Here is a 72,089-nt window from a genome sequence, read left to right as displayed (position 1 = left end):
TCTTTTTACCTTATTTCTGAACTTGCACTTATGTTCCATCAGTCTTCACATCTGTCCTTTTATCATTACTACATTGATTTTATTGTTCTAACTTTGTAGTAGGTTTTGAAATAAGAAGTGCACATCCTCCAACTTTAGTTTTTCTGCAGCATTGTTTTGATTAATCTGCATCTGTTCATTTCCATGTAAATTTTAAGTTTATCGATTTTTACCAAAAAAAAGTCTGCTGGGATTTTGATGGGGATTCTCGTAAATTTATAGATCAATTTTGGAAAATGTTGCCATCTTAATAATATCAAGTCTTCTAGTTTATGAACATGAAATATCTTTCTATTTGTGTAAGTCTTTTAAAAAAATTTCAGCAATGTTTTGTAGTTTCCAATGTACAAGTCTTACACATCTTTCATTCGACTTAGTCCTCAGTATTTGATTCTTTTTTATGTTATTGTAAATGGAATTATTTTCTTAATTTCATTTTCAGATTGTTCATTGCTCACATATACAAATATATTTACCTTTTGTATATCAATTATCTCTGTTGAACTTATTTATTAGTTTTAGTAGTTTTTGTGGGTTCTTTATGATTTTCAACATACAAGATCATGTTTACTACAAGTAAAGACAGTTTTATCTCTTCCTTTTTAGTGCACATTCTTTATATATCTTCTTGCCTGATTGCAATTATTAGAACCACCACTATCATGTTGGGTAAAGCAGCAAGAGCAGCTATATTTGTCTGGTTCTGTTTTTAAGGGAAAGCTTTTAGTCTCTCACCATGTGGTATGATTCTGATGGTAGTTATGGGTTTTTTCCATATTTTTATTGGTGCAGTATAATTATACATAATGGCAGAATTCATTACTACATACTAATATGTGCACACGAAATAACAATATAATTTGGTCAAAAACATTCCCCAATATTCCTCCCCTCCTTAGCTGTAGGTTTTTTCTTTGCATGTTTGTTTTATTGCAGAGATGGGGATTGAACTCAGGACCTCACACTTGCTAGAGAAGTGCTGTACCACTGAGCCATGTCCCCTGCCCAGCTATAGGCCACCACACCCAGCAAGAGTCTATTTACTCTTACACAACATATATTTCTAATAGGTGTGGATATCTGATTTTCCATTTTATGTTAGAATTCAATGACCAGGAAGTAATTCATATAAACCTGATAGGGAAAAAGCAAAAGCAAAACAAAACAAAAACAATGACAACAACAATAAACAAGTATAGAGAAGATGAAAGAATCCAGTAAAAGCAGTATGAGGTCTTTTACATTAGGGCAGATAATCCTAAATACCTCAATTGCCTGCATAGGCATAATGTGATGATAAGTGTTTATAATAATAAGCTCGAGACATCTAGAAAAGAGTAAATTATGATCGTGTGTAAACTGCTAGGTATTTGAAAGGCCAGAATGATTTCTAGAATGATTCATCTCCTACAGATTCCAGATAGCTGGGGATTTACTAGATTCCCAATGTATAGAGTGATAAATTGGCTGAGACTGGCTTGCATTATAGTTAGCATGTTTATTCCCCTTTCTTGATAATATATGATCAGGGTGGAGTGAAGTTGTGGGGGATGAATTAGTTTACTAGAGCTGTCATGGAAAATACCAGAGACTGGGAGGTTTAAAGGAGAGAAATTAATTTTCTTATGATTCTGGAGGCTGGAAGTTCAAGATCAAGGTGTTGGCATGTTTGGTTTCTTCTGAAGCCTCTCTCCTTGACTTGCAGATGGCTGCCTTCTTGCTGTGTCTTCATATGGTCCTTTTTTCTGTGCTCACATTACTTGCATCTCTTTGTATGTCCAAATTTCCTCCCTTTATATGAACACCAGTCAGATTGAATCACAGAGCCCCCTAATGTCCTTGATTTTAACTTAATCACCCCTTTAAAGGACCTATTTCAAATTGAGTTGTGTTTGGTGGTACTGGAACTTAGGACTTCCGCATTGGGGAAACAAAATTCAACCTATAACAGGGGCTGGTTGGAAGTAGGAGATACAAGAAGAATGTGGGAAAAGACTATCCCAACAAAATATGCAGCTGTGGTCTTGGAGCCTGTAAGACCTATTAATACTAGGTCTATAACTTACTATACTGAAACATCATAGCAACCAACTGCTTCTAATTTGAAAAACAGCCAGTCAGTCCTTCCCTACAGAAATATAAATATATGCATATCATGGGGTCAGAGGCATGGAGCTACAACTAACTAGCTGCAAAGAAAGGATTATTTGGGGGAGATCAGAAGACTTTCTGAGTAGTCCATTGCTTAAATCCATGATGGTAATGTGAAAAATGTCACTTTTTTGTCATGCAGCAGAACTGGGAGACTTTCATGAAGAAACAGTCAGGAAACATCTGGCACAAACCCGGTACTTACCAAACCAAGACTGTTTAGAGAGCAAGATCATGCACTTTCATCAGAAGCACATGTAAGTACTTTCACTGGCACCTGCTTCCCCAGTGGAGGACACTAAAGCTGGGAACAGATTCTTGAAAGCAAGTCAGTCCTTAAGCCTGAGAAGCTTCAGGCTCAAGAAAACACTGACCTCCTCATGGAACTCTCAGAGTGGAAGTGTCATGCTTGCTGCATTTATTAGGCTCATAAATTCTTTCCCGTTGCAGTGGCAGAAACCCAGCTGAATCTGACATTCTCCTACTGGACATAGCAAGGAAGCTGGACATGTATGGCATCAGGCCTCACCCTGCCAGTGATGGCGAAGGGATGCAGATTCACCTGGCTGTTGCACACATGGGAGTCCTGGTGTTACGGGTAACAACCCTTTCCTTCCAAACTCTTCAGCTTGCCAGGTTAATTCGACTCAAACTTGGGTGTCTGTTCCCTTGGTGATCCCTGGGTGATCACAATGCTCAGTTTTACCACCTGCTAGAAAGGGAAGTAATGCTTGGAAAGGCCTTCTTCCCTCAATGCACTTTGTTTCCAGGTGTAATCTGTAAAAGACTATCTACATTCTAAGGGGTTAACACATTAGATTAGGCCAGCATGGTGGGGAAGTAAAGTCAAGAGGTTCTTTGGAATTTCTAGAGGAAGTATGTTAGGGCATCCAAAAAATATAGGCTGTGACACTGTTCAGGCCCTCCAGAGACACATTGAGGGGTCCAAAATGTGCAATGGTTTTGTTTATTACTGTTTTTATTGGAGGTACCCAGTGCCAGCTGGTAGAGAATTTGTGCCCAACCTTGTCACCAACTGTTATTATTTATTAGCTCATTCTTTTTCCAGGACTTTGTTTTCCATGTTAGAAACCCAACTCAGCCAGGTTCAGTGGCACACACCTGTCATCCCAGCAACTCAGGACTCTGAGGCAGGAGGATCACGAGTTCAAACCCACCCTCAGCAACTTAGTAAGGCCCTAAGTAACTCAGCAAGACCCTGTCTCTAATAAAATATAAGGGTTGGGGATGTGGCTCAGTGCCCCTGGGTTCAATCCCTGGTACCAAAAAAAAAAAAAAAGAAAAAAGAAAGGAGCACAGCTCAGGGATTTCTGGTCTCCCATCATCATTAATCCTCATCTCAGGGAACTTTGCCATAAGATGTTTTTTCCCAGCAGCTTTTCAGTCCACTAGATATCTTCATATTTCTGGATATTTTGATGAATTTAGATCCAAGTTAAGGTTCAAAGAGACTTGCCTACTCTTCAAAATGATAAAAGAATGATAGGCAGATATCTAGGCAGGGTTGTGAATAAATCACTAGTGAGAGAGAAGGGAGATGACCTTAGCCCCACTGACCCCCAAGACCAAATTAGAATTCTGGAGTCACCAAGAAGGTCATGTAAGGACTCAGCTAAGAGAATCTTGGCCTTCTCATTTATCTGGTTGTATACTTTTCAGCATGAGAGTCAGTCACATTGATGAGCAAAAGACTCAATGGAGTGAAATTAAGCCAGTCCCAAAACACCAAAGGCTGAATGCTCTCTGTGATATGCAGGATGCTAACACACAATAAGGGGGGTGTGGGGGAATAGAAGTTCATTGGATTAGACAAGGGGGAATGAAGGGAAGGGAGGGGCATGGGAATGGGAAAGAGTATAGAATGAATCAGACATAACTTCCCTATGTTCATATATGAATACATGACCAGTGTAGCTCCACATCCTGTACAACCACAAGAATGGGAAGTTATACTCCATGTATGTATGATATGTCAAAATACATTCTACTGTCATGTATAACTGAAAAGAACAAATTGAAAAAGAGTCAATGAATCATGAGTATACCTGTTCACCCAGGAGGGCCTTGTTACCCTTTCCACTCTACCCTTTGATCCTTGTCATTTCCTACTGCATGGGAGAAGATGGGAAAGGAAGCAGGGTAAGGTTACCATGTTGCTTGTGATTTCTTTCAGTGTGAATACTTCTGTAGACAGTTGGGAACAATATAGCTGATGTTAACTAAAATATCTATTGTCTCTACCCTAAATTCAGTTAAAGAATAGATAATTAGGTATGAAGTACCTTCTCTGTGTTCTTATTTTTTAAACTATTTTTTAGTTGTAGATGGACACAGTATCTTTATTTTCTTTCTTTATTTTTATGTGGTGCTGAGAATCGAACCCAGTGCCTCACACGTGCTAGGCAAGTGCTCTGCCACTGAGCTACAATCCCAGGCCTCTGTGTTCTTTATCATGTTCTTTCTGTTTTTAAAAAAATGCTTTTTGAGATATAAATTGCATACTATAAAATTAAACTGTTTTAAAGTGTACATGTCAGTAGTTTTTAGTATATTTAGGGAGTCAGGAAGCCATTTCTTCATTCAACTTTTTTTCAGTATATTCATTGTGCGTTCATACTGTACCAAGTGATAGGGCTACAGAGGTAGATAAGAATGATCCAGAATTTGTAGCATTGGAATTCTAATGAGAAGACAGATAGTTAAATAAGTAATTACAAACAAGTACCAGGTGCTTTGTGCTGGAAGTGTGGGATGCTAAGGTAACAGGTGAGAGGGGCTTAACATTTAAGCCAAGACCAAGAGGAAGTTATGGAGGCCAAAGGGCCAAGGTTGGGAGTTAAGAAAAGTTGTTCCAAAGAAAGACCAAACAGACAAAGGGCCTGAGAACAGTAAAACATGGCATAGTCAAGAAACTAATATCGAATGTAGGAGAGATGTGGCCCCAGTAGTGCTCTCAGACTTTTGAATAATCACCAAACTAATAAATGTGGTTGCCTGTAGGGAATGGTTAGATGGGGACAGGAGTAGGGGAGCTGGTGGTGGGCATGAAACTTCTCAATACTGGATATCTTTTCTTTCTCTCTCTCTCTGTGTATATGTGTGGGGAGTACTGGAGATTGAACCCGGGGGCACTCTACCATTCCCAGACTTTTTAATTTTTTGACACAGGGTCTTGCTGAGGCTGGCCTCAAACTTGCCATCCTTCTGTCTTAGCCTCCTGAGTCTCTGGGATTTCAGACATGTGCCACCACACTTGGCTTCAATACTATATATCTTTTGTGTGTACTTTTGATTTTTGGACCATGTGAATGGATTACCTGTTGAACAAACAAATAAATGGACAAACAAGCTAAGCTGTTTAGGCAGGCCAGGAGAGCCAAGGGAGTATAGGGGAGTTAGAAAGGGATGTAGGCTGCACTAATTAGAATATTCTAGAGAAGCCATTTATAGTAGACAATAAATAGAAATTACCTAAGTCTCTATCGACTGATGAATGTAAAAAAGAAAATGTACACAAATATACAATATGGAATACTATTCAGTCACAAAAGAATGAAATCCTGTCATTTGCAACAACATGGATGGAACTGGAGGTTATTATGTTAAGTGAAATAAACCAGGCACAGAAAGGCAAGTACTAAAAATGTTGATGTTGTAGTTGAGAGTGATGGTTCCCAAAGACCAGAGAGAATAGGAAGGAGGGAAGGATGAGGAGAAGTTGATCAATATGCACTAAGTTACAGTTAGATAGGAGTAAGAAGCTCTGCTTTGCTATTGCACAGTAGGATGACTATGGACAACAACTATGTCTTATATATCTCAAAAAAGCTAGAAGAAAATGTTCTGAATGTATATATACATTATCTAATATTCCAACCAGGTTAAATATATCTACTTCATCAAACATTTTTATGATAAAAACAAGTTTAAAAAGTGAATCTTTTCTTTGGAAAAAAAAGAATATTCTAGAGAAGGTGCTATCAAAGCTGGCAAGAAGGCTTGACTATGTGGGAGATATTTTGAGTAAGGAGAATGAGAATACTACAAGAGGAAAGGTACAGATTTGAATGGAAGAGCGTTTTTTGTGGTGGTGGGGTATTAGTGGGAAAGATAACTGTATATTCAATATAAAAGTGAAAGAAAAACCCAGCCAAATTTTGATGATGCAGGCAGTGAGGAGTTTTGAAGGTATTTGGGTAAATGGGGTTGGAGGAGAAATGTCTTTCTTTTTCAGCAGCTGAATCTGGAACCATGGGAAAGAGGTGTTTCCAGAAGCAATTAAAGTAATCCTTTCCTACTGTGATCTCACTGTCTTAGCCAGAAACCATCCCCAGAGCAGTCTTGTGGCCCACCTGGAACACCTGGTCATAGCTTCTACTTAGCTCAACAGGATCATTTTATGCAAGAAATAGGTCAAAGATAGTTTCATTCGCTAGGGACTGTGGCACATGCCTATAATCCCAGAGACTCAGGGAGATAAGGCAGAGAGATCACAAGTTCGAGGCCAGTCTCGGCAACTTAGCAAGATCCTCTGTCAAAATAAAAACAAATTTGAATGAACTGGGGATGTAGCCCAGTGGTAGAGCACCCCTGGGTTCAATCCCCACTACCACACAGACACACACACACACACACACACACAGAAAAATGGTTCTATTCATGAAGTGCATTTTCAATCATATTTGCACTGTTTTACAAACCAACTCTTGCTCACACAATCTGAAATCAGCCACATGTTTTATTACAGGGAAATACAAAGATCAATACTTTCAACTGGGCTAAAATCCGCAAGTTGAGTTTTAAGAGAAAGCATTTTCTTATCAAACTTCACGCCAATATCTTGGTAAGTAGATTTCTAATACATTCTTTTACATTTCTTTTCCTTGAAATTTCTTGGTTGCTTGTGCAAATGATTTGAATATGAGTGGTGAAACGCTGACCAGCCCCGAGGGATGATATGCCCCCTCTTGCCTCTATATAACCAACCAGAGCTTTAGACACACTATTAGCAAAGGCAAAACACTAAAAAATCTGATTCATAGTTCAGAGTGAATAAAGTAATGGGAAAATGGGACAACTGTGTTCAAGGTAAATCTGTGTGGAAATAGTTTATGAGGGATCTGATGTGTCAAATGGGAATGAATGATCAGTTAGGACTCTGGACATAATCACTTGATGTTTTCTTCTCCATTTTACAGCATGTATCTTTTTAATTTATTTTTATTAGAGCATTGTAGTTATACATAGTAATTGAGTTCATGCTGAAAAATTCATACATTCATGGAATTCAATTTTAGTTCCTGTCCCCCTTTTCCTTCCCCTCCTGCCTTCCTCCTTCTAACGTAACTTTACCTATTTTCCTTGAGCAAAAATTATTGGGCACCTACAACATGCCAAAGCCAAGCAGGATATGGGAAGTGGGTATACACATAAGCAAAATAAGCAATTACTGGGCAAATTTGTGTCATACAGGATGAGATGAAGATGTGAGAAAGGGTATTGTTTTATTACCATAGAGGAAATGAAACATGTGTACCAAATAATCTTTGACCTACAGAAAATCCAGTTTGGGCTTCATTCTCTGGATCTTGGCATTATATTAAAGTGTTCCTTTGAGTAGTTCAGGAGACTGGATCCAGTGAGAAGTTCATGGTCAGCCCCAGGGACTGCATGTAGGAACCTGGAAAGAAATGAGACAAGGGGGAAGGTCAGTGCAGTGGGTTAGTGGGGCTGTGGAAAATGTGGCTGTAATCATGCCATATAGCCTTGGGCTAAAGGGGGTATATAGCAAGTCAGGGGATGGGAAAATCTTGAACTTTAGGTCTTAAGGCCAAGCTCCCCAAGGACAGATTGAAATAATGTTAAGAGAGCAACACAGAACATCATAGAACAAGATAGCATCTAGAGGAAGAAGTGTCTCTAGCTGGTACATTAAAAAGCCTCATGGACATGTAATCATCCTATACACCCTTCCATCTGTAAGGAAATCTCCTCCCCACTCCCCTTTCCTGTTGGTCATTTATAACTTCTTGTCACCTTGAAAGGATACCCTTTGATGTTCATTTTAACCTGATTTACGACTTCATAAAAATGTTCCTGGCAGAGCAGAAGGGGGGTTAAACAGTGTTTAAGGCCAGGAGAGTGTGTAAAGCAAGACTGGCTTTTAGAGAAGGCTCTATTTCAGAGCAGTGGCCCTGTCTGTTCCTCTGAAGGTTGCCAATCATTTGGTTTCAGTAAGTGTGAAGCCTATGGAGAGCTGAGTGGGAAATCAGAAGCCCCATAGGCCTGGGGACTGGTAGCTTGGAAGGCATTGGGATTCCAAAGTCTTTAATATTCTGGAAGGATGGATGTTTTGCTCCATGTAAATTGCTTTATATAGGTGTTGTGCAAGGACACCTTGGAGTTCACCATGGCTAGCCGAGATGCCTGCAAAGCTTTCTGGAAGACCTGTGTGGAGTACCATGCCTTCTTCAGGCTTTCTGAAGAGCCCAAATCAAAGCCCAAAACCCTACTTTGCAGCAAGGGTTCCAGTTTCCGCTATAGGTAATTAAATACTGTGTATGGGAAAAACGTACACACTATTTCTTTTCAATAACATGGGAGGCAATAGGAGGAGTTCAAATTCTAGAAGCAATAAAGAACCTATTTCAGCTGGGTGTGGTGTTGCACGCCTGTAATCCCAGCGAATTGGGAGGCTGAGGCAGGAGGATTGCAGGTTCAAAGCCAGCCTCAGCAACTGAGTGAGGCCCAGAGCAACTCAGCGAGACCCTGTCTCAAATAAAAAATAAAAAGGGCTGGGGATGTGGCTCAGTGGTTAAGTTCTCTTGAGTTCAATCCCTAGCATCCCCCACCCAAAAAGAATCTATTTCAATCACTTGAAAGATTGTACCCTTTACTGCTTGCTTTTGGTATAACGTATTATGTGAATATTTCCTAACTGGGAGGCAGGGGGATGGGGGCTTCCTCCCTAAGGAGTTGGATCAGAATCACAGCAAAGATGAGGGAGCATAAGCAGTTTGAGAAAATATATTCAATGAACCTATTGTTTCTCTTATATGCCACTTAAATGCAAGACATGGAAAGGAAAGATCAACAACATCCTTTTGGTGGTGTTAGGCAAAAGAGCGAGAAAGCACTGGAGGGGATAAGGGATTAAAAAGGTTGAGCAATATTACACTAGAGGCTCCTCACTACAGGTCACACCTTGGAGGAATGGAAGCAAGGTCGAATTAAGATCTTGTTTTTACTTGAAAACACCAGCCTAGGAATGCACTGCAAGAAGCTTTCAAAACTCCTAGCTAAGATAAAAAATTCTAATCGAATGCTTCCACATAAGGAATTTGTCAAACAGTGGAGGCCTGCCCCAGTAAGAATTGAGGTATTTTTAAGAACATATTTTTGATGGAATCTTTCCAAAATGTATTCTACAAATCCCTGCCTTCTTGAACAGATGATACTGTGCATATTTTGCCCGTTTCTTAATGACCTGAGTTATTATAAACATCACTTATTATCCTCTGCAGGCAGCTGTGGTGCAGCGATGGCCTCAGGGTGGGGGAGGCAAGTCAGGCCTTGCACTTCAGTGATAAATGGCCCAGACTTTCTGGGTTTTATTATTTTTGTGGTTTCTTTCTTGGCTCTTGTTTCTCCCACCAATCAGCTGCATTTCTTTGCTAGTGTATATCTGACTGGAGCTATCCTCTTCTGCTGTTTAGTTAGCTGCTTTTTTTCCTGCCATGCATTGGGGAAACAGATAAATAGTCTCATTAGAAGTAGTAAATAAAATCAGTCAGTTGACTTTTTAAGTTCGAAAAAAAGAGTCTGGTTTCCATGTAGTTCAGGTTGTTCTGTTCCTGGTTCTTAGATAAGTGGGCATTACCATTAATGTGATTGTCAAGGAGTCATGACCTATGACATTCATCTAGATGCTTTTGGTTTCAGCAATAGCTGGGGCTCTCGAGTTTTAGTAGCTTATTGGATTATTAATTAATTACTTGATCTCATCTTTTTATAGTGGGAGAACCCAAAGGCAGCTTTTGGAATATGGGAAAAAAGGGCGGTTGAAGAGCTTGCCATTTGAAAGGTACATGCTTTTGTCTCTCTCTCTCATGCTGATTTCAAGTTGAATGTAGAGATTTATATGTATCCTGCTATTCCCAAGCCAGCCATTTCAATGACTTCTCTGTTTGGGGATTTCAGAAAGCATTACCCGTCTCAGTACCATGAACGACAGTGCAGGTCCTCGCCAGATATCCTCTCTGATGTGTCAAAACAAGTAAGGTTTCTGAAAATTCCTACTTCTTTAGATAAATGTAATTCATCCGAATTTCAAATGCTCCCAAGAATTGATTATGCCAGAATCTCCCACTGTGTATAAGGGTTATTCTGTTCCAGTAGGTTAGCCTCCTGGGGAGGTCTGCCGGCTCAACCTTTCCTGCCAATAGAAGACCATTTAGTAAACTCCCACTGGTGTGTACCTTATAGACTAAAAGCCTCTGGCACATTTTCAAATTGTAACCAGTATTGTTAACATCTTGCAAAATGAAGATCCAAATCAATTTCTATGGCTTTGTATTTTTAAAACTAAAAGCTTTGCTATTTTACCTATGGAAATTTTAAGGCTTAGAAGAAGGAATGGGGTCTGTGTTAAGGTTTTAAAACAAATTTGCTGCTTAACTATGTAACTTAAGGAGAAAGTTGTTCCCCTAGAACTGAGATGATGGCTTCCATTTCAGATTTATAGTATCAACCTTGTTAATCACTTTTCTTTGGATCTTTCTACAAAAATTAATTATAGGTCTCATAAACTCTCATGCCCTCATTTCAAGTCACAGATAGTTTTTATCCAAAAGGCATCAGAGGCATAATGATGAAAGGTTCTGTCCAGTATATGAACCTTTCATGCCATTCATTGACGGGCTCCCAGCTATATTACAGAAAATAGGGAGACTGGAGCAAGGAAGTTAGGAGACGTGCCTAAGTTCACACAGCAAGGCAACCACATCCCCAGCCCTACTTTGTATTTAATTTAGAGACAGGGTCTCACTGAGTCACTTAGTGCCTCTGTTGCTGAGGCTGGCTTTGAACTTGTGATCCTCCTGCCTCAGTCTCCCGAGCCACTGATATAGGCGTGTGCCACCGAGCCCAGCTTATCATATTCTTTTTAATACACAACTTGGAAAATGGTACAAGTTCTTATCCTTTCCATATATATTTATCAGAATATGGATCGAACTAACTTTGTAGAAAACTACCTTTCAAAATTCTTGGCTAAGATAGAGATAGACCCACCCCAGCCAAATGGTTTTTTCCTTTTTTTTCACCATGTACTTTTTTTCAAGGTGGAAGACTTGAGACTAGCATATGGTGGTGGGTACTACCGAAATGTGAATGGAGTGCACGCATCTGAACCTGTGCTAGACAGCAGAAGGAGGAACTCTGCAGTGGAGGTGACCTTTGCAGCCGAACTGGAGCGATCCAAACCAGAGGCAGATCCCACATCGTTACATCAGTCGCAAAGCAGTTCCTCTTTCTCTTTTCTTTATTCAGATCCCGTCTTTAACACTGACCCTGATCCTCACTCTGATCCCAGAGACTTCTTTGAGCACAGGAGTCCTCTAAGCTCCTTCCGAACAAGCTCCAAGATTGCTGACCAACACATAAATACATCTTCTGGCCTCACAAGCAAAGTGAGTCCAGCAAGGCAGCTAACTTACACAGATGTGCCCTATATTCCTTGTACTAGTCAGCAGGTGGATATTATGCCTCCCCAAGTCTTTTTTTATGTGGACAAGCCACCCCAGGTGCCCAGATGCTCTCCAGTCATGGCAGAGGAAAGGGCAAGACCAGACAACTATATAGAGCCATCTGCAATAAAGCCAGCCAAAAGGAGTCCAAGGAATATCAGAATAAAGAACTTTCAGCAAGACCTTCAAGAACTCCAAGAAGCTATGGCCAGGACGAGTGGTAGGAGCAATATCAATTTAGATCCAGAAGAGGAAGACCCAAATTTAGAAGATGCTTTTAACTATAGCACTCAAGAGCAAACCCCCAAACGGTCCCAGAGCCAATCAGACATGAAAACTATCCGTTTTCCTTTTGGGTCAGAATTTAGACCTTTAGGACCTCATCCTGCTCTGAGTCGTAAAGCAGACCTGTTTACATGTATGTTTGCAGAGCAGGAGTTCCCAGCAGTTCTCATGGATCAGAGTGCAACAGAAAGGTACGTAGCTAGTGAATCCAGTGATTCTGAATCGGAGATTCTTAAACCAGACTACTACTCTTTGTACGGCAAAGGAATAAAGTCACCCATGGCCAGAATCCGTTTGTCTTCAGGTAGTCTCCAGCTGGATGAAGAAGATGAAGATGTTTCTTTCAACATACCAAGTGCTGAAGACAGGACTTTACTAAAACCTTATAATTACTTCTTAGCTTAAATATGAATTCTATGAACATTTCTGGGTCAGTTCTGTGTTAGAACCTTAAGTAGAAAATAAGGAACTTTCTTACAAACCATATTCTTAGTCACTTTCCTTGGTGTTAATGAAGATTATGAAAAGATCCAGCTGCTGTCTCATTCCCTGAGCTTCACTCTCTATTCCCTTGGAACAGACTGGAACATGTCCTCTCCTCCCCAGCACTATGACAGAGTGAGAGGAGTATTTATCATCTTCATTATACATTTCTTTATAGAGTGATGATAAACACAGGGTAGGTTCTTCAATAGTGAGGAATAGTGAGAACATGGATTTGCATTTGGAATTTGCTTCTAATGACATTGTGATTTAGTAGACTGTGGCTATGTTGGTTATTTTGTACATTTTTTAATAATACTGAACAAAGGCTTCAGTTCTCATTATTTGTGTGGGACCCAGTTAAAAGTCTTGTTATTTGCTAAGGACATCAAGTTTTACAATTTATATCTAGAGGAGCATGGCCCTCCTACAGCCTCAAAAACAAGAAGATAGCATAGATCCTCTCACTGGAACAGATGTTTTTAGAATATAGGACTTGGCAGAATTTAAAGCCCAGGAAATTAATGTATTAGGCCAAATTCTAAAGCCAGATGTAGGGCTGATGAGGATATTATGATGTCAGATGTGTAATTTCTCTATTCTTAATTATTTATCATATGTAGTGAAGGAAAAAAGTTAACAGATCACTTTATTGACTGAATTTCTTCTGCTGAAGTTTATTATTATTCTTGCCATATCTTGTTGCATGCATGTAGGAAAGAAATTGAGATGTTATTTTAATAAAGTGTGATGGAAATCTATTCAATTAAAAAACAAGGATGGTCTTCCTTTTGTTTTAATCGATTTCAGAAGTGATCGGTTCTACCCTATTACTAAGGGACATGACTGCTACAAACAGGGACAAGGAGGCAAGTGAAAATGTACGGTCAGGGTAGAGAAATGGAATTGAAGGATAACTGGAGAGAAAAAGGATAGTAATGACTGACACCAGACTGCATTAAGGAACCACAATTCTATTCTTGATCCATTCAGAATTTCTCTAATAGTCTTCCTGGAGTTATAGCATTCTACTTGAGAACTTTAATTTTGTTTACTGACCTTAATGTTAAGTCCAACATATTTACAAGACAGTGTTAAACACAAAATTCAAAGAAATGAAGCAATCATACAGATAAGCTATTTTAAAATATAACTTAATGGAGAAAAACAGATCAATTTCTTTATTCTCCTACTCCTTACATCAGGAAAATCCCTTTTAATAGATTTCATTCCATCCCCTTCCTTTCTGTTCCTGAAACCATATCCAATAACTCATAAGCCTTGAGTAATTATTTAATAATAAGAAGATATTGAAGAACTGGGAATTTTTCTCAGTGGTAGAGCTTTCAACTAGCATGCACAAAGGCCCTGGGTTTAATCCATAGTACTGCAAATATTTTTTTTTTAAATTGAAGATGATAACTTATATATTAATTTTGTGGATCCTTGAAGCTATGAAGTTTACCCACAATCTTATATCTAGGAAAAACTCACACTCCTTTATGCTATATGCTGCTTCTCTTCTTTATTACTGAAAATCTTTGCTAAATTTATGTTTTTCCCAAGAACTATAGGGCTTAAATCTGTATATGATATTCTAATAAAACATCAATTAAGGAGATCACATAATTTATTGTCTAACCCAGGACATTTTTGAAAAGGGACTTAATTAATAATTCTGTCAAGATAGGAGGCAAAAGTCAGAACAGATGGTCACTGTAGCTATAATCAATCATAAATAAAATGTGCAGAGTATCTTTTAATTTCAAAGAAAGACTCTGGTTATAATGTCCCAATAATAAATTAAAAGTCAAAGGAGAAATGTTGTGAAATAATTAAGATACCACATCACACCCCCCACAAGAAAACAAACTTATGGATCATGAAATTTAAATATTTATTTTTAAAATCCCCAAAACACTGGAGTATGCTTCACCTAGAAACAGTTTATAGGACTAATAACTACAATGAATAAGCAATACAATTTATATCTGTGATACAGCTGTAAAGTTTCAAATAATCAATTTATAAACCTGTTGCTTTTACTTTTACAAAAATATTCATTTAATCCATGATAAGTTGCAAAATTATTTTGAGAGTGCTACACATTATAAACTGTAATTGTGTTTCAGATACATAGCAGGTGAAAATTTAACTGAACCATTACTTCAAAATACAATGCATTAAAAGTAATTGTTACTGCATAGGCACCAATGAAAAGAAATTTCTTGGCATATTACACCACAACTTTCTCAAGCGTCTATATTTTTAAAAGAGCATGTAATGGCTGCTTTGATGAAAAACTGTATTCTTTCCTTGAAGAACATTTTATTTTAATATTTGGCAATTATTCAGATGTTTTAAATGACTTTTGTGCAAAATCCAAGTGTGCAGATCCAAACAAAATATTAACTATTGAAACTAATTAATATCAATAATTCTACAACTACTGATATATAGCCCCAGTTCAGCACTTAGCCAGGCATAATATATGTACTGGCTTTAAAAGAAAGAAGGTTATTATCCACTCAACAGTACCATAAATATAACTAAAAATTAACTGTACAGTCTAACTTACCTTTGAATGGACAGAAATCATCCTGTACTATGGTTATTTTTATATGAACTGGAAAATGCTTGATTAAATACCCTTTTAAAAATGAACACATGATGCTTATTTACTGATGACTATGATGAACAAAAATGAATAAATAGTTTATAGGACAATTTACTGCTATGACAAAATATACTGGTGTAAATTATATTCATACCTGTTGATCAGGTATTCAATCACACAACAATAAGTATTTTTTCAAGCTCTCTAAATCCAAGCATATGTGATTTGAGTTAAAGATTTAGAAAATGAAGCCAGAATAATTCCTCCATTGTTACCAAAAACCCATCCTTGGCTAAATGATTTTGCTTTAAATTTCTAACCATATTGCCTCTTCCCTCTAAAAGAGAAGATAAATACTGCACACCAAGAGGTACTTCCGTTGCTACATGTTGCCTGTCAATGCCTCAAACACAGGGCTCTCAAATGTAATAATCATTGAGCTGCCTGGAATTCATACCAACTTGGTATAAGAATCAATACTTTTCCAGGTTCAATTTCAAAGAGCTTATTAAAATTTTCTGTTTTAAGAAAGCGTGTCTTACTTCCACTTTTCCACAGATAGGCCTTTTTAGAATATGCTTGTGTAAATAAAAACTTTTGAAGCTTGATGATTTATGAAAGTTGAATACTTAGGATGACTTTGAAAGACCTGTATGTTTAATGAGTGTACAGTTAACTAAAGATCAAAACAAGAAAGGTATTTATCCTAGTAACTTAAGAAATAATGATACCTAAAAGCAAAACTGTATCTCGACATTTACTACAATACAGGTGAAACTATAATATTAAAAGTTTTCCTTACAAAATAATCTCTTTAAAATATAAAATGATAAACACCATCACAAAATAGTTGAATAGCTTCTTCCAAATCTTCAATGTTGCAAAGATCCAAAAGGCACATGGAGCTCACGAGTTAAGCATTGTTCAACTTGAAGTAGCTTTGGTGGGTTTCTCTGGGTCCATATGAAACTGAAGCCAGAAGTACTTTCTTAGGTGGATTCATCTGCAGAACACCTATAAAATTAAGAAAAACATCACTTGATGTATAATTATGGCTTATATTTCTCACTTATATGAACTCTGTAATGAAGGATCTGATTCAGCCAAGGAGATAGATACTTTCAATTGAACATCATCCTATAGACGTTAAAACACAAGTAAGTCCAAAGATCCCTTCTGTATTTGATTTCACAACTTCCAAATGATTTGTTTGCATACTGGAAATGGATGGGAGTTTTTCATTAGAATCTGAGGGATTTTAAGAGGGTATTAGCTTATAAGTACAAGTGGGCTTTATCGGGTAGAAAGATCTTTGAAGAGTGTATGATTTTACAGGTCATATGGTTTGTTCCAACTTAATCCCACTTGACGTCATGAATACAAGGAAAACAAAGAGGCAGTGAGAAGCAATATAATGGATTTAAATAAAATTTGTATCACTTTATAGCATGCTTAAGCTGTATGTGTGTGTGTTCACACAAAAGTCTTACTTAATAAAATAATTTTAAAATTGGTTATAAGAACTTCTTTGAGTAAAATCAAATTAATAGTTCAAGATACAGTATAGAAACTAAAGTCAAACATAAGGGCCTTTCATTGTCTGGACTGAGTTCCTCTACCTAAAATTTTTTCCTTAACTTTTCATATGGGGGCCAAACTTAGGAACTTAAGCACTGGAAACTATGTGAATAGTGTTGTTTTTGCAAATGCTGAGCATAGTATCAAGAATGAAAGTATAAAAAAATTAATAAAAATTAAAATTTGAAAAAAGAATGAAAGTATTCCTAAATAACATTATTATAAGTGCCCAAATGAGAACGTGTGCAGTGACCTTTGGGCTATTACACTACTAGCAGAGAAAGGGGAGAAATCAGGCCATTCATTCATAACTGGAAAACTACTTAATTGTGTCTAAGGAAAATAATTTCAAAAACTATGATCAAGATGGGCAACCAACAGTTTTCAAGCGTACAACTATTTTTAAAATGACATTTAATGCTTACTTTTGAAACTTTTCAATTAATTTTTTCACCATTTTATCTGTGATGCCAGGACAGGCAGCTTCAGCCACAGCAATACTTTTCTCGAGTTCTTCAATCGCCTGATTCCTGCTTGCATTATTCTCATCCTGCTGTTTCAGCTGAGAAAGATTGACAGCTGTAACATCTGAAATACTATACTATATAAAATAGATATCAAATGCCAAAGAACCTGCACTTACTTCAGCAAATGCAGGTGTGATTATCATAGACAAACAGCTCAGAGTTTGCACAAGATCTTGCTCCTTTGAACAAATAATATCGATTACACACACGAAATTAAAATAATCATTCATGCTTTTACTTTATGACAAATGTGAATTAATTTGAATTCTACCCAGGAAAGACCTAAGATATAGCAAAATCCAGCTTTCTTCCTATCATGAATTCCCCCCCACAGACAAAAAGGCCCCTTCTAGAATTATAATAGCTATCTATGATTCCATGGGCTTATGTATCTCTAGGTAAAAATGACAATAACCACTTAAATGACTTAAATGACTTTATCTTTTCTTAATTAGCTCAAAACTAATGCTAAATGAGAAATACTACATGTGTAATGAGGCAGGCAGGCATTTAGGGGTACTGAATCCTAATAATTTTTGTTTTGTGATACTGGGGATCAAACCCAGGGCCTTGTGCTTGCAAGGCAAGCACTCTGCCGACTGAACTGTATCCTCAGCCCCTGAATCCTAATAATTTTTGACCATATAATTTCACTACATAGTTGGGAAAAAAAATCTATCAAGAGGAAGTGATCATCTCCATATACATACTGCTCCATTCTGTAGCTTCTTTGGATCAGGCTTCTTTCGCACAGTGGTAAAACTCCATTCAGGATGAGTATTGTTTTCCCTGCTGGTGGATTCCCTAAAGAGATTGCCAAAGATACATCTATAAATTTATAAATAATTCAGCATGATAAAAACATCAAATCAATGCAGGCAGAATCTGAAAAGATAATTAGCCCAATGTTTAAAAAACCCATAGTAAAAAAGCTTGACCTCACTTTCAGGTAGATACATTTCACCAAAGAGCAGCAGTGTGTCTGTCCATCTTTCTATCTGTCCTTCTGCCTGCCTGTCTGTTCATCCTTCCTTCCTTCTTTCTTTTCTCACTCTTCTTTTTCTTTGCAGTAGTGGGGATTGAACCCAGGGACACTTTAGCACTCAGCTACACCTCAACCCTTTCCTTCCTCTTCCTTTTCCTTCCGTCCTTCCCTTCCTCCTATTTGTTATCAGGGATTCAACCCAGGGGCCCTTAACTACTAAGCTACATCCCAGCCCTTTTTACTTTTTATTTTGAGACAGGGTCTTGCTAAGTTGCTAAGGTTGGTCTTGTACTTGTGATCCTCCTTCTTCAGCCTCCTGAATGTTTTTCAATTCTAAATGTGCATCAGCATCCCACATGGAGACTTCCCACATATATACATACCTGTCCCCCCACCACTCCCAAGTTACTGAATCAGGACCTCAAGTAGTTTTGCTTATTGTTTTATGCGTCACTGGGTGACTCACAAGGGCAGCGAAGGCTAACAAGCATGAGCACAGAGTACAAACTATCCTGGTACTATGTTACACATTTTGAATGTTGGGCATTTTTTCATAAATGTGGGAATCTAAGAGTATTATCTAAAGAAATTTGGTGTTCCCTTTCTCCCAGTTTGCCTACTGCAAGAGTAAATTCTGGTGTAGCCTACATATTCTCCTAATCAAAACTAAATTAGAAACTTAGAGGCTGAAGTTTTTATATAAATGCTGCCATTAAGAAAACACTGCAACTTTTTTAAGGGGTAAAAATCATACAGAAATAGGTATTACTATTATTTTTTGTGGTGCTGGGGATGGAACCCAGGGCTTCAAACACACTAGGCAAGTGTTCTACCATTGAGCTATATTCCCAGTTCCCACAAATGAATATTTAAATGTGCCAGTCTGATCACAGTTTGATGCATGACTGAGAGATGCAAAAGGTCAGTTTTCCAGAGGGATTTTGGAGGTTGCCATCAAAGCATGAGAAGACATAGCTCCTTACTTTTTTGGGGTAGTGGGGGTTGAACCCAGGGACATTATACAACTGAGTTACACCCCCAGTCCTTTTTATTTTATTATTTTTTTTTATTTTGAGACAGGTCTTGCTCAGTTGTCCAGGTTGACCTCAAACTTGCAGTTTTCCTGCCTCAGCCTCTTGAACTACTGGATTATAGATGTGCTCCACTGCACCTGTTTCCTTATTACTTTTTGCAAACTAATGTTAACACCTTTAATGAAATTTTATTCCAAAATTTTGTAATATGCTCAAGTATCCACTAGGGGTTAGACCAAGACCATTTAAAACTAGAGCTATTCACTTCTAAGAAAAGCATGTTTCCAAATTCATTGTATTCCACAGACTGTGACTGGGGAAGACATTCACAGTTTCTAAGATGAAACCTCAGAAGATAGTTAATATTTTAAGCTAATGCAAACATACCAGATCACTGCTAAAAGACACAGTGTATTCAAATGGGCTATCCACATAAAAATTAAGTAATTTGTACATACGAATCAGAGCCATCAGAATCAGATTCATCATCACTGTGTCCTTCTGCCTTCCATCTCTTAAATCGATCTATCAGTTCAGTCAGATAAGAAGTCTTCTTGGAATTCTTTACAATGAATTTATGTTTCAGAAGTTCTTTAGCTGTAGGACGCTAAGGAATAAAATGAAGAATACATGACTATTTCAAAGCTCTTTATGATTGTGAGGGGTGGTCAAAAATAGCATTTGAACTAAAAGTAAGTCTACAGGCATGAGGACAATGAAAATGTAGGAAAATGGCTAATTCTGTTTTTTTAACTGGCTCAAGTCAACCACATTAAATTCACTACTTTGTAAACCAGCAGGCAAAGCCTTCTCAAAAGCCCATGGCAGGATTTAGAAAGTAAAAATGTTTCAAAATAATGCTTTAAAATACTTTTATTACACTTACTGTAAATTGAAAAAATCATGACAACTAGTAAGGCTATAATTTTGTTATCATCTGCACACATCTTCTAATCCTTTCTCTATCAAGCATCAATTCCTATTTTATCTAAATGCAAACACCAGGTACTGTGCGGGATATTTTTCTTCTAGCATTTTATTAATATCAGAATGTTTATTATTAACTTAAAATTAGTTATATCAAGTTCTTGTATATTTGTAGTCTCTAGAAATCATAAGGCAGCTTTAATTTAACAACAGTAAAGTAACTCTAATAAAACTGCCAAGTAAATGAGAGGACTTCACTAGACCAGGAAATGTATAAAACTTCATGTTGGAGTCTCTGAACATTAAGTAAAAAGTAAATACAAACTTAACATTCATGAAAAATAATAACATGGTTCAAAGAAATCATTGTGAATATTTTATAACTGTACTTTAGTAGTGACATAAAATGAATTTTATTTCTCAAATTTCTTTCTCCTTAAAAAAGAAATGATCAGTAGACAGCAGGAAGCTGGGGACCAAGAAAAAGATACAGGGGAAGGAGTAAAGAACTAAGGATCTGGTTAAAAACTGAATATGATCTGCAATGTGGAGGGAAGAACTAGGTTCCTGGATAGATCTCAGTCAATTTTCACATGCACTCTATTCCCCATCATGCAAAAAGCCATCTCTACTATAAGCAGATATAACAATGGAAAACAGATAGTAGTAAAAGAAATATATACTCACAAATGATGGATCTTTATTCAGGCAAGCATCAATAAACTCCTTAAAAGACTTAGTAAAGTCTCCAACAAGAGTTGGAGGATTGTTTTTTGGAATAAGAAACAAAACTCTCATTGGATGCATATCAGAGTTAGGTGGCTCTCCCTTGGCTAGTTCAATAGCAGTAATTCCCAATGACCAAATGTCAGCCTAAGGTAAGAGAAAGAAAAAAAGTCTATTACCTTGAAACTTCATTCCAGTATACTGCCACAAAAGCTCCTGTAGAATGTAGTGGTCCTATAGTTTTTAAAAAGTCTGCCAAGATAGGTGGCATTAATAAATTTTATTAATAGAATTCATTTATTTTGAAATGTATTGAATTCCATACTTTTTGCCAGGTATACCATTCTAGGCCCAGAAGATTCATTCAGGTGGTGGAAAGACTAGACAAAAATTCCTGCTCTCGAGGGGCTTACATTCTAGTATGAGAGAGAATAAACAAACATATCAGACAGTGCTAAGTTCTTTGAGGAAAATAATAAAGTAGAGTAAGGAAATAATGAATGAGAGGGTAAAGAAGGTTGCAAATTACTTGGAAGGTCTGGGAAAGACATCTCTGTCTACGTGATGTTGAAGCAGAGACCTGATTGGAAGAAGGTTATTCCAGAAAGTGGGAAGGGCAAGAGCAAAGGTCCTGAGGCCAGAGTATACTTGTTATACTTGAGGAACAATAATGAGGCCACTGTGACTGGAGAGGCAGACAACAGCCAGAGCCTTATAGGTTACAGTAAGGACTTTGGATTTCATTCCGAGTGAGATGGAAAGTCATTGACATGAACAGGGTCCAAATATGATTGGCATCAAGGGAATTTATAAAAAAGCAACAAAATATGACATAACTTTTCCTTAAGAAAAACTCAATAAAGAAGGAAAATAAGACAGTTTATTAACTAGGATAGCACCAGGACCTTTGCTCTTGCCTGTTCTTCTATCTGAAATAAAATTCTTCCAATCAGGCCTCTGCTATACAAAATTTATTAATAAAAACAAGACGGTTTATACAAGTAATCCTTTACTTTTGAGTCATAAGCTGACTGTTGAATAACTTCAGGAGCCATCCAAAATGGAGTTCCCACAAAGGTGTTTCTTTTAATTTGTGTATCAGTCAGCTGGCCAGCCACTCCAAAGTCAGCAAGTTTAACATCTCCTTGTTCTGAAAGCAAGACATTGGCAGCTAGAAGACAAAGAAAAAAGAAAAAACAACTGAGTTTCCTCAGAATGCATCTATTTTTCTCAGGTTCATATTAGACTGATATATACCTTTTATGTCTCGGTGAATTTTCTTTTCGGAATGCAGATAGTCCAGACCTTTCAAAATTTCCTTTAGCATGGTAGCGATCTGGAACTCATCAAATGGACCAGCTCGCAGCTTAAGGGGAAAAACACACACACACTCACACATGTTTCAAAGTTTGCAAAATAAAATTCAAAATTGCTATCTTTGACATAAGGGAATCACTTAGATATATGAAGCAGTTCTGTTTATTAAACCAGTATTTAAACAAATGAGGAACATTTTTAAAATATGGGGGAAGAAAGCAAAAGAGTTTTAAGTCACAGGGCTGAACAGATTTTTAAAAGATTAAATTTAATCTTCAAAGATAATATAAACACTTTTCTTAGATACTAGCTTCAAATTCTGGAATTCCTGAAATTTACATTAGAGACTTAACAAATATGTATAAACAGTGATTGAGCTAGCTAAATTGTTTTTCACTTGGGAAAAAAGGAATCATCTACTTACATTCTGGCATTTGCTATTAAAAAGTTACTAAATATTGACATTGAACTGATTTTTAGATCAGACAATTGGTAAGATTTCTCCAGCAACTATTTGATCATTCAGGTCAACTATAGTACAGTTCTTAGCATTTTGTATGTTTCAATAATATAGTAAGGAACAAAGCCTTGTTGAGACTCAAATTTAGCCAGGAACATAATAATTAAATCGTTCAGACTCATTGTAAGACAAAATTCAAATCATGGAGGGATATTTTTCAAGTACATGTAACACATTTCCCTTTCTTTCCCCATCCCCATACCAAAGCCAATAGTTCCAACTGGAATACAAGGAAAGCAATGACTAGGTTTCAGAACTTGTAATGGAATATCTGAAAATGTCTCTTTAAAATAAATGGTCATTTAAAAATTCTGGTACCTCATAAAGCACAAACAGTGGACTGTACAATATTATTACAGGAAAGGGTGGGAATCTAAAGTCAGAACCGAGGCAGAGTTCTGTTTGCTGGAAGGAGGGAAGAGGTGGTGAAAATCAAACATTGCACACTCTGCCTCACACTGAGAGGGATTCACAGCTCTTTGGCACCTTGTGTATTTCATCTTTCATGAATGCCATATTTATGCTGAATAAAGGGCACTTTCATGTCAGAATTTAACAGCCAAAAATAGGACCCATACTTTGGTCTCACCATTTAATATTAACTCTAGTCTGGGTATACAGTATACTCCAGGGATACCGGCAATTCAATAGCTCCCTTTCCTAGGTAACATTATCTATTTATTTCCAAATCTATCAATTTCTACCCCAAAAGTTTCTGTCTTACACAGTACTGATTGAAGTAATTTTAAAAGGTGAAAATGAGATCTTATTTTATTGATGGCTGGCAACAAAATTCTGAGGTACTACCAAGTAACTGAAGGATAAACATATTCATTAAGACTGGCACATCAAAAATGTTGGCAGGGCCACAGCATGCTGGAAAACTTTGTAGCAGTGAAATGGGCGTGGGGTGACAGTATGGGTATTTTTTTTCTGGTTCACCATCTCACAGAAAACTGTTTCAAATCTTAGAGTTAAAATGGCTTCTTAGGCATGTTGGTAATGATGAGAAAAGGGGAACAAAGGGATCAGGAAAGAGAAGGAACACAAAAGTAAAAGGAACACAGGTTGTTATTTTTTTTAAATATCCAAGTCAACTTAGGGAGAGATCATGCCAAAATTGTGGTCTGTCTTTGGGCTGCATAACTGAACTTCTCTCCAATGACTGAAGACCTTGTCATGTCCCTAATATGTAACACCTCTGCCCCAGGGCAGTGTACCAGCCATGTGTAATTTTGCCTCTATTATGAAGGAAGCATATGCAAAAGAGGGACATCTGCTCTTTCAAAGATTGTACCCTTAGCCAGGTGTGGTGCTCATACCTATAATTGCAGCAACTTGGAAGGCTGAGACTGGAGGATCACAAATTTGAGGTCAGCCTCAGCAACTTAGTGAGACTCTGTCTCAAAATTAAAAATAAAAATAGAAAGACTGGGGATGTAGCTCAATAGTAAAGCACTCTCAGTTTCAATCCCTAGTACAGAAAAAAAAGAAAAAGAAAAAAAGACTGTACTCTTGCGGGCCTGTGGATTTTCCCTACATTCCTTTGACTTGCAGCCAGTCCCTAATACAGCATGCTATATTATGTCTTCTTTTACAGTTAGTAGATTGTTTCCAACTTTTTTTCTCAGTGTTCATGTTTTATTCTGTTTACTTTATTATATGGTTTTTTGTTGTAAGCCACTGCAAATTCTTTTTGGAAAGAGGTAGGGTATAATAAATTTAATAATATAACGTACAGTATGCTCAATGTTTGTTCAGATGCGACAAATGGTTTTTTAAGAGTGACAGAGACCCTTGAGGTACACTATATATAATGTTGATATAAATTACAAATCATGATCTTATGTTATTCCATTAGTCAGGCACCAGTTTGAAGTGAGAAATACTCTGTTCAACATCTCTCTTTGTTTTCCCTTGCTCCTGGTAACAGAGCCCTCCTCTACTACTATCATCGTTCTTTCTTAGATTCCCAAAATGACAGCACTCATCTCTATATGACTATACATGGAAAAGGAACAAAATAATTTTTCAGCACTTGCTCTCCTTTTCAAGCTCAGTTCAATGAGGTTTACCATTAAATCACAATATTACTGGATTTTAGAGCTAGGAAAACACAAAAGATTACTAATCCAATTTCTTCATCTAATATTTGAGGAAACTAAGGCACAAATAGATGATCTTGCCCAATTTTAGCCAACTTCTCAGTGGAAGAAATGGGACTAAAAACTAGGCCTTTAGATACTCAGCCAATACAGAACCAACAACATTCTAATTCTTGAATTTACTCAAATGGCCATTTTTTATCAGGTAGAGTGCAGAATGGCAGGATGAGATCAAGAACTCAAAATCATTTCACACAGGATATAGATTAGGGCTATTAGGTGGGGCTATGCCAGTGATCAATGTTTAACACTGCTATTAGTGAACCTGATAAATAGAGTGGACTAGCTTTGCCGATGCCTACAAAATGGAGAACAGAAATGGTGAGTACCATGGGGGAACAGACAAGGGAACTGATTAATTTGTAAAGGCTTCTCAATATTTAAAAAGTAGAAGGAAGACCTCAGAGCAATTGAGAGGCTTCTTCAGGGGCTAAACAACAAACTTTTAATAATAAGACTGACAAGGCAAACAGAAATGAGATCATTTAACCTTGAGAATGAAGCCTGACTCCATATGCATGAAGGATATCATATAAAGAAATGCCAGTGGTGTTCTCTCACTAGAGAGGAGAGAGAGGAAAAAATGAACTTAAGCTTTAGGATATGAGAATTAGATTAGAGACAAGGAAAGATTGCCAAACTTGGCAACTGATTAAACTAAAATGAACTCCTAGAAGTAAATGAGGCTTTCCAGATCAAGTTTATCATATCTTTAGATTCAGTACAGTTCTGCTTAAGACAAAGAAAATCTCTTCAGTCATTTCTGTTCGTAGGTTTATTTGAAAATCTGACTCATCAGTAGTCAGGGTTAAAATCTTTTAAAAATATTTAACCACTGCCAGGGGCAGTGACACATACCTCTAATCCCAGTGGCTTGGGAGGCTGAGGCAGGGGAATCACGAGTTCAAGGCCAGCCTCAGCAAAAGTGAGGTGCTAAGCAACTCAGTGAGACCCTGTCTCTAAATAAATAAAACACAAAATAGGGCTGGGGATATGGTTCAGTGGTCGAGTGCCCCTGAGTTCAATCCATAGTACCCCCCCAAAAAAATGATTTAAAAACTAAAAGTATCTAATTACTTTTAGGTAAGGAAACTCATCTGCACTTAAAAAATAAGAATTGAAATATTACTTAATGACACCTTTTACTTAAAAACAGCATGTTCTATAATTTCGAATGCAGAGGCAGATAAATAAAATATGTCCTATAAGATGGAAGAGAACTTAAAAACGACTTACTGTAACTTCTCTTGTTTTATGAGACACCCAAGTTCAGGGAGTTCCTGGGGCTGGTTCACATTCACATACTTAGGTGAGCAAAGCTGGCCCTATAAACTTAAACCCCTATAGACTGACTGGCCCAGTGGTCATTTCATGATTCATATTTAATCTTATAAATAATGCCATATTAATAAAGATTTTAATTTATTTTATTTTACTTTTACGGTGCTGGGGATTGAACCCAGGGCCTTGTGCTTGCAAGGCAAGCATTCTACCAACTGAGCTACATCCCCAGCCCTTAATAGAGATTTTAAAGGGAAGAAATCAACATTGATAGGATTATACTAGCCAGGTGCGGTGGCACACATTTGTAATCCCAACAGCTTAGAAGGCTGAGACAGGAGAATCAAGAGTTCAAATCCAGTCTTAGCAACTTAGTAAGACACTTAGCAACTCAGTGAGACCCTGCCTCTAACAAAATGTAAAAAGGGCTGGGAATGTGGCTCAGTGGTTAAGCACCCCAGGGTTCAATTCCTAGTACCAGAAAAAAAAAAAAAAAGGATCATACTAACATGGGGAAAAGAGTTTCTCAGAGGTATTCTGCATGTAAACATATCTTCAATGGGTGGAAATTTTCCTGCACTCTGCAGGACTTAAACATTCTGATACTGGCCCACTAAAATGGCAGTAACTGTCAGTCATTTTAACAACCAAAATATGCCATCACATTTCCAAATAACCTATAGTGGGGCAGAGAGAAATCTGTACAGCACTATATATGTAGGCCTACTTGGTCAAATCTCTGAAACCAATGTGTTAGTCACTTTGGGCTGCTCTAACAGAAAACCACAGACCTGGTGACTTAAAATAGCAAACACTTATTTCTCACAGTTCTGGAGGCTGGGGAGTCCAAGATCAAGGTTCTGGAAGACTGAAGTCTGGTGAGACTACACTTTCTGGTTTCCAGATGGCCATCTTCTCGATGTACCCTCCCAGGGTAGAAAGACAGCTAGAGAGCTCTCTGTAATCTCCTTGACACATTCCTGAGGGCTCTGCCTTCTTTACCTAATTTCCTTCCGAAGGCCCACTTTCTGATACTATCACATTGGGAGTTAGGATTTCAACATATGAATTTGTGGGGGACACACAAATTAAGATTAAGAGTGATTAAGAGTTCATAATCACTCTAGTGACAGTTATCTCAATTATATATTTTTTAAAATCAAAGAACATTCAGTCTTAGGATACACTTGCAAAAGTCAAACTCAAACCTGACAGCAATTAGCACACACCCCACTCCTAATTCAGGGGAATCTTATTTATTAAGCTATTGTATTTCTTGCATACTCACAGATTGTCAGCAACATGCTCAAATCTGCAATAAAGCAGTATCTACATAAGTGTAGTGGTCCTCAAGAGTTTAATTTGAACATATTAACTAATATAACCATTTAGCTTTGCTCAAAAGCCACCACTTACTTGAATTAACAGAAAATGGTTAAAAGTGTTTGTGTAATTATTTTAAAATACTTACAAGATCCAGTGCTGAACCGCCACCCAGATATTCCATTATTATCCATAATTTTGAACCCTGTAAAGCCATGGAACAATTTAATAATTATAAACTTTACCCAAAATAACATACTAGCAAAAAGTTAAATCTTACATACTAATGTAATGATTTTAAAATAGATGTTTAAAAGTGGTTGCTTTGAACAGAGAACATATTTTTCCATATACCATTATACAAAAAAAAATAAATTTCAGAGCCTAGACTCTATTTAGCCTTTGATATACCTAAACAAATATAGTATTGTTTGTTAATGTTAAGCTCTTAATAATTATTACAAAACTGAGAAAAAAGCCACAGCTTGCAATTGTTATCTTGAATGATGACATTGAAAGGAAAAGATAGTTACATTAAAGAACAAGAAGAACAGACACATTTTTTATTTATTGTTTCCCATGTGATTTGAGAGTTTGAGAACACTGGATATTTTGCCTTATTTCAGTTTGGGTTTCATTTGTTTTAATGCAGTTTATTACTTTTATCAGCCATGATTAATGAGCCTTTTTGATGCATGTGTGGAACCTAGAAAGAATAGGGGTTTTTTGCCCTTTGATGTAAATAAATAAGGAAAGGGCAGTGTGTAGCTCTTTAAAAAAAAAAAAAAAAGCATATGATTACTGCAGGTGAAATTAATTTCACTGTGATCACAACAAGAGTAATGAGGTTCATGGGGGAATATATGTATATGAATCCTAAAACAAGTATACATACATACACACCATTCAGCTCCATCAGTTAAACACTGAACAAAGCACTTCCTTGTTTCAGATACGGCCTGAAATATTATGGATAATTCTCTCTCCATGCCACTTCATGAATGATGTTCTCTGAAGGTTTTTCTATGTATTTTTAGTTGTGGATGGATACCATACCTTTATTTTATTTATTTATGTGGTGCTAAGGATCAAATCCAGTGCCTCACACATGCGAGACAAGTACTCTGCTGCTGAGCCCCAGGCCCAGCCCTCTCTGAATGTTTTTGAGAACACATAGATGACTAGAAATCAAAAGGTTGATTTTACTATACTGGTAGCAGCCAAGTTGTTATTCAATTATGTCCACAAAGTCCATTTCTAAGTAAGTTATTTAGAAGCAAGCATTTTTTTCCATTAAAAAAAATATGTTTAAGTTCCTGGAGTAGTCCCCCCCAAAAAGAAAAATTTAATGTAAATGTATCCATAGTATATAGCATGAAGAGTTTCAGAGAAGCAGTTCAGAGAAACAAACTACTACTTATACCTTAATGATTGTTCTAGGGGAAAATATATATTCAGTGTTGTGCTCTAACTTGGAATGCCAGGAACACATTTCTCGCCTTTACAGCCCCAGCTGTGGAATGAAGGTTCTCAAGCTAATGCTGGTTCACTCACTCTAAAATCCATGGGAAGTACTCAGGAGTGCAATTTAAAATTTTTCGATCATCTCCATGCGACCGGGACTTTATTAAGGCAGAGAATGGACTCTAGTGACATGATGATGAGTCAAGGAATGGTTGAAGGTTGAAGAATCAGAGTTAAGTTGATATTGTAGTGTAGGGGCTGCGATGTGGCCTAGGGCTAGAGACTGAGAAGAGAAGGATCAGTTAAATTAAAACAGAAGGATTCTCCTTTCTTAATGTGGACACTATGTAGGATACAAAAAGGAAAGAGAGGAACAGTGCACCATCCAGTTCACTTCCACTAATCTTAACATTTGCTCACTTCTGCCAATGGCAGGCCAACTTGAACTGAGGAAAGAAAAAGCTGAAAGTCAGGTGTCCACAGGAGAAAAAAGAAGAAATAAATTTCTACAATAGTGGGGAGGGAAGCAAAGTTCTGGGAGTGGTTCATATAACTTGTATTTATGCATAGAAATTAGGTATTCAGAACTGGAGAATTATAAACCTGACATGACTTTATATTTTTAAAGAAAAAAGGTAATTCTTGCCACTCAAAATGGTGCATGTCTGTAATTCCAAAGACTCAGGAGGCAGAAGCAGAAGGATTACAAGTTGGAGGCCAGTCTCAGCAACTTAGTGAGGTCCTGTCTCAAAATAAAAAATTAAAAGGGCTGGGGATATAGCTCAGTGGTGGAGCACCCCTGGGTTCACTCCTTGGTATCACACACACAAAAGTGGTTCTTATAATGGCTTACAACTTAAGAATATTTTCTTTTACCATAGTCTCTAGCATGTACTATATTCTATTATATGAATTCAAAAGAAAACTTCCCATGTACCTGACATTTAAAAGAAAAAGATCTTATAAAATGAGTTTGTTTTAAGGTTCTGTATGAATGAAAAGCATCTGTTTTTCAAGTCTAAAACCAATGTATGCCCTTTTGTTTGTACCAATTCAAAATGAAAATTTACAAACTATCACCAAAAAGTATTCATAAAAAGCCTGACATGTGACCTTATAAAACAGTGTATACTGTTTAGTTATTAAAGTTAGGACCAAGCAACTTCCAGATCTGAGAATAGACTTTTTACCAGCAAGTGCTGTGCAGTAAAACTAGGTACTCATCTGAGACAGGCAATGGTCCAGAGGTACCACATAGCATTCCTGACTGCCTCCTTTTGAACATCACTGGAGGATGGCCATAGACCTTGATATCTGGAAGACCATTAGCAGGGCAGAAGCTTGAAGCAAGGCCTGAGGAGCAAGGAAGAAATGGCAAAGTGGTGGGGCTCCTCCCTGCTCAATGCAGCTTAATGAAAACATAACCACAAACAAAACTAACCCAAACTACCTAGCCACTATTTTGGGGGGGTGTGATGTGGCAGATTCTACCTTCAATTTCTACAAAAGGCTTTCATGCTGGAGGATACAAATAAATGGTTGGTTTGCCTTTTAAATAAGATGCTATCTACATACTGGTTTGAAATTCTAAATGAGTCAGGTGACTGTAAACTATAACCATAAACTTAGCTTATAAAATTCCACATCTCGGCTTATCAAAGAATCCATATATTTGAATAATGGTTTGGAGGATTAAGTTTCAAGTCCTATATCAACATGGGCTTTCAGTTGGTGTTAGGAAATTGTCCCTAAATTCAGAACACCTAAAGAATCATTGTAGCCTGGTATGGTGGCACACATTCACACACTTGTAAACCCAGCAGTGTGGGAGGCTGAGGCAGGAGGATCATGAGTTCAAACCCAGCCTCAGCAACTCAGTGAGGCACAGAGCAATTCATTAAGACTCTATCTCTAAATAAAATACAAAAAAAGGCTGGGGATGTGGCTCAATGGTTAAATGCCCCTGGGTTCAATCCCTGGTACAAAAAAAATAAAAAGTAACTGCTCTAGAGTTGTCCTATTTACTGGAAGAAGTTAGTGTTACTGAATTTCTGATGTCTGAAGTATCAATTCTTGTCACCTCTTGAGTCCTTTGAACACCAATTATTTGCTGCTAAAGCAGAGTCTCGGCCAAAGTAGCAGAAATACTACTATGAACTTATAAAGCATTTGTTCATAGAAAAAAATAATTCAGTCAGGCACGGTAGCACAGGCCTGTAATCCCAGCAGCTCGGAAGGCTGAGACAGGAGGATGGGGAGTTCAAAGCCAGCCTCAGAAACAGTGAGGCCCTAAGCAACTCAGTGAGACCCTGTCTCTAAATAAAATACAAAATAGGGCTGGGGATGTGGCTCAGTGGCCCAGTGCCCCTCAGTTCAATCTCTGGTAACCCCCACCCAAAAAAAAGAAAAAGAAAAAACTAATTCAATATACAGATTATATGTATATATGAGAGAGGATTATTTATACTACCTACATGTTGAATTAAGTGGCTGGTCTAGTAATCCAATAGCCAGTAATAACACTGAGCACATAAACCAGCACGTACAATTGAAATAAGCCAGTCAGAAAAGGAAAAATATTCTGTGATAATACTTATATGAGGTACCTAGAATAGTCAAATTCAGTGACTCAAAGTAGAATGATAGTTTCCAAGGAGCAGGGAATGGGGAGTTATTGTTTAAAGAGTTATAGTTTCAATTGGCAAAGATGTTCCGGAGATGAATGATGATGACTGCACACCATTGTGAATGTACTTAATGCCCATGAACTTCAAAATGGTTAAAGTGGTAAATTTTATGTTATGTGTCTTTTACTACAATTGAAAAACACAGAGAACATAAGATTTTATAGAACTGCAAGGGACAGTAGAGATCATTTTACCTAGAATATGGCTAGACACTTTACCACCTCTGAACCATTTGCTTCCAGTTTGGAATGCCTTGTCCCTACCCCAACCTCACATTCCAACCTTCCATTGCAATCATACTCCAGGCAGACCTAGTTCAAATTTTATCTCCTCAACTTTAGGGTTATTGCCCTTGAGGTACAGGTAAGTAGGTAATAGATGAAGCAAAGCAGAAATCCATATCTGAGACAGAGAAGAGAGTCAGAGACCAGAGGCATGAATTTAATTGTCAAAATAAACTGGAGGAGACTGACCAGGGCAAAGAAACAAAATGAGAAGCACTCAATAAATATGCATCTGTTAAACTGAATCTAATATGGGGCTTCTTAGAGATATATTACTTTATGCTTAAAACTGTTGTCTTTTTTTGTACCAGGGACTGAATCCAGGAGTGCTTAACAATTGAGCCACACCCCCCCAGTCATTTTTCATATTTTATTTAGAGGCAAGGTCTTGCTGAGTTGTTTAGGGCCTTGCTAAATTACTGAGGCTGGCTTTGAACTCGCAATCCTTCTGTCTCAGCCTTCCAAGCTGCTGGGATTACAGCGGTGCACCACTGCACCCGGCAATCTATTCTTAATCTGAGAAAAGAACATTTTGGTAAGAAGAAATACATTGTCTTCAATTTTCTTCAAGTTTTATATAACTATAAAATAATTTTAATAGAAGAATATTCTAAAGATAATGTACATACACTGGATATAAGCACACACAGGCTTCAATGAAAACTGAGAAGGCCACAAAAGAATACAGAATATATTCTGGAATACTTTATTCATTCAATTCTTTTTTAAAATAAATTTCAGTGGCAGTATATGTATATGTGTGTGTAGAGGGGTGATTATTTCCTTAACATAAACAGAAATCTAAAGGCAATTTTTAGCAGCAAATAAAGGCATGATTCAAATTCTACTCAATGCCTGAGTAAGCTTTATTTTAAGATTTACATTGAACTAGAAAAATATTTAAAGATTATAAAAGATTCTTCCAACATTATGAGATCAGAAGGGAAGGGTTTGCTTATTTTAGCACTCTTCATAAAGACTAACTTTGTCTGTCAAGAAACTCTGGAGTGAACTAAAATTAAAGGAAAACACTGTGGTCACACTGATGTGTTTGTCTGGTTTTTACTCTTGTTTTTAAAAATGAAGTTATACACTGAGCTCAGTCAAAATGAATACCTAGTACATTTTTGCATGTCTCAAGGAAATCACTACAATTGCATACAGTTTTAGAGAGCATATAATTTTCTCTCAAACACAACAACCTTTACTTCCAGCTTATGGTGAGGTCTTGGTTATGTATGATATCCTGTGCAAGGACAACCTGAGAAAAACTGATACCCTACGCTGCTCAATTAACTTGACTCAGGAAATCCCGTCATCTGAAATGTAAGGATGGGCCATGGAAGGTACACAATTGGTTGACAATGCAGTTTTCTGATGTTACTCAGAGAATGTGACCTTAAATTACATTCACTGCACTAAACAGAACCCTGTTATATGTGATTTTAGTTTAGAAAAGTCCCAAGTCTACACTATCAAAGGTTTAATAAAAATGGAAAATCAGTTGCTCAATTTAAAAAAGTGATTCAAATAAATAGTATTAAAAGACCATAAGGTCATAGTATATTCCTTTTTCTTTTTCTATGTGTATATGTATGTGTCTGTATAGAGATTTATGTGTATATACCATATATATACATACATTTATTTACTTAAAATAGATACAGCTATTCAGTATTGGCCAACTGTGCATTTCTATAATTTTATCATGAAACAAAAAGTTCTTCACTGTATTTTTTTTTTCTTTGTGGGAGATCAAACCTAGGGTGTCATGGATGCCAGGCAAGTGCTCTACCAGTGAGCCACATGCCCACCCCTAAAGTATTCTTGTACTCATAGATTTCAATTAATGACTGGGAAAGGAGATAAAAATGATTCAGTTTAATCCTTTAAGAACACCTTGGACAATGGTGGGTTTTTTTTGTTTCGTTTTGTTTTTATCACCGACTAGTCTGAGTATATTCTACAATGAAGATTTGGGACAAAACATAAATTAGTTTATATTTATTTAAAGGTTAAATAATTATTAGATGAGTAGTACATATAAACCACTGTGCTCAGTTTTGAAGAAAATATTTTTAAATGTGAAATCTTATAAAAATAGAGTTGCGACACATTTTCTATGAGTACTGAACATGAATAAACAAAGGCTATATACAACCAGTAAAACATTCAATCCCATATCAGTACTTATTTCCAAAATAATAAATAAGATCCATTTTAAATAGGCCTTTTAATATTTTAAGTCAGTCACCAAAAATAGCTTATCTGTTATAAGTGCCTAAAAATAGCAAGGGTTCAGGTTTGCTCTAGACTGGGTCTGGAATTACCAGCATTCAATCCAGAAACAGTCAACCCGAATGAACAAATAACACATACACACACACATGCAAAATTCCTGGGACTACCTACAATCAAGTCTGTTGTGGGAATTAGAAGGGTGACTTAAAAGTATTGAGTGAATGATCACTCACAAGATTTCTCTAAATGAATATTAACTGCTAAATTACCCTTTTAGGAGTGAACATGAATGCAAAATTATGCTGCAAAGGACCAAAAATTATGTATGTAGTAAAATATGGTAACAGCCAACACTTAGAGGTAAATGCTGAAATTGAATAAAACTTAATCGGTATTATTACCTCCTTTTGGAGGACTTTTTTTCAAATCACCCTCAAAAACAGGATGCTCACTTATTTGTGCCTCATCTGCGGCTTATATACACGTTCATCATAAAATCTGCACCATTTTCATGCAATACTGAACTGTAAGGTCCTTGATAGCAGGAGTGAGCTGTTTTATATCTTTAGCACCTAGTACAGTGTATGATAGACTGTTGAAAGATTCATCCTAATAGGCATACACTCCCCATCCAATTCATATGTTAAAATAAATCAGACTTGTAAAAAAAAAAGCACTGAAAAATGATAGTAAATTTTTATACTGGGTGTTTGTTTGTTTTGTTTTTGTATGAGGGATTGAACCCAAGGGCACTCAACTACTGAGCTACGTCTCGTTGAGTTGCTCAGGGTCTTGCTAAATTGCTGAGGCTGGCTTTGAACTCACAATCCTCCTGCCTCATCCTCCCAAGCAGCTGGGATTACAGGCCTGCACCACCGCGCCCGGCTTATATTGGCATTAATTAATATAAATGCTGATCGGGAAAGCAATGACAGCCTGGGAAGTCACCAAGATGGAGGAATAAGAAACAGCAACCCTCCCCAACACCACCACACAGATGCAAACCAAAAAAAAAAAAAACCTTCGAAGGGTTCAAGGGTCCTTTTAAGAAACTATAACAACACAGTGGCGCAAAAGAAGGCAGAAAATGCCTATAGAAAGGCCTATGGGTGGATCTGGCATACCTGAAACACCAGTGGACCGCTAGAAACAAAGAAGTAAGGCGGGAATTTTTGGTTTCGTCATGTTGCTGATGCCACCTCCTGATTCCCGAGTGATGCAGGGAAAGTTCACACACCAAACGCGAGCGCTTCGCAGCTGTGCGTCCACCCATAGCTTAAACGCTGGATTTACCCTCTCGGTCAACTGGTTCGCACCCTGGCTAAAACCAACGCTGCTTTGTCCGTGCCCTTGCTCCGCACAGCAGTTCAGTGGGCACTCAGGAACCTGGACTCTAAACATGCGTCAGACATGGAGTCCCCACCATAGACTGTTATGACTCGCACCAGGTTTGTGCCAAGGTCTCTCTGCGCATGCCCGCACTGCACACATAAACTCAGCAAACACTGAGTCAGAGCCTAAGTTATGCTGCAGACCATCTCTATAGAGGCACTGTAGCCACCCACAGCTGACACACCAGAGCGATCATCACAAGCTAGCTCCCACTCGACCGAATCAAGTTTTCTTTGCGCATGCGTGCACTCTGAACATCGTCTCAGAGGCCAGTGAGCGATTCTCTTCCCCGCCCCCTAGTAGCTTTGTGTGTGTATGGGAGGGGTGCTTCCCATCTCCGCCTTTTTTCACAAGCACACGCGCCTTGCATACCATCACCAATGTGACATCTGAGTCAAGTAAGAAATCCCCGCTGCAGGCGACTTACAGTATTGGATCTCTACAATTGTCAACACAGACCTCAGCTGACAAGAGACAGTGTAAACGCTATCACTGTAGCCTACCCAATCATTGCTTTCACATTCAGGCCATCATGTCTGGAAGGGAGGACACCACCACCAAATATTCAAATATGGATTTTAAGGCAAAAGAAATAATACCAACTCCCACCTTAATAAACTCTGAAAGGCAAAGGTCTAATACTGCCTTCCTTTGAAATTTTTCAACATGGGGATAAACAATTTTTTATTCCTTTATTTTTGGTGCCAAGAAGTGAACCCAGAGGTGCTTAATCACTGAGCCACATCCTCAGCTCCTTTTATTTTTTATTTTGAGATAGCATCTCACTAAGTTGCTTACAGCCTTGCTAAATTGCTGAGATTGGTTTTGAATTCGAAATCCTCTTGCCTCAGCCTCCCTAGCTGCTAGAATTACGGGCATGCACCACCACACCCGGCAAAACAATTTTATCTTTTCAAAAATATATTTAGTTGTACAGGGACACAATACCTTTATATAATTCATTTATTTATATGTGCTGCTGACGATCAAACTTAGTGCCTCACACATGCTAGGCAAGTGCTCTATCACTAAGCTGCAACCCCAAGCCTAACAATTTTATTTTTAAAATAATTTAAAACCCAACCTAAGCCAGAGTTTTCTACCTAATTATTCATTTTCTTTATTTTTAATTTTTTAAATATTTATTTGTTCTCTTTAGTTATACATGACAATAAAGTCTATTTTGACATATTTATACAAACATGGAGTATATCTTATTCTATTAGGATCTCAATACACCTCAGGAGGTACATGATGTTAAGATTCACTGTGGTATATTTATACATAGGAAAGTTATGCCAGATTCATTCCACTGTCTTTCCTGTTCCTAATCCCTCTCCCTTCATTTCCCTTTGTTTAATCCACCATAGCTATTTATTCTATACATTTCAATGGACACAAATCCTGACTTCTACCTGTGGAACCCAAGAATTCTTGAGTTTTACTAAACAAAGAGTTTTCTGTTATGCAGTAACATCTCCATCTGCTGGAACTTTAGGCGGCTGCTAATTACGTGATTTTGGGACCAACAAAAAAAAAAATCCAACTTCAGCAGGGGGCAGGTATTACTTCATTTTATTCCATTTTAACAAAAAGTTGGTTCCCTATATCCATGAGTTCCATATTCAAGATTCAACCAACTGTGGGTCAAAGATATTTGGAAAAAATAAAACCTCTCTACTGAACGAGTACAGACTTTTTTTTGTCATTATTCTGTAAATAATACAGTATAACAACTATTAACATAGCATTTACAATGTATTACAGAATAATCTAGAGGTGATTAGAAGGATATACACAGGTTTATACAAATACTATGTCATTTTATATGGTTGAGCATCTGAGAATTTTAGTGTCTTGGGAAGGAGGGCCTGGAACCAATCTCCTGGGGATAATGAATGACTATATTTATCATGTGCTTGAGATGTGCCACACTCTGTGCTGTGATAAAGAAACCAAGACTATTTAAGCTAAACTGCCTGCTATCAAGAAAGCTCACAACCTGATGGAAGAGAGAAATGCAACCACCATAACTCAATGGAATAAGAGACATAAAATTTTCATCAATTCTGAGATTGAGACAGAATGGACTATTGAAAAGAGTGTGTAGGAACCAAGGTGGATGGCTTTTTCCTGACAAAGGATATGTCTCAAGAACCAGTTGCTCCATTTCAAATGCTCCTCCACTGAACCAAAAGTTTGGGTATAGAACAGGATACAGCAGAGTATGGAGATGCATTCGGGATATGGTTGCTAAATCTAACAACAGTTTATTTGGCACTATAATGGCTCTGGATTATGCCCGAAGGCCAAAGACTGCCAAATCCCAATTTGAGACATTGCTTTTCAAAAACAAAATTTTAAGGAAGAGGAAGAAAAACATAATGAGAATACCTTATGACTTAAATGGTATAGCACACACATTACCTTTAAATACGACCCATAGTATTTTGTTACATATGAGCTGTCACATTGACTCAAAACAGTTATTTCTTGTTGAATGTCTTCTATTTCATCTTCAGCTTCCTCAAGGTCAATGATTTTAATAGCAACGACTTGCTGAGTACGGTTATCAATTCCTTTGAAAACTTCTCCAAATGAGCCTTTTCCAATGCGTTCTAATTTTGTGAACAGTTCTTCTGGATCTGCTATATTATTCTATGGGGAGGATGGAAGAAAGAACACAAATGATTGTTTTAATGAAGAAAATGAATCACAGAAGACAAAAACACTTTTTGTATAGGTTTCGCTTTTTATTATTTTTTAATTGTATGTATTTGCTGAGTATGGAGTGATCATTTAACACATATACAATGTATAATGATCAAATCAAGGTAATTAGCATTTTCATTTCATTGAACATTTATCATTTCTTAATTTTTTTAAAAGTCTACCAACTCCTTTGATTCTTCTCCACATTTGTTTTGTTAGAACAACTGTAATCTCAAACAGTCAGCTGGTCCACATTCTACTGGATCGCCCACCCCAAAAGGATTTAGCTGATCGTGCTACCACAAACAATCCCGTACAGCAAATGTCGGAGGTCTGCCAAAAGATTAAATATATTTTGGAACAAAGCAGAGGCTTATAAACAGTTTGAACATTAATACAAATGTAAGAAGAGTTATATAAACATTCTTCCCGGTTGTGGTGGCCCATGCCTGCAATTCCAGTCACTAAGGAGGCTGAGGCAGGAGGATTGCAAGTTCGAGGCTAGCCTCAGCAAATTAGTGAGACCCTCTCAAAATAAAAAATGACTGGGGATGTAGTTCAGTGGTAGAAAACCACTGTGTTCAGTCTCCAGTAACTAAAATAATAATAAAATGATATTCTCTCAATATTACCCTTGAACTCTCCTCTGTCCCCAACTCAGACATCACAATCCACCAACCCATAATTCCAAGCAACAAAAAACACAAAAGATTTCTAGTTCTTTTTTTAAAATTTAGGATCCTATTTATGTGAAATGTACTCATCAATGGCTGAAATGTTTTTTGTCTTTTTTGGTAATAGCTATTCTAACTGGGGTAAGATGATACCTTATTGTGGTTTTGACTTGCATTTCCCTGATATCTAATAAAGCTGAGAGATTTTTCATAAATTTGTTGGCCATCTGAATTTCTTCTTTTGAGAACTTTCTATGCACATTATTTAGGATCCTATTTGTGTGAAATGTTCTCATCAATGGCTGAAATGAGATTCTGTGCCTTTATTAAACACGCTTCTCCATGCTGGGGAATGAAATCTACCAAAATATGCTAAGTCCACATATGAATATATCACAATGAATCCTGCTTACATATATAATTACAATGTACTAATTAAGATAGTAATAATAATAATTGAGAGATCCGTAGAGTAGAGGAAGCAGATCAGGGGAGGGGAGAAGGGAAAGAAAAGGTACTGGAGAATGAGATTGATTATATTGTTAATGTGCACATATGAATGTGTATAATGAATCCCACTATTATGTATAATTTTAATGCTCCAATAAAAATATTAAAAGAACTCCTCCCCAAAAGAACAGGAAACAAAAGCAAAATTATGCAAATGGAATTATATCATACTAAGAAGCTTCTGCACACCAAAGGAAACAAAGTTAAGAGACTTTGCAGCATACAACTTTGAATTAGAATTTTGCTCCCACAAGACAATCCTTTTATACTTCTTCAACCTTCACTATTAAAGACATACTTCTGATCAAGTAGCATCTCAAGATGTCCAAGCCTTCCCCAAAGAGCATATTATTAAATTATTCTTAAGTACTTTATTAGTCTAAAACTTTGAGTTCTGCCACAATATAGGAGGATGCAACTTAGTACTGGTGAGTTGAATTATAATCAATTTGTCAATTGAACCTAAAATATCTGTTCATTTTCTATAATTTTACCTAGTTTTACCTTATCACCAGTTTCAGGAGACAATTATGGAGTTAACATGTCCCTTATATCTTATTATTAAAGAGGCCATTAAGGTTTATTTTTCTCTTACCAATTTCTTTGCTCCATGGTTACCAAATAGACACACTACTACTTTAGTAACCTGGTTCCTTTTGAGGTAACTTCAAAACATACTACTGCTTTTAGAGAATTTCATCAAGTTCTTTTTTAGTCTGCCTTAAATACAGTTTGCACATGATGTATTTTACCTTATAAGCTTCCCCCATTCTCCTTAATTGGATTTTTTCCCTTTCTAAAACATGCACATTCCATGTCAGAGACTCTTTGACACTGCAAGCTATGTGTGCGTCCTCACCTACCTTCAGTATGCACATGAAACAAATACACCTTGAGAGTCCCATATGGTCTTTAAAAAAATAACTTTAAGATTTCCAGTATGTTGCAAATGCCTCTTAAGGCTCTTCAGGGCTCACATTTTGTTGCAATATCTTCTCAAAAACACAATTTCCTTGGTGTCCTCTTTTATCAAGCTATTATGTGTAATTTCATTGTGATCACTACTTCATTACACAGGGTAGTGATCCCACATTTACCTCTTCCTACTTTTGGTGATGGTTTTTGTTTTTCTAGTGCCCTGTGGTAAAAATTTCTACCAAATACCTTGATAATGGGTTCACTTCTGTATAACTTCCCAAATTCAGTGAAGTTGGACAGTTTTCTAAAAAATGAGTCAGGCTGTTCTGATACAACAAAACCATTCTAAAGTTTGGAAATACGCTATTGATGAAAAATACATACACCTTTTGATAACACGCTCTGGGAAGTGTATATTCATTAACTCTGTAACAAGAATCTTCTGTTGTTAAGAAACAAAAATTAAATCCTAATCTTCCTAATTAGTGTTTTAGAAGGATTTAACTGGAACAATCAACCCCAGGGAGGATACAGCTGTTCCTTGCTTTCTATAATAAATGGATTCCGGCAAATATGTAAATCAAAGATTTAAAAATCAAGTCACATTCTGCATTTTAAGGAAGCTCTGAAGTAAATCCTAACTCATCAGTATACTTTAAGATTTTATATCAAGGAATAGCTAGTTGTAGACAGAAAAACCCATCATTTACACAATGTATTTTACTTCCTCCTCTTTTATTTTGGGTCTAAAACTTATGCAAAACATCATCTGTGGAGTGAAAGGAATCATGAAAATAAGTTTTCTCTAGCATAACTTTACTTCTCTAAGTATTCAAGGGATAGAGATTCCTGCTCAATTTACCAATTTCTGAATCCCTGATAGATAACAACCTAGTTCTAATTCCCCCTTCAGCATTTTAAGCCAAGGTATCCTAAGTATCTTCAAAAACACAGATTGCCTTCTTGTTTTTAGTACAAGGGCAAAAGTCAAGTAAATAAATGGTAATCATCCCAAATAATGCAAATACAAAACATCCACATAAAGATGCTGGTTTGTGCCAGGTGTGGTGGTACAAGTTTATAATCTCTAGATTATAGCTAGAAGTGTAGCTCAGTGATAAAGCACTCCTAGGTTCAATCCCTACTACCAATCAAAAAAGGAAGAGGAGGAGGAAGGGGAGGGAGAAGGGGAGAGGTGTGTACAATCATTCCCATTACTCTTGGAGACTAGAAGAAAATCAAGTCAGTGCCCTCTATACCCTAAATCTAATATTCTTTTAAGAATATTAGAATTTCTAAATGTTTCTATTTCTGTTGCAAATTAAAAGGTACTATTCTGTTTGCATTGCTTTCTCAAAGCCACAGCCCAAGTACGTGTTGTAAATTGTCAAGCAGCAAATACAACCTAAGAAAACTTCATACTGATTTACAACTAATGGTAGATGATTTCAACAAGCCCCATAAATGTGGGTCTGTAAAAGTGGAAACCTCACAGATCCACCTCAGAACATTCACATTAATTCTCTGATCTGCTTTACCTATTCAGATTGGCTTCAATATGCATCCTTTACTATAACAAACTTAAATCATAGAAGGTATTACCACTAAAGAACTATTCAGTAGGAAATTACTATCAAGAAGCCTAAAAGAGGAAATATTTTATGGTGATCATCTTACTTTTCTTCTATGGAAAGTCAGAGGCAGATGGAAGGAGGTTTTTTGGATTTTCAAACAATATTTTCTTTTTTATTAGAGCATCGTAATTTTACATAGCAATTGGGTTCATTCTAAATGGATGAATTTTTTATAATTTAGTTGTTGATGAACCTTTATTTATTTATATGTGGTGCTGAGAATCGAACCCAGTGCCTCACACATGCTAGGCAAGTGCTCTGCCCCTGAGCCACAACCTCAGCCCATGAATGGATGAATTCTTAAAAGTTCTCTAAGTGCTCACCAATTTTGGCTGTGTATTAGAATCACATGGATAACTTTAAGAATGCAGATACCCAGGCTTCATCCCAAAATTATTGATTTGTATATTTGATACTGTAGTCCCATGAGTATTTTTGAAAAGTGACCCAGATGATTACTATGTAGTCATTTTGGCATCAGTCTTGAGAACAACATTTGGAAAACACAGAGCAGACAGATGTGAAATTTGTATTCTTGATTACAGGAAACACATTATCCTTATTTTTCCCAGACAAGCATGAGGGTCTCTCTAGTTCTGTACACTAAGTAAACAACTTGGAGATTAAAATAAAACCAAGAAACTGAGAATGGTGGTGCACGGCTAAAATCCCAGCGACTCAGGAGGTTAGGGCAGAAGGGTCATAAGTTCGAAGCCAGCTTCAGCAACCTAGCAAGGCCCTAAGAAACTTAACAAGACCCTATCTCAAGATAAAAAAAAAAAAACTAAGAAGACTCTCCAGGATATATAAAGAACTCAAAACACTTACCACCAAAAAAACAAAAACAAAAACAAAAACAAAAAAAAAACAATCAAAACATGGGTTAAGGAACCGAACAGACATTTCACAGAAGAAGAAATACAATCAATCAAGAAACATATGAAAAGTGTTCATCATCCCTTACAACTAGAGAAATGCAAATCAAAACTACTCTAAGATTTTATCTCACTTCAGTCAGAATGGCAATTATCAAGAATACAAATAATAAGTGTTGGCGAGGATGTGGGGGAAAAGGTATACTTACACATTGTTGGTGGGACTGCAGATTGGTGCAACCACTATGGGAAGCGGTATGGAGATTCCTAAGAAAACTTGGATTGGAACCACCATTTGACCCAGTCATCCCACTCCTCAGTTTACACCCAAAAGGACTTAAAATCGGCATACTACAGTGACACAGCCACATCAATGTTCATTGCTGCTCAATTCACAATAGCTGAACTATGGAACCAACCCAGGTGTCTTTCAACAGATGAATGAATAAAGAAAATGAAGTACATATACACAACAGAATATTACTTAGCCTTAAAGAAGAATGAAATTATGGCATTTGCAGGTAAATGGATGGAGCTAGAGAGTATTATGCTAAGTGAAATAAGTCAATCTAAAAAACCAAAGGTTGAAGGTTTTCTCTGATATGTGGATGGTGATCCATAGTGGGGAGTGGGTAGGGAGGGATAAAGAACTTTGGATTATGCAGAGGGGAGTGAGGGGAGTGATGGGGTGGGGATAGAGAGTATGGTAGAATGAGTCAGACATTATTACCCTATATACATGTATGTTACACTACAGGTGTGATTCTGCATTTAGAAGAATAAAAAAAAGAATCAACATAGCAGGCTGGGGTTGTACCTCAATGGTAGAGTGCTTGCCTAGCATATGTAGAGGCACTGGGTTTGATTCTCGGCACTGCATATGAATCAAATAAATAAAGTAGAGGTCCATTGACAGCTTAAAAATACTAGAAAGGGCTGGGGATGTTGCTCAGTGGTTAAGTACCCCTGAGTTCAATTCCCAGTACCAAAAAAAAAAAAAAGAGGATTTGAGGATTTGATACTTACGTGTCTGTGCCTATGCTTTAAAATCAAGTCTCCAACAATACAAAGGATGCATTTCTAAAGTTATCACTTATTGTCAATACTAGAAACATAATATTTGTCAAAACACAAGCAATATAACTCATGCTTTCTTGGTGCAGCATTCTTAAACATTGCTTTTACTCAATATAGCCTATTATATTCTACAGGGTGTATAACAGGTTAGGATGTGATTGGTGATAGAGTTTTGAGTTTAAGAGCCAACACTGATGAAGAATAAAATTAAGATCTAGTTAGCAGTAGAAAATGGGTCCAAATTGTAGAGGGTGACATTAGGAATGGGTGACCAGATCAAACAAGAAAATTGTAGACAGAATTAGAATTAAAAATTTATTTTGTCCAGGGATTGAATCCAGGATGCTTAACCACTGACCCACATCTCCAGCCCTATTTTATGTTTTACTTAGAGACAGGGTCTCACTGAGTTGCTAAGTGCCTCGCTAAGTTGCTGAGACCAGCTTTTAACTGTCAAAATCCTCCTGTCTCAATCTCCCCAGCCGCTGGGATGGCAGGCGTGTACTACCTTGCCTGGTCAGAATGAAAATCTTGAAAGCCAAAGGTGGGGACAAATATAAGGTAAAGAATCTGTTTCCCTGAATCTAAGGTAGCTAAGACCTCTAATCTGGGCCTGAGTGAAAACATAGTAAATTTAAGGAAGAGACAAGAGTTTGTTCAGAGGATTTGATCAGGGAGGATTCAGCTCAGACATTCTTAAGGAACCGGCAAGGTACAAAAGTCAAGCAGAGCAAGGCTGAATTCATAGTTTTGCATTTACATCCCTTTTTTAAATCATTTTTAGATGTTGATAAGAATTTTTTTATTCATTTATTTATATGTGGTGCTGAGATCTGAACCTAGTACCTCACACATGCTAGGCAAGCGCTCTACCACTGAGCCACAACCCCAGATGCTTGCCTCCCTACCTTAATGAAGCCCATGTGATGAATCCTCTCAGCTATAAGTTTTTGCTTTTAACAAAGGTTGGCCTGTCTGAGTACCCATCAGTGATTCCCTGATAAGGAGGGACATGACAGAGAATGATGAGCAAAGAGTGCGCTAATGATATCAAGGCTTAAGGAGGAAAACCTCTTATTCCCTTCAGATTCTCAAGTTGTAATACTAGGACTGACATACAGTGAACAAAGGGTACCCTAAAAATCACAGAGAGTAACTAAAAACTTCAGCCTAACAATGCATTAAAATCTAGACATACATCTAATTAGCTACCTATTTAAATCACTCAGATTAGGTCTCCCAAGCTGGAGATGAAATGCTTTTCTGGGTGACTCCCACATCTATACCATTACCTATCATTTAACAAGTAGAATGCATATTAACAAAAACCATCCTTTGGGCTGGGGATATAGCTCAGTTGGTAGAGTGCTTGCCTCACAAGCACAAGGCCCTGGGTTCAATCCTCAGCACTGCAAAAAAACAAAACAAAACAAAACCAAAAAAATCATCCTCTACTGGATCCATGAGCCTCATATTAAATTACTGTTTTATTATGATCACCTATATTAAAATATATTTGCTCTAGGAACATTGCTTAAAAATGTTCTTGAGTGTTTCCTAACCAAGATATTCCATAAAGAAAAAACGTTTAAAATCATGTTCCTCTTAGCACTGCTGAGTTCAAGACCACAGGACACCATCTTTTTCAAGTGCTGGATATCATCCTGCACAACTGCTTTCTCCCTCAGTCATAGACATTTAGAGTCATAAGGAAATACATATACCATCCAATCCAACCCCCTATCACTACCATCAACAACAATGCTTGTTATGTATGTCTTAAAATAATATCACCAAAGTTATAAAATTTAAGGTTATTTATGTCAAAATGATGGTAAAGGAAGAGAGAGGTTAAGAATGAATACATAGTCTTGGAATTAAACAAATTACAGACTCTTTGAGATGAACAGGACTTAGAAAACATCTTATCCAAAATCTATTTTCCCTAACAGAGAAAGAAGTAGCGTAGAGAGATTATAAATTCTTGAAATATATAAGACAGTTAACCAGTGGCAAAACTCAAACTTGAAACCAGAGTTCCTGATTCTTATGTCTAAAGTTCCTTTGCCACGGCTTAGATTTGTAACCTAAAACTATACTCCCTTTTGCTATAAAACCAAAATTATTTCCATCATAAACAGATCACACAACTGTCCAATGTCTACTTTGTAATATCCCAACATTTAAAGTAGAAAATTTGAAACTTGAAATAATTTTTAAAAACTTAAAATAGGACTTTCCTATTCTCCAAATGACGCAATTTCTTTATTTTTAGACAGTGATAAAAGTGCATGTATTTATCATGCTTACAATACTGTTTTGAAGTATATATACATTTTGGCATGGTAAAATTAGGCAGTTGTCATTTTAGTGGTGAGAACACTTAACATCCAGTTTCTTAGCATTTTTAATACCTTTACTTTGTTTATTTATTTTTTATGTGATGCTGAGGATTGAACCCAGTGCCTCACATGTGCTAGGCAAACGCTCTACCACTGAGCCAAAACCCCAGTCTCTCTTAGCATTTTTTAAGACAATGTATTGTTACTAACTATATCCACCATGTTGTGCATGTAGATGTCTTGAACTTACTCCTCCTAAGTGAAAGTCTGTACCCATTAATCCATCAGTTGCCAGAACATGGATGAACCTGGAGGGTGTTATGTTACGTGAAATAAGCCAGAGACAGAAAGACAAATACTGCGTGATCTCACTGATACTTGGAATCTCAAAATGTGGCTCTCATAGAACTAGAGTAGAATGGTGGCTACCAGGTCCTGGGGCACTTGATGGAGGCAGGTATCAGGGAGATGTTGGTCCAAATGATATAATTTCTTACAATTTTCAAATCACTGTATAATTGGCTGACCCTTGTCCATGTCCATAACTACCACATATTTCAGATTAGAATCCTAATGAAAAGTAATCTGTAAGTACCTTGACTTTCTGTCAAAGTTACTATATTTGGCCTATTTTTTGTTTTCCCTGTCAGTAACTAGACTGGAATCTGCTAGTTTCTAGAGTGTAGGAGGCAAAGTAGCACTGGTATTCCATATCGTAATTCCCATAGGATGCAACGTCAGGAAGCCACTGGCTCCAATTCCAGCCCTATCAGTGATTTATTGTAGACTTGAGTAACCCTTTAACACTAAGGTTTTCAGTTCTGCTCATTAAAAAGTCCCACAAATCAATGAATTTGTCCAAAAATAAAAATAGTATCTAACATCAATTATTAATCTTGTGCCATTTCATGTGGGACTAGAATTGTTTAAGTGACTGTGTGAATGCTCAGATTAATTATGAGAAGGATAAAATAAACTCCCCATAAATATGTCTAAACTCTTGGAGAATATGATGTTAGAAGAGAGTTGGTTTACCATTCATAACCTCAGGTTCATGTTACAAGTATCTGATAAAATTTTATGGATTCCTTAAGAAGAGACCCCCGTGATTTATATTCCTGAAATAAAATGCTTAGTTTCACTATATTTTGCATATGACAGAATAAGAACTAAGATAAAATTTAAGTATATCTGTGTATGTTTCAAATTATACATGAAGAACTTGGCAAGAGGTCAGATTCTTTTAGGTGGTCAGTAATGAAAATTTGTATTTCCATGTTTATAAGAGCTAAATAATATTTAAGTGTATAAAGAAAATGTCCTCAGTTTATTTTTGTAGTTTACTCACATTTTTCCATCTTTCTCAAAGGTTATTATAACTTGTCTTTGCATCATAGTGTAGCAGTCAAATTGCCAGATTTTACATATGTGCAATGAGATAAATGAAATTTAGTCAGAAATACAGGTATAACAACTCTGGGCTTCCTTGTGGTCATCAACAACATTCGATCAACTCACAGTTGAGGCCCTTTCTGTACTCACTTGCTTAAAGGGCAGAGTTTTGAGATGGATGAGGCCAGCCCCGCCACTGTGATCCTAATGACAATGCATGAAGTCAGAGGTCTCACACAGCATTGTTGTGTACTCTTAAAGCAACCATTTAAACTTTGAGCAATATTATGCACAGCAACAAGAAAAATGTGTTCATAAAGCAGAAATACAATTAAATGTATAAGTACTTTTTCATCTCGCCTTTATTTTATTATGCCCATTTTTAAATGCATCTCATTAGCAAAAATACTTAGAATGCAAATATTTTAGTACAGGATAACTTCATTAAAATTATTACCAAAGGTTTTGACATAGCTGTATGAATAACATAGCGGTTTGAGGAGTTTCCCCTGATTAGCAATTGTGATTCCACTTCATCTTTAAGAACAAAAGAATAATTGATAATATTCCTTCATCTTAATTCCTCCTACTCAAGAGAGGATAGAAGAAGAGCTTCCTCTCTGCCTCCTAACTTGCATCCTTCTCTTTACTCAAACTCAGATCACAAGAACAATGAAGCCAGCAGGAGCCATTCTCTTCTTTAGGGATGTAAAGAATGCAGTTCTTTACATATGTTTGTAAGACAGTTCAGTTTACAATGGGGTAAAGCAGAATGAGACATTTCTTTGACTCTATTGTCACTTTACCACATACCATATTTTTCTAAAGAAAGATGAAAATATAGAAAGAATGAGAAGAGATTTAACCAGACCTTCCCCCATATTAGAAATCCCCAAGCAAGAACCCAAGTCGTAACAGGCAGCACTTTTATTAATTCCATTTCCCACATATGGAGGTCTTATATCCCTGTTATTTTAATTTAGACTAGAAATATCAGATTATTTTGTTCAGCCAGGTAAATCATCCTTGGATCTAAGACCTCTTAAATTAAAGGAAATAACAAATTTTGTCTTTTTAACCAACTCCAGGATCTGAAGTTTCCTTAAACCTTTAATTACATCCAGGGGGAAGGAGAAGGAAACGTCCTGCAAACAATCACATTCTTCTCTCAATAAACCAAAAGTCAAGGCTATCATCACAATAAATGCTGGATGCAAATTCCATCGCATCATTTAGCTCATTTCTCTCTGACCTTACAGCCATTCCAAAGGAAAAAGGAGGTCTGGTTTCTCATAAGTATTACAGAGGTAAAGAGAGCAGAGAGGTCAGGCAAAATTGGCTTAATTTTGCTTATCCCGGAAATTGCAAGAAATCAGCGATTAAATGTCAGCTTCACCATCTGTATAATGAGGGAGAGAGGTGGACTCATGATCTCTAAATCGCTTCCTGTTCTAATGCTGTGTGAATCTGTGAAGTATTAGAAGGCAGATTCCTTTGTTCTCCTCCCTTTATCACCTACAGTCACCAAACCTAGTTTATATATAAATATATAATGTACCTTTTTTTGTACTGGGGATTGAAATCAGAGGCACTTCACCACTGAGTGAAACCCCCAGCTCTTTTTATTTTGAGAAAGTGCCTTGCTAAATTGCCAAGGCTGGTCTTGAACTTGTCAGCATCCTGCCTTGGCCTCCAGAGTCAATGAGATTATAGGTATGCACCATGGCACCCAGCCTTGTTTTGAAATGTAAGGTAAGGGATGAACTGGCATTGGCTCCTTAGTCAATTCTACAGTAGTACACAATAGCTAAAAGGAAAAGCCTATACTACCCTGCAGTTCCAGTAAGAAAATAAGAATCACTAGTATGCTGCATTCATGTCTCAACTCTGATATAGTAAAGAAGCAGGCCTAGAAGCCAAGGGTGGATGAAGAGCTGTACAATGCATGCATGAGTCAACTCTTAAGACTGATCTCTGTCCCTCATTCTGTCTTATTATATATGAGTGACTATCCCCAAGTCAAAAGGAGCCAAGAATTCAACAAATATAGGATATAAGTTTCCATTAGTCTTCCTGTCCTTAATCATGAAATAAATTCATTCAGAAAGTAAAGTATTCACAAAGTACAAGTTATACTTAATTGTAAAGACAACTTCGACATCCAACAAAATAAAATGCCTAAAGAGAAAATTCCAAGGATATCTTAACCATATCTCAAGTCCAATGCTTCAGTAGGTAGGAGCTTAGACACACAAAGTTAAATGCAATGCTTCATTAGGGAATGGCTCCACTCTTTTATTTTTGAACCTTTTACTCTCACCATTTACCCAATGTACTATATCTTCCGTCTACATCTGTAATATCTCCTCCATCTCTGAATGTCCTAGTATCTTTAATCAAAACAACAAAAACAAAACAAAACTTCCCAAGCGCCCAGGGGAATCAATTGCTACATCCTCTGCCCTTCCATAACCCTTTAGTCACACGTCCACTAAAGCACACATTTTATTTTGTTTGCAATCTCTTTCATTGTCACCTTTCTATCTTCAACAGTAAGATCATTAAGGATAGGGCTCTCTGTTTTGTTCAGTGCCAGGTACCCTCATGGTACCCTCTACAGTACTTTATACCTTGTGGCCCTTGGATGCCTGTGGGGTGTTTACCTGGAAGACTGCCTAAGATGAAATCTTTGGCATGAAGTTATCCTTTTATTTGCAATTTGATTTCTGACTTTGGTACAAGAGAGATTACATTTAATAAGCTAAAGGATGTTAAAATAGGTATGAAATTTTAAGTTGATCCCTATCCTCACACGTGATTAACATAATAAAAGCTTTCCAAACACCTGGAGATTTTTTTTCTTACAACTAGAGAGTTCATTAGGTTGCAAAACAGCAGTTCTTGAAATAATATGGAGCTTTACACAAACAAAAGATGGTAGTAGCCATAAGCATGCACGGGGCATATATCTGCAGTATATGCAAATCTGATTCTGGAAGCACATCTACAATCACAATTAACCAGGGCACATGACTACTGCATGTCCTGGAGCCATCTTGGATTTCATATTCTAATGTAAAGATTAGAGGTCTCCAAGAGCCACAATTTGCATTATTACTCTGCTGTACATGTCTTTTAATTTAGTTGGGCTAAACCCATGTAGAAATATACAATTCAACCTGGGGTCTGATTTAACCATGAATATTAGTGTTAAAATTAGAGGGATTATTACTGACTAGACAGGATGTTACATAAATATGGCCTGGGATTGGTAATAAGCCCTAACTATAAAATATTCATTCAGAAAAGGAGAAAAGGCCATATAATGAAAGGAAGACAAAGGTTCTGTTAATATATAAATGATAAAACAGGTATGCTAATTTATTCAGGCCATTATTTAATCAAACCCACACAGGGCACTTAAAAGTGATGGACAAATGAGAGCCCCATTTATGCTATCCATATTAGCGGGAAAATAAAAGGATGTCATTCTAGTACCTTTGGTTAGAATAATAAGCACCTTTGGTTAGATCTAAGGCAGCAGCCCGTTATAGCAAATATCGAACTATCATGGGTAATGTTATGGTGAATCTTTAGCACACTTATTAAAATGCATTGGATTAAAACAAAATTGATTTGCTCACTGCCTATCTTCCTTCTAGATGCAGAACTCCAATTAAAATCAATAGGTTTGAAGCTTGTAAGCACAGTACTAAATTATTAACACCATGAGTTCTTTTAGAAAATTAACACTGATTGAAAAAGTAGAATTTTACATAGACTTACCTTTTCATTCTTAATGAGAAAGTGGCTGCAGAATAATTTCCTTCCAACATTTTCCTCCTTAATCAAATCTATGCTCTGAACGAATTTAATCAAATAGTATTTGCAGTAGTTACCCAATGGAATCTTGAGACTAAGGAAAATTATCTCTTGGGTCCTGCTGGCTTTAACATTCTATGATCACAAGAAAATGATACTGATGGCACAAAGGCATCAATAGTAATATGATTTTAATCTTGGCAAGCACTAAGAATGGAGCTGAGGGGAGATTAGAGTGTACTCTAGAAGAAAGCTCTCTTTTAAGTTCAACAATCCACTTTTCATTTCCTCAAAGTGAAAAATATCATCGGAGTGTTTGATTATGTATGTATGTCTGTGTACAGGGCTGAAAGAATGCTTATTGTTATTTTTATAGCCTTCTTTAAAAGATTTGGAACAAAGCAAGATAGTAAATAAGTACACATTCTGATACTGTGTATTCTTGGAGCATGTGTGTGAAACCTACCGACCTAACCTAAGAAGACCACTACAAATGAGCATAAAAACTAGCTCTGTACTGAGCACATGATACACACCATTTACATGAGAAAGTAGCTTACATTAACTAGATAGGGGCTGGCTGGAAGATGATGATTTTATTATTCTTTCCTTTCATTTGCACAGGGAACACCATTCATTTTTTTATAAAGCCCTAAATATTGTCCTATTTCCATTTTCCCAAAGAATTGCAGCTTAGAAACTCATCTACATTTTACTATGAATTAATCTCCTCTGAAAGTTCCCCAACATTTCCTGAACTGAAAATTGTCAACCTAATCTCCATCCTGCCCCACACCCCACTGTCCTCCTCAATAGCAATCTGAATATGCTAATCTCTCTCTCTACAGGTAGATTCACAAGTTTTTACAACCACTGATCTGAGTTGACATTGCTGAAACCTGTTCACATTACTGAATTAAATGTCTGACAAATTAAATGTCCAAACAAAAGGGGAAATGTCACTGAATTATGAGATATCTGCTAACATGAGTTTAATCTTCTAATTTTTAAACAAATATCACTATTAACATAAAGCTATTTCCATGCTTTCTATACAAATATGGCAAAGTAAATACAATCCATTTTATTAGTTGACATTTATAATCCTTGTGTATTTAGCAATCAATTTAACAAAGCTGTAATTCTTCAATTAGGATGATCAACATCTGGTACCAAATTTGCATACATGTACAAAATCTGATGTATCTTTAAAAAATAAAAAGGCTATATGGTCTATTTAGGAACTTTAAAAGACAACATGATTTTAGAATTGGACGTGACCCTTATAAAACACTTGACTTTTTTTTATTTGATGATGAGTGATTTCTAGCTGTGGCTAGGGTGGGGAGGGCAATGACAAGTAACCTCAGGATGGAGACAAATGACAAAGTTCCTTAATTAGTTCTTGACTTGCCATCGCCAAAATAAGCTTGATGAGCAATTCGAAGAAATTAAAATGCTTGGAGCAGTGTCTACCCAAAAAGATCTGTGATCTACAACTTGAGCTGACTTGTACCCTATCATTTTACAGTCCTACCCAGAGAGAAAGTACCATTCACCAAACAAATCCTCACTGCCCACCCCAAAAGAACTTAAAAAGCACTTTGAAAAATACGACCTCAAGAACTCCCTTTGTCCTTTCTTGCCTCAGCTAATTTTTTCCCTCCCTTTCTTTCCCTTCATCACATTCAGCTACTCAGGGATGCCTCTTCTGACCATCTCTGCAGTCAAGCTTGACTCATCTCTCCTGAGTTTCTGCTCAGGCTGCTAAGGAGCCACTGACAGCTCTCAGCAGATGAGTGAAAAAATAAATGCTGTGTTTCAGGCAATTCCATCATGTCTGCAGGCAGCCTTGACTCTACTTAGTGATAAAGGCCAGAATGGCATGATAAAAGAAGGGATGATGCCTGACACTTTCTGGGGAAAATTGCTGATAGAACTTCATGATTAAACATGGAGAGAAAGGAAATCAGCAGCAAGTTACAAATAATGCCTGCCGGTCGGTCTTCTTTTCCCTTGATAATTTTGTGATTCACCAATACATGTTTTATGGCCTGGTGCCTCTCCCACTAAATCAAGCAGTTAAGTGGCATTTGGTAGAGCCTGATTATTTCATGTGCTATGATCTAATAATTTTAATGCATTTTGATTAAGCATTATTCTCCTTACTGCTGACAAGGTACCTGAGATGTTAATTGTAGGGTGAGGACACTTACTCAGTACAAGGAGGAAACAAATGTGATTATATCTGACACTTAACACTCGCTATTCACTTTCCTTCTCTAATAGATACGGCTGTTTAATTTAAAATACTGATAAAGGCAATTAATGCCCTCTCCTTCCCTCCCTTAAATTCCTTTATAAAATTCATCCACTTTTATTTTCTTTCTCTAGAAACTGAGAAAAATATTAAAATGTATCCTTACACAAACACAATTTATCATTCATTATCATTACCAATAGAATTTGCCATGTAATTCAATGGTTAAAATTTTTCTTCAAAAAGCAGACAAGAATACATCTACATATTTAGTATAATCTGGGGTCTTTCCTTGAATTCAGCTTTACAATACTGGGACCCATATGCAAGTCAGTTCCATTAGTAAAGAGAAAAACTTATCTATTTTCATACTATATCCCTAGCCTACCATAAAACCCCTTCTTTCTTCAGAGTAGCAATTCTCAGTTGAGTTCAAGGTTCTAACGTAGGAGTCAGGAAACTTTCTATATAGGGCCAGATAATAAATATTTTAGGCTTTGTGGGTCAGGTATACTCTGCAGTCTCTGAGTATCACATCTTCTTCTTCTTCTTCTTCTTCTTCTTCTTTTTCTTCGTAGCAATTCTTGAAAAGTATAAAAAAATATATATTTTTAGCTTGCAGGTCACCTACGAACAGGATACAGCCAGAATTCTGCCCTTGGCTGTAGTTTGCCAACTGTCACCATAAGGAATCCACTATATGTAATAAATTAACTGCTATTGTAGTGCATCTAGAATTGGTCTTTAGTAATGTATCCTTCTTGGGAGAATTGAGAAAAGAATTATTCGAATCATGTTCCCTGTTTAATGGTTCAGATGAAGAATCCTGGTTGAGGGAGTGTGAGTTAGATTAACAAATCTCCAAACACACTACTGAAAAAACGGGGAGGATTATTATTTTCAAAAACATAGACATTCAAAGATATTTACAAGGGAAAACTTAAAAATCTAAATTTCAAACAACTTTCCTTCTATCTGAAGCATAAGGCAAACATTATAGCCTTAATATCTCTTAGTAGAAAATTAATTACACAGAGTCAAAAAATAATTACACATTAATTGCCTCAGTAGAAATTGAATTACATCTAATTCAAAATTTGCCTGGAATGGGTAACAAATCCCTTTGATATATAAACAGATGAGTGTTACTTGTTTTACAAATAATAATCTAGTCTTACTTCCTGAGCAGGATCCCCCAAACTCACAGTTTTCTATGCAATCTCCTCACTTCAATTTGAGGAGTGGCTTGCAGGCATTATTTCAAAGAATATACTACATACTTCATCTTAGCAGGTAGGAAGAAATAATTTGGTGTCATACTGTGGAAAACAAATATTCTAGCTTGGAAAACATCTGACCATATTAAATAAGAATATTCTTTTATAATGAACACATCTTCTTTTCAGATAATGGAGTTTTTTTTTTTTTCCTGGGGTCTAAAATGGCTGGGGGTGTAGTTCATTGGTACAGCATTTGTCCAGCATGGGCAAGGTCCAGAGATCCATCCCCAGCACCACAAAAATAAATAATTAAATAATTTAAAAGTCTAAACCTGTGCCTTACCATTCAACCAGGATCATCACTTACACTGTAACTGCATAACATACTCATCAAAAATACACACCAGAGCAATCAAATTAAAATGCATCCAGTTAAACAGACTGACCCAAAACCCAGGCAGGTAAGTAGACAATGGGAGAGAACTGGGTCTGCCTTGCAACTTGAAGCTGCTATAGCCCCTGGACAGAAAGCAGTGGTTTTTGTTTTGGTTTCTTTTTCTCAAACTAAGAAGACATTTATACCTTTTAAACCACCAGAAAGTTAAAGTCAGTAATAGAAATAATATTTAACACCCATAAGTGTTCTTAGAAAATATAGTGAATTGGATTACTAGTACTTAAAACTCTTTTCTCGGCCAAAGCAGAAATCAAATGGTGCTAAAAAGTCATTAGGCAAACTTATTTTCAAGTAAATCTGAGATGCTACTCAGCCTTGAAATGCTCCAAAGAACTATTTTAATCATTCCCTGAGGGAGACCTTTAATGCCAGAATCTACTGGAAAAGTAACAATGATATTAAATTCAGTCATTTGACAGTGAGTCTCTTCTTTTGCCTTCCCTCCCCCACAAAAATAGCAGTCCAAATTAACCAAATAAAAACTGTGATATTCTGGCATTTTCCCTTGTTAATGAAAAGGACTCCTTTACCTGCCGAAGGAAAAAAAAAAAAAGGCCACCCAAAATGACTCCAGTGTCTAGAAACAATTTATTGGAACAATATACATGCCACCAAAATTGCACATCTTAAACAGAAAAGCAGTTGAAATCACTATCCCCATGTCATCAGCTCTTCCCCTCATCTTTCACCCAAGCTTCCTCCCAACCAAAAAGACACTTAACATTTTCTTGCGATAACCAAATTAATTATGTAAATGTAACTCTCATCAAAGAAGTCATAAGCAACAAGAAAGAAATGAATTACTATTACCTCCCCAATTTCCTTTTCTGTTAGCCTTTTCTCCTCTCTGCAGAAAGTAGAGAAATTTCCCATTCTAAAAAATATAGAAAGAATTCTCACTCTTTAAAGCAAAAGACTACTTTTCCCTTTCCTTGGAAATACTGTCTTTCTGTTCTTCCAGACTCCAACACCTCTTCCCTCACCTACATTTTCTGTTTGCTCATGAGGCAGCAGTAATCCTCTGGTATTATGAAATTCTACCTTCCCTAAGCAGGGTTTACACCGCAGCCTCCAAAAACGATGCCCGAACCTCAGCAGATAGAAGATCCATAGCAACAGCGGTAATAGTTTTTTTCACTTGCTATTACCAGAAATCACAGTCCAAAAAGACGACCATGGAGGTGTCACCTATGCTAAAACCTCAAAATTGATTCATTATTTAACTAGTTGAATCCCACGTTTTTCATTGTATGTGCCCTTTGGGAAGCTTGTGACAGAGGAAAAAAGATCTTTCAGTGACAGTCACCATTTTTCATAAAGAGATAAATAGTTTAAAAAAAAGCAGCTCTCTGGGTACAAGATTTTGTCACAGAAACTGACTCCAATGCCCGGTCTCCTCTATAGTGTGAAGTACCCATAACAAATTTAGCTTCAAAATGGGAGCGTAGACAATGATGATAAGTTTCTGTTAACTAGAAGTCATTTGTATACTGCCCAATAGCTCTGATTTTACTAACAGGTAAACAGATTTGTATTTATCAAAGACAGTTACTTTGATGCAATCATTCTCTGTAAGACTATTCTATGGGAGAAATTAAGCAGAGAATTGGAAATCTTGATAAATGTAATCCTACATAATGTTCAATTCTAATTCACTAAAACTGCTTAACACTGGTATTGAATTTCATTAAAAGTCATTTCCCATGATCTGTACCCTGTATGGAATACACTGCTGTGAGTTCAATTTCTTCAAGAATAATAGGGGTTTAAATATCAAAGGTAGGAAGAACCAGCCATGGTAAAAGTACAACATGTGTCACAACATAAGTACGACATGTAAAATCCTGATAACCTTAATATGCATAGGTACATACACATATTTACTTTAGAGTACATATTTTAAATGAGGTAAGAATTCTCCACATTTACTGTTTTTTATATAATAAAAATATTTAGCAACCCCATGAATATCAGTATTTCCTGACTACATAAATTTTACTGACTTCTTTTTAAATGCCGATCTTTTTTTGTTCTTTTTAGATATACATGACAGTAGAGTGTATTTTGTATTATACATACATGGAGTATAACTTATTATAATTAGGATCTTGTCCATGATGTGGAGTTTCACTGGTGGTGTATTCATATATGAACACAGGAAAGTTATGTCCAGTTCATTCCACTGTCTTTCCTAGTTCCATCCCCCCTCCCTTCCCTTCATTCTCCTTTGTCTAATCCAATGAACTTCTGTTCTCCCCCACCTTGTTATGTTACCATCCATGTATGCAGATCTTAAATGACACTGTCAGAAGTTTCTGCTTCTTGAATTTAGCAGTCATCCTTTTACCCATTTTTCTACTTTTTTAAAAATAGTTATATCTACAATTGGTACAACTGATTAAAAACTCTACAAATATTAAGCCTTGGTTTTTTTGAATAAAGTGTTTTCAAAATTGCAAAATACACTTCATGTGGAACCCTTATTATGTGTGCATAAATACAAACACCTATTCATCTGTCCATTCATTCATCTATCATTTTCACCAACAAAAACTTAATCTATCATTTATTTATAAGAATAAGTATCCTGGAAGAGATAACGTAAAAAAGTCTTTTCTTTTTTAAAACTATTTTTATAGTTATTGATGGACCTTTATTTTATTTATTTATTTTTATGCGAGGATTGAACACAGTGCCTCACACAAGCTAGGCAAGCACTCTACCACTGAGCCAACACCCCAGTCCAAGGTAAAAATTTCTTGATTTTTACATCCAAATTGTATTCCCTAAAAGGGAAACAGGTCACTTAGTGATTCTGTAAATTTATTCTAACAATAATTAAATACAACTTCAAGTAGTTTTAAGAAGACATTTCTGCACATGCTTTTGAATACCCTCATAGGTAGCAAATCTTTGATTCTGAAAGATGGATTCATTGGCTGTCTGTTCATTTTAGAAATTGAAAAGTAAGCTAGGTACAAGGTTCATGAATGAGGTGGGTAATCACATTTGCTCACATTGTTTGGTGTTGGCAAACTCATTTGATATTTGCTTCTCGTATTTTCAGTTTTCATCATATGTTTGAACTAAATTCTGAGTTTTCCTACATGGTACCTGTTGGCAAGTGCTAATATATTAATCTGACAGGCATAGAGAATATTTTAGAGAGCAGAGAGGGCATTTAGAAAGTGGTTTGATATTTCCTTAATGACTCAGAATTAACTTCCTCTTCCTTCCAGGAATTTACACGTGCAATCAAAAGTTGGCTTTGGAATGTCATGATTATGAATGAGTAATTTTTTTATATAACAGCAGTCCAAAGATGAAGCTTGTGCTTGCCTGATTGCAGAGGACAGTAGAGTTGGAAAAAGGGGTGCTAATGGAGGGAGGGAAAATAATAAAAACCCGTAAGATGTGTCAAAAGTGGAAAAGGTTGTCAGGCGCAGTGGCACATGCCTGTAATCCCAGTGGCTCAGGAGACTGAGACAGGAGGATTGTGAGTTCAAAGTCAGCCTCAGCAACCTAGCAAGGCCCCGAGCAACTCAGTGAGATCCTGTCTCTAAATAAAACACAAAACAGGGCTGAGGATGTGGCTCAGTGGTCGAGTGCCCCTGAGTCCAATCCCCAGTACCAAAATAAAAAGTTGAGAAGGTCTTAAAAATCTCTAACTTGGGAGAAATATTGTCACCTTTGGCATTTATACTGACATTTTACTTCATTTTAGCCAAGTTGCATTTTGGCAGCTATAAACATACAGATTTCAAGTATAGTAACAACTCCACAAAGTATTTATTTCTAAGAACTGATCATCTAAGAGGTTTGTCCAGATAAACTAAAAATATGTGTAACAAAATTTAAGATATTAAATCAATGATGAATAAGAAGAATGGGCATTTGCTGCCTAATTACAAACTTATTTCAATCAAGGAAAATACAAGTTATGGGTGACAGTGAGATTTTGGAAACTGTAGAAATTGATACAAAGTTGGTTCAGTTTCTTGGAAGGATAATTGGAAATCTTATTTTCATCTCTCATAATTTCACCTAACTAGGTATATTCACACAGGACTCTCCTAGCTCCATCTTCTCTCCTGAATAAATGTATTACTAATTGCTTCAGCTTGGATGTATAACCAACACTTCAAATTCAGTATTTCTAAAACTAAACCCACTTTCTTCCAAGCTCAGCCATATCTTTGACTCTTGACTATCCCATCATGTTTCTCCTCTTGCCATTCAATTAACCACCCAAGTTGTCCAAAGTCTTCCTTGAGTGATGCTCAGATTGGTTCCCAAACCTGCAGAGCAGTTAGGAACTCATTAAAAAATGTACGCCACACCAACTGTATCAGAAACTGAGAATGGGCCCCTTCAGGTGGTACTTATGCAGGCTCAAGTGACCATCCTTGCCCTGGATCAAACCATCATCAATTAAATCTTGCAGCCTTTCTCTATCTCCAACCCAGCCTGTCAGGTTTTTGGAAGTCATGTGCAATCTTCCAAAACAAACAACATTGCTCCCATCATTTTGCTATGTTGCTGAAAAACTCCTTATTATCCATTGAGTGAAGAAGACATGTCTCAGTCTGGCATTCAAGGCCTTTCACAATCTGGCCAAAACAGTTTATGCCAATAGGCACCTACTTCAGACCTCGGTACAGAAAGAATATTGACCGTGCCTCCTTCTTATGGTTTGGATGTGAGATGTCCCCCAAAAGTTCATGTGTGAGACAATGCAAGTAGGCTCAGAGAAGAAATGATTGTGGTATGGGAGCCTTAACCCAATTAGTGAATTAATCCCCTAATATGGATTAACTTAGTGGAAACTGAAGGCAGGCAGGGAGTGGCTGGAGAAGGTGGGTCATTGGGGCGGTCGCTTTGGGGTATGTATTTTGTATCTGAAGAGTGGAGTCTCTCTGCTTTCTGATCATCTTGTGAGCCACTTCCCTCCGCCACACTCTTCCACCATGATGTTCTGCCTCACATTTAGCCCCGAGAAATGGAGCAGGCAGTCTATGACAGAGACCTCTGAAACTGTGAGCCCCCAAATAAACTTTGCCTCCTCTACAATTGTTCTTGTCAGGCCTTTTCGTCACAGCAGCAAAACAGATGCCTAGAATGCTACTTATGTCTTTTCTCCCATTGTTCTCCCATTCTGTTTTAAGGGTCTGATGAAGATGGCCTTCCTTAGAAGCAGTGGAATGCAGTGGCAAAACTCAAGTGCCTGGCATAATGACAGTTTCCTTCCTTAAGCCCAGTCTTCCTAAGGATTCTTGCATTTATACCAGATTCTATCTCATTTGGGATTCATCACTTTTGCTTTGCATTGTAGGACTGCTAAGAGTGTAGGTGTCTAGTCATTTCATTAGAATAAAAACTTCTTGAGTTAGAGACTCTCATACCTGTTATATCTCAAAGACAGGAATCAAGTCCTATGTCCTGCTCAAAATAAGTCTTCCTAAATTTGCTACTAATAATCTAGCTTAAATCAAACTCAGTTATTTCATGAAGACTAGGCATGTAAAAACCTTAAGCCTGGTTCACCACTGTCCAACTTGGGAAAGTTCAATATATTACCATTTACTGACAAGCACATAGAGAGGCTCAGAGTCAAGTTCAAAGGATTTGAACTAGAGAAGCAAAGAGGACTCTAATTAATGAGTTTGCTAACTGTTCTTCTCATGGGGTAGTAGCATTAAAAAGCACACACTTGAAATATGCTTCTTTTCCTAAGGCTGCCAGACACACTGACTATAGTGTCTTTTACTACAAGAGGTCAAAGTTCTATTTTCTGGGCTGGGGAGATAGCTCAGCTGGTAGAGTGCTTGCCTCGCAAGCACAAAGCCCTGAGTTCAATCCCCAGTACCGCAAAAAAAAAAAAAAAAGTTCTATTTTCTGTCACCACACTTGGTAGCATGTGTGCATGCTTTACTGATAGATTTCTTTTGTGATTCTGCTTAAAGTTAAGGCAGGCAGTAGGAAATTGAGACCACGGAGTCTAAAAACGTTCCCAGCACTAGTGGGCAGCAACAATGATGAGGCAGAGGCTTTAGGAAGAAATTTTGACTTTATCATTTCTATTGACCCAGCTTCCCAAAATTTTCTTGTACTGACAACAGTTTATACCCCTCCTGATTATCTTGATTTCCCATCTCTTCCCATCACCCAGTGCTGTTATTTATACCATACTGCATCAAATAGTTAAGCCTAGCTTAATGTACATACTGTAAACTGATATGTTCCAAAGCAATGGTTTAATGGAAAGCTGGGAGAGGGGACAGAGTTTAAAAAGCAGTAACAGCAACTCAAAAATGTATTTTCAAAGAAAAATCTGGATGATTCTAGATGTCCTTGAAGTATTTCCTCCACCTGCCAAAAATTCACTCCTAGGATTATGTTACCAGGCACTATTGAAACCTGGTAGAGTAATTCACTAGACTGCTTAGGAATGTCCTAACACACCTAGTGTGGTATGGATTTCAAATCCAGTAAAACTTCATTAAGTTGATACTGGGAAACTGTTTCTCTAATTCAAAGCAACTCTTATTCTTTGGCTAGACAACCTATTATACTGTAATAAACAAACTGAGAAAACCAAATGATGGTTGGTTTAAGCCCAACTTATTTCAGTCCTTTGTATTTTAAATTAATAAGGTTTTAAAGATTCCGCCTCCCCCCCCATTTTTTTAACAGGTGAATGAACAGGAGAGAGAGGGAAAATACCACCAACATAATCTCTGTTACAAAGATAACAAAGATAGGTTGAGAAGTTTTTTTGTAAATATTCTTCATGAGAAAAATACGGAACAAAGTGCCTTGGATTTCTCAACCACACATTTTTGAAGTTACTTGACCAAAAGGGGGGTAAGTGGACACTGAAAAAAGCCAATTAGAACATTTTCAGCTCTTTCATCTAAGCTGTCTACAGTTTTGTTTACTCCGAGGCTCAGGAAGTATGAACCACAATTTTGTTCTAATTTTACCAGACTATCCCAAACTATGCCATACTAATGGCTAATCTGATATTTTGCAAAATGAATCATTCTAATTCATGGTCTTATGATAAATGAAGAAAAAGAAAGGGCAGTAGACTGCTGTTAGGGAATGCTGAAACAAGTCCAGAGAAGGTTAAGGGAAAGTTCTGGGCAGCAGCCTGGAGCTCTAGCCCTAGTAGGGTAACGTGGAGAAGGTGTGGTGGGAAGAGGCAGGCAGAAATAGAGGAAGAGGACTAAATCTGCTCCATGTATAGGTTTTCTGATTTTTTTTAACATATTAGGTGATTTGCCTGGGTCATATGAAGTTTTGGGGAGGGAAAATAAAGAGGATCATGGTAGAGTTGGCAAGCAATGTGTTGACAGTCTTAGTTTTTAATCCAATTTTGAAGGCATTTTCCTATATAATCACTCTTCCTATTTCATAAGATTGTTGAAAGGAATTAGTTAATATCTTTAATAAATATTTGATCTGGTACATATTAATTCAAGGATGTGGTCCCCACCATATAACACCTTAGTCTAAAATGGCAGATGAAAAGAGAGAAATGTACTTAAAATGGGGCCAACATTTGGTGTATTTTATTGATATTTATTTCTTTTAGAGCCAGTTATTCCATGGCATTGCTCCAGAGATTTTGCTTTATATGTACCCATGATGCAAACTGTTTGAGATTATGAGAAGAAATTAAAATGAGTTTGTTGCATCATATCTAATAATAATATTATTTTTTGTTCTCCTAATTCTATTTTTTAGCAACAACAACAACAACAAAAGTTAAACCATCAATCTTTCAGAAGACACAATTCAGTCAAAAACTCTTGTGGAAATGCCTGAAATTCTACTATTAGGCTTCCATTTCTTTAAAGCTTTATTCCCTGGTGGAATAGTTCACACACTGTGCCATTAATAAAAAAAAATCTTAATATGAACGAAATTGTCTGATTCTAATGTTATAGTTGGGACAGGGAAATAAAAAAGTTTAAAAGTTGTATTTGTTATGGAGGGTGGGGGAGGGTAAAAGGAAGGGAAAAGAGATGGGTAGGTCCTAATCACCAGGGAAAGAACCCTGGGCTGGGGAGATAGCTCAGTCGGTAGAGTGCTTGGCCCTGGGTTCAATCCCCAGCACTGCAAAAAAAAAAAAAAAAAAAAAAAAAAAACCTGAAGAGTCATTGATAATACAAGTACATAGAAGGAGAAAAGGAGAAGAGAGGAGAGAGGAGAATATTTCTCCCAAGCACGGATTTGTCTGAAATCAGCCCTGGTTACTAGAAATGCAATGAGGCTCCTTTTTTTTCTCAAAGCCTTGGAAGGCAAGGGAATGGAAGACTCAGTGTTGGACAGCTGATTAGTTTACAAGTGTATTATGCTAGACATATTATGTATGATGCATTAAGATCATTTTAGTTAATAAAGTCTATTGTACACATCTAGTCTTCATTATCCAAAGAATTAAGCATTACACAACATATTTAAAGAGTCAGAATTGAAAAAGGAAAACTCTGTAGTCTATAACACACTCATTAGTGAACACTTCTATTTGTAATTCATAGGTAATGGTATAAAGAAAGTAAAATACATGGTCTCTGACTTCAGAAAATTCACAAGCTAGTTTCGCAGACACATAACAGACATTAAGAGAAAAACTAAGGCAGTATATAAACGAAGGATTGTCTGCTGATGACAAGAAGTGCTTAGAAATGGAACAGATTTCTATTGCCTGGAACATTCAGAGAAACTTTATGGAGAAAGTAAAATGACAACTTTAAAAGCAGATAGGATTTTGCCTATCCGTGATTACTTAATTGTAACTGTCATGATAGAGCAAAAAGGTTTTTTCTTTTTTTCTTTTTTTTTTTTTTTTTTTTGGTACCAGGGATTGAAGCCAGGGGTGCTTAACCACTGAGCTACATCCCCAGCCCTTTTTATATTTTATTTTGAGACAGGGTCTCACTAAGTTGCTGAGGCTCTTGCTAAATTGCTGAGGCTGGCCTTGAACTTGCAGTCTTCTTGTCTCAGTCTCCCGACTCGCTTGGATTACAGGTGTGCACCACAACACAAGGCTAAAAGGGATTTCTTGTTGGGGAATAACCAGAATTCAGTTTAGATCTATAGAGAGGAGCCAAATAACAGAATGTTTAGGAGTCAGAGCAGAGGGTTTTGGATCTGATTGGGGAAAGTGGGGTTGCTGTGATTGGGGTTCAATAGAAAAATTTGGGTTATCAAGTAAGAGGGCTGAGATAATGACAGTGTTTTCATGCAATTAGCCCTAATATTGTTTTGCAGGATGAACTGTCCATATATATCATAATACCTTTTTTAAAGAAGCCCAAAATAGGGGGCTGAGGAGATAGCTCAGTCGGTAGAGTGCTTGCCTTGTAAGCACAAGGCCCTGGGTTCGATCCCCAGCACCCCAAAAAAAAAAAAAAGAAGCCCAAAATACACTCCACAGCTGATAGTTAATTCATCAAAATAACCTCTCATTGAGTCAAAGAAAATACAGCTTTTATTATTCCCAATTTTGTAGATGATTTGTTCAAGGTTACTGAATAAATGAAAGGCAGAATAAAAAAATAACAGTATCACAATGTTCAATGTTTCTAAATTATTTTCTCTCATTTTCTATGACTCAAGCAAGGGAGGTACACGATGAACCTTATACTCAAGTGCCATTTCTAGACCATCATTACTGATCAAGTCACATGTCCCACTGTGCCCAATTCCCATTTACTCTCCCCAGTAGTCCCTACCCCCTAGCTTCAAACCTTCCAATTACCCCCACATTTCTAAGGTTGGCTGTGATTCTTTTTTCCAGCTGGTCTTCTGCTATTATCATTAGTATATTCAATCCCTCTGCATCAACCACTGGACAACTGGGACATTGGTTAGGGTTCAGCAAATCAAGGCAAAGCTTGTTACCTCTTGCCACCTCAAAATGCAAATCTAATTAGTCCCTTAGGAAGGTGTAAGAGATAAGAACTCCATATGCTGGAATCTGATACCAAAAAGAATTCCTTCTCCAATTTGGTTTTTCTGATGATAGTTAAATAAAGAATCCCTCCCACCCCAGTTACCCCCCCCCCCGCCGTATCTTAATACATTGGTTGTCTCATCCTTCCATGCTTCTCAAGTTTAGCATTCTTTTTCTCAAAACTTATGTTTCCTGTCTCATGAGGGCCCTCATTTCCACATATCCTCTCTAGTATTATGAACCTCTCCCTCCTTGAAAGCACCCCATCCTTCATTTTCAAGTATGGTGCCTGTCATATAGTAGTTGCAAAGTTAATGTCTGATGAATAGCTAAAGCTCCACTTCTATATCTCCTAACAACTTGTCAGACATATTTACTTTGTTATCCAATTGTTACCTCAAAATTTGTCAGTCTGGAATAGAAATCATTCTACTAGATTAGGGTCTTCCCCATTACATTCCAATGTCTTTCATATGTACCATAATTCTCCCAGTTTCCCATATAATTCTCCGAGTTTCCCAAAGAATTTGACTCCTTCTGTAACTAGCTAATTATTAACTCTGCCAATTTTTTTCTTCATAGTACTAAGCATATGGAAGGCAATCTGTCAATGTAAGACTCATTGCATCTGTATAGCTATGATTGACCCACAGAAATGCCTCTTTAGGTCAAACTGCCTTAAATCTCTTAACTCTCTAGTTCATCCATTTATCCAGTATTGTTTTCTCTTCCTGCATATAACTTTGTTCATTGAGTATCCTTTACTCAGAAATGTTTAATGGTTAGTTCAAAGGTTAATAAAATCCTTCCATAGCATTTGAGGACCACCACCATCTGAACTCAATCCACTTTTCCAATCTTATCTCCTATTATTTCTCTAGGGATATTCTTCATCATGGCCCAAATGATTTTTATCACTTTCAGTATGTGTGCGTGTATGTGTGAGTGTGTGCATGTATGTTTACCCATGCACATGCACCCTCCCCTATATATCTATCTATATATACTTATGTTCAAGGTATTCCAAGCAAGGAAATACCCTTCCCAGTATAGATCCTAAAAATACTTTGGAAGCCCTCAACTCTCCAATCTGAAACTTCTATTGTACTTATAGTAAATTCACAGATTTGGAATCAATTGATTATTTCATATAGTTTTAACAACCCCAAAAGATTTTCAAATCTGTAAGGTCAAATCATGCAGTATACTTCTCAGAACCCAGTACTAGGTTCACCAATGCCAGGTAATGTTTTCTATCCCTTAGTTAAAAAAAACTTCAATAACATGTTTATTAATCCTAAAATTCCATTACCAATCATATCCCAAATAAACACTGTTAAACTGTAACACCTTGACCACACTTAAAGATAATTGAAAGCTAGTTTTAAAATTCTTTAGCAGAAACTTGTAAAAAAATTCTTTAATGAAAGGCATAGCATAAAGCATAAAACATTTAGTACTCAATTCAACATTTAACTTTATTCCCCACCTAAATTTTATGCAAGATCTAAAAATTAATTTAGGGTATTTGTCTTCATAAATACTAATGCAAGTTCCAAGGGGAAATATCTTAAGCTTTTAAGTGTGATTTATAACTGAAAACTTCAAAGAAAAAAAACAGGGTTTAAATCATTAAAGAGTAAATATTTGGGTGGAAAGAAACAGGTTTATTGGTTTATTATTTTTTTTAAGTTGTACTTTAAATATTGTTCAAGAGCTCTGCTCCTGGGGTGGAAAATTCCTTTAGTTATACACTAAAGAAGAAAGTACAAATTAACTACAAAAAATTCATACCCTCAACATTTGGTGTAATAGGGCAAAAATGCTCATTACCACAATATTAAGAAATATCAACAATATGAGTTTGAGTAACTAATTCATAAGGAAGAGTTTGAATTGGACTAAGTCCTAGGTTTTCTTTCTTCACTCCAAGTTTCTTTTCTATTTTAAACTAGTGGCAACAGAAATTTCTTTGTTTGAAAGTTAGGAATGCTGAAGTCTTAAGTGATAGAACAGGTAGCTCAGCTTCTACTTCACGGCTCTCCTCAGAGGGAGAAAAACATTGTGGATAAAGCAATTTTGTTTTTATTTCTGGAAAAATCATTTTTTCCATCAATCTTCATAATTCTCTAAAATAAACTGTTAAAAAGTTATAGGCCAGTAGACCACTTCACCCTGATTTGTGGAAATACTATACATTAATTTCAAGAACACATGGCTAACTCAAGTTTTCTTACTACTCTAAAGGCCTAAAAGTTGCTCCCAATGTTAACAAAATTTCAGGCAAATGTTACGGGTTCATGATATATTTCTGTATCTCATCTGCAATACTTTTGCAAAAGAATAGTAAAAGTCTAGGTTCAAGGGTCACACTGCATGCCATCAAATTTATTTTTAGGAGACTGTACAATTTCAACTATGGGAAAAACTTTTTTTGCTTCACCAAGTGCTAAAGAATCACATCTAGAAAAAAAATGGAAATAAGAAGTCAAGAATTTGCTATTTCATTAAGGTGTGGAGAATGAAAAATAGTCTGCTAATACTGAGATGATTGCTCTACACAAATTACGTTTGACAAATTTACCACAACTTTTAGAGGGCATAAATTGCAAAGCAAAATTTAAAATAATTTAAAATATGTGGTTCACATTCTCACCAACCTCAAATTAAGATTTAAACATTCAAGAGATAGCCAACTTAGATAATTAAGCAAAGCAGGAAGCAATAAGAAACACTAAACAACAAGCAGTTCCTAAACCATATAAATCAAATAAAGTCAAGACAAATGAAATGAAGACAAGAAACCATTTTCCCCTCAGCACACAGAGTTGCCCCACATCACAAATGATGAACGGGAGACAAGACTGACGCACGCACGCAGGCGCACGCACACAATGGAGAGAGCAGCATGGAGACCCTCAGAGACAAACTTTACACATGTAACGTTCTATTCTCCACGCAATGGAAAGGAGAGTGCTGGTGGAAAAAATATTACACTTTCTTCTAGATCAGACGGAGCAAAACGACAGTTAGTACTGCAAACTACAATTCTCTTGATACAATCAAAGGCGCAACTGAATGAATGGGGTGTGGGGCAGGGTGGATGGAGGAAAGAGAGGGAGGGAAGGAGGGGGGAAAGTGCCTGAGAAGAAAGTTGGGGGAGGTACTTTGCAAGCTTGAATGGATTACCTTAAAAAAAAAAAAAAAAGTTCTACTATTTCCTACTTCACATCCTCCCCTAATTTTAAGAAATATACACGGACTTCCTGGGAGGCAACCCAGACTAGCCCTAAATGCAGGCTGAAAGGCCTAGGGCTTCAGACACACAGGGAGACCTAGGCTAGATATATGCCCTAACACAGACAGCCCCTTTTGGGGGAAAAGGACTTTAAGAATCATTTTTGCCACCATGCATAAAACAAGACCAATTGCTAAAGAAAGATGAATTCCATGCATCAATTCACAGTGCTTTGATCTTCTACTAGAAACAAGAGTGTACCACTCTGGACTTTTTTTTCTTCACTTGAAAAAGTTTGTTTTCTCATTTTCAGAAGTTCATCAGGGACTGAGGCGTTAGTGATTTTTAAGCCTGTGACTTGTTCCTAAATGGGTTGTTTAGGCTACCTAGCAAAGGGGGAAAAAGCGTGAATGCTTTAAAAGGTTAATTAGGATAAAGGCAGATAGGCTGAATGTACTGATTTTAAAACGTAACAGCATAAAAAGTCGTTTGATACAACTTTTCTTTAATAAAATGAAAATATAATGGGGGATGGCGATGAACTCTTGAATAAGAAGTTGGGTCTCATGCAGTGGTCCCTTGTACAGGACAAAAAGCTTCCTTCAACCACATGCAACAATCATGAGAAAGGCAAGGAGAGGGTGCTGGGAAATGATCACCTCGGTCACTTTGAATATTTCTCACACAACTATGGGCTAGGCCGGGTGGGGGAGCGAGACACAACTTCGCCCTTAAGAAGCAACACCGAAAGGGAAAAAGAAGTCACCTCACTCTTCTTTGCTCTACACACACAGGAAGAGCCCAAATCAACACCACCGCCACCCCTGTCTCGCCCCGCCCCAAGTTTTGTGTGTGTGTGTGTGTGTGTGTGTGTGTGTGTGTCGGGGGGCACGACTCGCGTTTTATCCCACAAGTTCCCAGACACCTCCATCTCTTCCAGGTTAAGTTCCCCCACCCCCAGTCCTCCACCGTGCCACGCTCAGCAGACGCAGGTGTCTCTGGTTCTGGCCTATTTTTATATCCTCACCCACCAGCAAGCCCCGTCTAGTTGCATGCCCCAGTCCCTCCGTGCCTGCCCAGCGCAGAGCACCACCTAGCCTGGACACCAGGAAAACACCTCGAGCCCTACTCCAGGGTCACCTGGCCAGAGCACTGGGCCCTGCCTTCAGGGGAGTCCTGGGGCCGCCCCTCCTCGCTGGTGCCTAGTGCGGGGCGCGCACGGGGCTCCCGAGCAGTCACGTGGGAGGCAGGGGAGGCCTGAGCTTCCTCACCTGCATCCCAGGCACTTGGACAGCCACCGGTGAGTGGGCCATGAAGGCGACTTCTGCTCCGCACTGCTTCTGCGGCGGTGGCGCCTTGGGTTCAGGCTGGCTCCTCCTACAGGGGTAGCTCGGCGGCCCTCCCAGGCTTTTCGATCGGGGCCTGGAAGGACACACAGAAGTGGGCTTACTGGGCTGGTGGCTTGAAGCCCCGGGCTAGGAGGTGGGCGGGTCGCGGCGCGGCTCCCTGGGACTCAGTCTACCTTTCTGGCGCCCGCCCGCCGCTGTGGCCGCCGCCTCCGCTGCTGCTCCTCTTCCTGAATGCAGGGCGCTGTGTGTGGCGGTGGCTGGGACCTGGGCTCGAGTGATGCCGCTCGTCTGCGCCTCGCCGCTTTAGGAAGAGGAGGTGGAGGCGCCCCAGCAACCCGCCCGCTCGCCTGGCCTGGGAGGCGGTTGGGGGCGGTTCCGCAGTTGGCCCTGCCCCCGCCCGGCAGCCGGGCGGTGTCGGGGGAGCCGAAGCTGCAGGCAGCGAAAGGGTTTGGCTGGGGTGGCTGGAGCTTGAGAAGGGGGGGAATCTCGGGGTACGCGGAGAGCAGGACCCCGAGAACGGAAGACCTGGAACTCGACTGGGCCTGGAGAGAGAGTGGAAGAGTTTGGGAGACCCTGGGGGGATGAGAGCGTCCCAGACGTGGCCACGTTGCAGGCAGGCTTGCGAGGCTGGAGCGCTTGAAGCCTCCGAGACGTCTTGGGCTGAAACTTGGGGAGTGTTGGAAGTTTTCCTTGGCTCCTCCACCTGGCCGAGGGTGGGACCACAGAGAGTCGCGGAGTTGGTGGACCCCGGCTCCTTCTCACCGAACCGTGTCCCCAGCCGCGGGCCGAACCACTGGGCAGATCCGTAGTCTCTGTCCTGCTTTCCGGCTCTCCCACCCGCCCACATGATTCAGGTGACTTCAACCTGAGGCTTCCCTACCTCTTGGGCTATTAGTTGGGAGATGGCCAGGCTGGGCTTCTCGCCGCCAAGTTCTGCACGTGTGAAGGAGAGGGAAATGGGAAAACAGATGGTATATCGGCAGAAAAATTAATGAGGATAATAGAGGCAAGGGAAATGAGATTGGATCATTAGCAGCAGCAGTACATGTTATTGAATTCAGCATACACAGCCGTGGTTTCCGCAACTCTCTGCCTCTGCCCGAGTTTAAATTCCACTCTAGGAACTCTTTTGAGACCCTGATAATAACAAAATAACAATGATATTAATAGCAATTACAGGAATCTCATTATAAAGGCACCTTTGGGAACACACAACAGGTTAATTACATTTTTAAAACGTAATATCTAAGAGCCAATTTAAAATGAGGATGAAGTTTCTTACCTGGCAGTTTTTTAGGGGGTCTGTGTACGCAACACAGTTGGGGGGGCTCTAGTAGACAATAAATTTTATTATTTTTAATTTTTCTCAGAGAATAGCATAGGATTATTATCAATATCATCATCGTTATTGAGGTTCTGGGAATTGAACCCAGGGCTTTGCACACACTAGGCAAGTGCTCTGCCACTGAACTACATCTACAGCCCAATATCATTGTTATTACTTAATCATTTTGAATCTCTGCACCCCGGGGATCACTAAATACTCTATATGTGTTGCCTTATTGAATCCATCCCAACACGTGCCTTCTGGAGTTAAAATGCTTGCCCCCATTTTACAGAGAAAAAAAAAAGCTCAACCAGGTAAATATTTTAACCAAATAGCACACAATTAAGAAATTGTAGAGCTGGGAATTCAGACCCAGGTCCCTCTGGTTATCAACTTCCTACTTCCTGTATGGTTTTTGTTTGTTTTAAAAGGTGATAAAGGATATAATTGCATTTTTCTTACTCCTGGTTCCCCAAGTCCAGGTCCTCAGGATTTCTAACCTGATGGTAGGCCCCAGTCTAATCT

At 37.5% G+C, this 72,089-nt stretch overlaps 2 protein-coding genes across 2 annotated transcripts in view; one reads left to right on the top strand and one right to left on the bottom strand.

The window, feature by feature from the left end:
- Frmd7 (FERM domain containing 7) overlaps nt 1-13,424 on the top strand; it is a 24,026-nt gene extending 10,602 nt beyond the window's left edge. Inside the window, exons 6-12 of the mRNA XM_047535321.1 lie at nt 2,333-2,447; nt 2,641-2,788; nt 6,959-7,054; nt 8,591-8,754; nt 10,226-10,294; nt 10,411-10,486; nt 11,553-13,424. Of these exons, the coding sequence (XP_047391277.1) occupies nt 2,333-2,447; nt 2,641-2,788; nt 6,959-7,054; nt 8,591-8,754; nt 10,226-10,294; nt 10,411-10,486; nt 11,553-12,647 (1,763 nt within the window). The 3' untranslated portion in view covers nt 12,648-13,424. The remainder of the gene's footprint in view (nt 1-2,332; nt 2,448-2,640; nt 2,789-6,958; nt 7,055-8,590; nt 8,755-10,225; nt 10,295-10,410; nt 10,487-11,552) is intronic.
- Nucleotides 13,425-14,605: 1,181 nt separating this feature from the next.
- Stk26 (serine/threonine kinase 26) lies at nt 14,606-70,569 on the bottom strand. The gene is made up of 12 exons (XM_047537127.1): nt 70,411-70,569; nt 70,160-70,310; nt 38,221-38,451; nt 27,874-27,930; nt 22,377-22,485; nt 22,133-22,290; nt 21,081-21,266; nt 19,925-20,073; nt 18,158-18,251; nt 17,564-17,626; nt 17,346-17,482; nt 14,606-16,356 (listed from the first exon to the last, which is right to left on the bottom strand). The coding sequence occupies exons 2-12, from the start codon at nt 70,199-70,201 to the stop codon at nt 16,332-16,334; spliced, it is 1,251 nt and encodes a 416-aa protein (XP_047393083.1). The 5' UTR covers nt 70,202-70,310; nt 70,411-70,569; the 3' UTR covers nt 14,606-16,331.
- Nucleotides 70,570-72,089: the final 1,520 nt, after the last annotated feature.

Source organism: Sciurus carolinensis, chromosome X (genome assembly GCF_902686445.1).
Source record: "Sciurus carolinensis chromosome X, mSciCar1.2, whole genome shotgun sequence".
Lineage (NCBI taxonomy): Eukaryota > Metazoa > Chordata > Mammalia > Rodentia > Sciuridae > Sciurus > Sciurus carolinensis.
The sequence above is the reverse complement of the archived record's forward strand: the minus strand, read 5'-3'. Positions and strand labels throughout refer to the sequence as shown.

What these genes read in the sequence shown, in the direction of transcription:
- Stk26 (XM_047537127.1), bottom strand. Translation starts at nt 70,201, where the DNA reads ATGGCCCACTCACCGGTGGCTGTCCAAGTGCCTGGGATGCAG. An exon ending in ACTATGGGTCGTATTTAAAG is followed by an intron (nt 27,931 to 38,220) that starts GTAATGTGTGTG and finishes ATGGCTTTACAG; the next exon opens with GGTTCAAAATTATGGATAAT. An exon ending in GCGGTTCAGCACTGGATCTT is followed by an intron (nt 22,486 to 27,873) that starts GTAAGTATTTTA and finishes TTTCCCCTTAAG; the next exon opens with CTGCGAGCTGGTCCATTTGA.